Genomic DNA, 71,839 nt, shown 5'->3' with positions numbered 1-71,839 from the left:
TCAACAGAGTATGGGCACAACTGCAGGTGCTTTAATTAGAAAGTAAATAATGAAACAGAATGGACGAGTGAGCCCAGAGCAGGGAAAAAAAAGGTCTGGTGGCCAGACTGAGGGGGGGAAAATGTTTCTTCATCATAGCTTTGTGCCTTGAAGCGTGGTACGTTTTTTAATGAATGATTGAAAACCAATCATAAATGGTGGTACATTAATACTGCAGGATGCCAAATGACCTTTTCCATTGAACTGAGTGAAAAATGACATTCCAGCAGGAAAATTTGATGCCTTTTATTTATTTATTTTTTTACGTGTTTTCCGCTTCTTTACAACCAATCCCTTAAGAGATTTCAATTAAATTGTCCTGCCGAGTTCTTTGCTTACTTTCCTTAATCTACCTCTTGGCTTGTGGCGAAGTGCATTTTTTTTTGTTTGTTTTTCCCCCCCGATGTCATTTCCAATTTAATAGTGCATTTGTGTTCCCCTATGTTATGAATTAAAATTGAGTTCTTTATGGGCGGAGGCGCACGCCGCCACGGTCGAGTGCCCCTTCATTCAAACTCTCCGTACCTTGAAGGTGAATAGTCCAGTGCTTATGTGAAATCCATAAATTGAGTTGTAAGAGTTCTCCTTTTTGGTGTTGTTGAAGGTTTGGCTCCTGCCTTGCCCTTGAGAAGGTGTTTGCTCCAGGTGAATTATAGATGCAGTTGGTCTGGATAAGTCAGTTCGTTCAGAGAGTTATATGTTCTTTGGAGACATTAGCCTCTCTGTGATGACTATTATCTCCATTAGGAGGGACAATGTCATGGCCGTTTATATGATTCATGATACAAAATTAAACCCTGGCAAATTTGATGTAATTGCTCTGGTAATGCTATAAACAAAATAACACAACCCCTCATAGAATCCGTGACTTAAATATGACTCGTGGCAGCTGAAGGATCAGATTTTCGATTTTCTCAGCAAGGCCTTGTAGTTCTGGGTGTCAGATACAGAGATATTAGAGGATCTAATGAGGGACGGCCCAGAGATCTGTGGACCGTGCAACCCATCCTGTCAGTTCTCCACAACATGAAAAGACCAGCAGAGAACCGCCTACAACCCATCCCCAAATAAATGATGAAGCTTTTTTGTGCCAGCAATTCTTTTTTTTCTTTTTTTTTCTTGAATGACCTAACATTCCCTTGGAGACAAGGCAATCCTTCACATCAAAACTAAAAGACGTTTTGTTCTTGCTGCCCCTAAAATTATTCCCAGCTGACACACAGCTTGTTAGACCCCCCACCCCCCCACCCCCCCAGAAGCTGTCCCTGGGACACTTGGCATGAGGAGAGATAGGGACAGTTACGTAAAAGCTAATGAGCGCCTGGCATTGGATTGACGGAGCCCATGGGTGTTCTTGGCCCACTCTTTGTATGCGTAGATGGGCATGTGCATCATTATTGTCCTAAATTGGTGCATGCATCTGTCAGGTCTTCAGGCCTGCGCTGATGCCGCATCATTCATGGTTGGTTAAGCGAGGCTGGTCGGTCAATGTGTGCCTTGTAGTCGCATTCAGCCACATCAGCCTGAAGCTAACAAGTCGCCACCTCCTGCTGTTCATGGGCCATGTTGTCTCACTGACATGACTCATGCCTTCTTGTTATCTTCGAGGCTGACATGCTAATTGATTCTTTGCTGAGCCCTGCCTCCCCTAGTTACTGTTGCTACGCCTGTCAAACTTTCCAATCGAGTGCTGCATGTATGCAGTTTACCTCCTACCACAGGGGCGTCAGCAGCATTTATGTGGGCCGGCCATGTTAAGATGGGGGTTCTGGGGGTCCTCCCCCATAAAATTTGGGAATTAAGTAGATGCAGTCTCCCACATTCTGGTACATTCTAACAAGTTCTTAGAGGATGTCTCTTCCGTATCTATTGTCTCTTGTTCCTAGAAATAAAAATGAGAATTAAATAGGCCTATCATTGTTATACTGACATTTTTTATAATGCCTTTACAATAGTAGATACAACTGACTACAGAATCAAAACAAGCTTTTGCACAGTGTATATCATATAGTGGCATACACTCATGATAGCCTAAATATTAATCTGAGAGAGTGTGTGTGTGTGTGTGTGTGTGTGTGTGTGTGTGTGGGGGGGGGGGAACCAGGAAAACAGGAGTGGATTCCTATTGCTGTGGTTATTCTCTTACCGATAAAGTGGAACGGATTTGTTCTTGAAGCAATGAAAAGAGTGCTGGACAAATTAGACCCGTCATGCACTAATATTTTAATGGTAAATGTGGGGGGGTCCAACAACTTTTTAAAAGGTGGGGGGGTTCCGACCCCCCCTCAGTATATGGTGGTGACGCCCATGTCCTACCACCATTCTTCTCCCACCTTGCCCTCGCTCGGACCACACCCGCCCCGACCTCAAGCCTTCATTTTTTAGCTCAACTCCACACCTGCACTGTTTTGCGACTGCATCTTACGTTGTTGTGACATTATTGCATCGACAAAATCCATGGGTAGATTATAAACACCTGGCAAAGTATTCAAAACAGCCTCTGTGGGATTCTCTGGTTGTCTCCAGCACCACATTTTGCCATGACGACACACACACACACACACACACACACACACACACACATAGTTGCAACGTGGAAACAATACCAGCCAAGCTGTTGCAGCTGGTATCAATGGAGTCTTGATTTTTTTTCAGAAATAGACAAAAGCAGATTTTCTCATTTTTGGGTTTGCCATTGAAAGGCGTAATTACTGCCAGCAAAAGTGATGCTGATTTTATTTTTTAGCTCACTATAATTATGAAAACCTTTATTAATATGTACACAGTGTATACTATTAGCTATATTCATATATACATTAGCTCCTTAACATTAATTATAATTACATTATTAATGTTAGTAGTTATATAGTCGTTTGTCAGTAGTTTTGTGTGTATATACTGTATATAGTTGCAGGCATATAGTGGGAGGGCCAAGTATGCCTGATCGATTTGGTGTTGTCGGCTGCTGACGTCCCATTGCCAAATGGTTTTGAGTTGTTCTTGTGCTTTTGGCTTTGGAGAGGTGATAACAAAGACACCCTCAATTGCTAACCGCTTTAGCATGGGGAGAAATCCAATGCTTGGGCCGGTTGACTTAAAAAAGCCATCAAATCAATCAAATAGGTTATACAAGGAACAGAGCCTTGCAGAATCAGTGAGATTCAAATTGAGCCAATTGCTTTAAGAATGAAGGAGTGAGAATGACTTTGTGTTTTTTCCCCCCTGCAATAATCAGTGAGGGCATTTGAAACGGAAAAACAGACTGAAGTAATAATTCTCCCTCAGTCATTCTGCTGTATAATTGCAGTGAAGCAGTTTAGAGGAAAAAGAGCAGCATTAACATTTTTACTCTTGGAAGGTCTGAAGCGGGCACGTTGGTTGTGGTGAGTTCTATCCTCGTTTGCCAGTGACAGCACCTTTTGTTGGCCAGACCATTTTAAAGAACCACGACGGCTTATTAGGGCCACTGTAGAAAAAAAAAGAGCAGAGAGAGGTGGGGAATATTCAGAGAAAAGAAGTCGCAAATTTGCTACTTTAAAACCAGCATATTTACTACCTTTTTTTCTCTGAATATTGCCCACCTCTCTGCTCCGTTTTTTTTTTCTCCCTTCAGTGGCCCTAATAGGCTGTTGTAGAGAACCCCCCTTTTATGCCAAAAATGTGATGTTTCCAGCTACATTTATTTTGCAAGCATTTCAAGTTATTTTTCTGGCAACACTCGTTGCCGTTTTATCAATTTGTCACGAGAGATATTAGCCTGTCATGACCCAGGTATATATTTTGTGGGGAAGATTAACATTCTCCCCTAAGCTCTGAGTGCGGCTGCCGTCTTCCAAAGTGTGTTAAATGTTCCTTCCTTCTTCCTACCTTTTTGTTTAAAAGTGGAATATTTCTGCCAATATATAAGTTATGTACGGACTCTGTCATTCTCCTATTTCATCTCTTTCTCATCACACTTCTTATATCTTCTATATGTTTTTTTCTCTTCTTTTATTAGTTGAGGTTCGATCCCTGTGGGATGAATTGGAATCTGAACCTGTGGTTTTTGTGGACGAAGCAAAAAGCTTATCCAACTTGGCTGGAATTTTCTTACACGCATGTAACACAGATGGCAAACTCAGTTGATTTTAAATCATGGAGTGAAGAAGTTCATGCATGCAGAAATGAGCATGAAGGAGGACGTGGAGCAAAGGTGGCGCGCTGAAGATCAAGGTGGTGCATTGAAAATGTGGGAGCTTAGTGTAGTCACAGGAGGCCGGTGGTGGAAAACTCGTGTCAGGGAATATCACGCTGTTGTGAATCCCGTCGCCAACTCCCAGGTGAGATTGATGCAGCAACCTTCTGCCACCCAGCCTTTACATGCCCGTCGTTTTTTTTAACCTCCCCACTATGTAGTGTTGGTGCCCAGGTGACTGTGGCGAGTGTGGGATCGCGGGGTCGGGGCTCTGACTGGAAGTGGCAGAAGAGGATTAGCGGTCCAGCGGAGGGAGAGTCAGCCTCCCTGCAGCGGAGAACCAGCTGGTCAGCAGGCCGGCCAGCCCAGCTCCATCTGTCGGTCACCTGCTCCACCCGCTGGGAGCCCTGGTAAATCTCCCCGCCCCCGTCGCTCCCGGGGATTATGTCATGCAGTTCGGTCCTACCGGACTTCCTCTACGACGGGGGTCTCGTGGAAAGTCGAATCTGCAACCTGTGCACGTATTTCATTCTTTATTCTAAGACTAGAAATCATCTTTAAGATGTTTTTCAGTCCTCTTGCATGTGCTTGCGTCTGGGATATGTGTGGGCGTACAAAGGCTTCCTGTCATGTGGAGTGCTGAGAGAGTGGAGGGTAGAAGGTTGAAGTAGAGAATAATCAGCTGTTCTATTTTGGCTTTGTGATTTTTAAAGCACCTGAAAACTTCAAATCTTAGTTTGTAAAGCTAACCAGCAAAATCACTTGGGATGAGCAACTGTTTCCCCCGTTCAACCTTGTCTGACCTTTTTAATGTGCAACCAATGATTTGTCATTATTTGAAAGGGATAGGGCCATAGGCAGATTATGAAATAACCTGGGTACATTATTTACACTGCTCACAAAGTCCTAGACAAACTGAGGGGATAAATGCTCACTTAAATTGTGTCATGATAGTTTCTTTCTTGTGATATATTCAGCATGAAAGATGTTAAAATTAAATTCCGTGTGTGTGTGTATGTGTGTGTGTGTGTCACGCCATTTTAAGCTTTGTAATTTTGTATTAATTAAATCAGGCTTTGTTAAATTATTTCCCACATTGTGTTAAATGTTCAATCAAACTTGTTTCTGGACTCTTTGGGGACTTCCTATGAAATGTTATTTTCCCAAGCCTTCAATCACCCCAGTTCTGTCACAGCTTTTGCTTCGTATCTCATCCACAACCCCAGTCAGGTAACAACCCCCCCCTTCCAATTCTAAACAATGCTGCATTTTGTTTATACTGCTGAATCCATCTGACAGCTGTTGTGGGTTCCTGTCAAAAAATGTGTTGTTTCTTTTTTCTTTTTCCTTTTTCTTCTCTTTTTTTTTCATTTCCCAGTCCCAGTCACACTAACAAGGAGTGAATAAACAGAAGAGAAACCTCTCGAAAGGCTTCAGCACAAGAGAGTCAGCAGAATTCGGGTTAAACTTCATGACATGATCTTTTAAATCGTCACCCCTTCATCGGATATGCATGCCGGAGTGTTGAGGGGGGAAAGAATTATACAGTAGCTGAGAGTTGGAGAGCGATTTTTCCCGATAATGGCTTAGTTTCGCTCGCGTTACCTGCTTTTGTGCTCAACAGTGAAAGCTGCTGTCTCTCCCTAACAATAACAGACGTCAAAATCATGTTCTCCTAAATGTCTAGAACTGCTTTGTGCTTATTGCAGCCATCTTAGTAGAGAGCCAATTGCGTTTGATTGACTTTGACTCTGATTGGCAGGAACTTGGCTCTATTGTTTGGCCACTCATGTTATCGCATTTGAGAAAGCCCGGCTAGCCTGCGGCAGTAAGAAGCAAGAGGGGGATATTGGCTCCTGAGTAGCTGGCGTGGAGCCTCTTTCAGACAGGCAATTCCAGGGGAGCAATTGTCTGGTTTAATTGCTCCAAAAAAGAAAGACGGAGAGGCGGTGAAACTAACAAGCTGTCTACAGAATCAGTAATTTACAGACTCTGTGATAAAAACAGATTTCTATTTTTCTATTTCTCTCTCTCTCTCTCTCTCTCTCTCTCTCTCTCTCTCTCTCTCTCTCTCTCTCTCTCTTGTTGTTCCAGTTATTGTAAAATATTCACAGGGCGGGTTATTGGGCTGGTGTAATTTGCAGTTTTGATTTACACAGTTGGGCAGACACACACACACACACACTGATTTCAATAACTCTGCGAATCAGTCGACGGGCGCGAGCCGTCTACCGCCTCATCACCTGGCCCACTCCTAAACCAGAAAGCACTCAGAAAATGCATACCTCTGTCAGGACTGCACAATCTTTGAACATTTTTATTTCAAGAAACACTTTAATATGTGTCTGCGTCTGCATAAAAAAAAAACACAGGTGCCAGATCTTTTGTTTTTTTTCCCTCAATTTAGTGTAGCAGTTTTGGTCCTTTCTTGTGATGTTAAAAAAAGCATATTTAAACATAATCCAGCCATTTATTCCCTGGATATGTTGTTATTGCACCATATTAAATTAAAATCTGTAAACTTTGTGTTCTCACTTTGTGGCATATAGTCGGGTAAGAGGGTAATCTTAAAACACTAAAAACAAACATTAACATTAAAAACACTAAAAATTAACATTAACATTAAAAACACTAAAAATAAACATTTACATTAAAAACACTTAAAACAAACATTAACATTTAAAACACTAAAAATAAACATTAACATTAAAAACGTTAAAAACAAAAACATTAACATGAAAAACACACAAACGCAAACATTAAAAAACACCAACATTAAAAACACACTAACACTAAAAACACTAAAACCACGCAAACAATAAACATTAAATAAACACAAAAAACAAACATTAAAACCACAAACATTAAAACCACAAACATTAAAACCACAAACATTAAAAACACACAAACCACAAACATTAAAACCACACTTAAAAACAAACATTAAAAACACTAAAACCACAAAAACACACTTAAAATAAACACTAATAACACTAAAACCACAAAAAACAAACATTACACACACAAAAACATCAAAAACACAAACATTAAACACACATTTAAACCACAAAAGGGGTGTGGCCTGACTCAAATGGGCGTGGCTTAACTCCAGGTGCCATCACCTCGGTGTCAGAGACAGCCTTAAAGTCCCAGTTGGCCATATTTTTTGATCATATCCACTGAAGCCGACACTATGCTCTGATAGAACAACATAAATCATCCGGTTTTAGAAAAAAAAGCGCGCCGTTACGTGCACGTAGAGCCTGTTGTTTGTTTTGCAAAAATCGACAGAGCCTGGATCATCCTGTCCAATCGGCACACAGGGCTGTGTTCGTGCACACACAGAGCCCCTCCCCCCTCGGGTCGTTCCACTATCACAGGGGGGAGGCGGAGGGAAGTAGCAACAGGCTTCCAATTCCTCGGTTAAAAACCGAAACGAGGAGTTCCAAAACAACCAAGGAAAAGAAAACACTGGTGGAAAAGAAGGAAAAAAAAGAGCCGCGTTTCAAAGGTGGCGTGATCTAAGGGATTTCAAAGGGCACAGAGTCGAGGGGAAGGAGCTCGGTGGTCGTGGGGGAGGAGCGTGAGAGTTGGAAACATTCCAAATCTGATCTGAGTGCCCTCGATCCGCCGGACTTGCCGACTGGGACTTTAAATAGATTCCTGCAAATGGTAAACCACCCCCCACCCACAGGCCTTAGTGAGCTGTGTGATCTAGGAGAAAAGCTTAAGAACACCAAATCCAGAATCTGAGCGACACTTTGTGTGCAGTGCGTGCGTGGCGTGCACATGCATATTTGCATGCATATGAGCACACAGCCACCCGGTAGCAGCTGCTTCCCACCACCCCTCATTGATAAAGGATGAATGACAGTAATTAGGCAAGCGGAGGTAGCTAATAGCTAGCGTGGGCAGAGAACATACTGTACATGAATTGGAGTCTCCATCCGAAAGTGATTGAAGACATTCGACTTGAAGTGTCAGCTACATAAATACGCTAATTAGATAGTGTCAGCTTTATTTTCTCCTTCACGTTGGTTTGATGGGCTAGGTAGTCATGATACATTCCTGGTCTCAACATAAAAATAGTAAGAAACAACCACATGATAAGACAGTAATTAGGGATGAAGTTAACTTATTTTCTTTTTAAACCATCGATTGGTTTCTCCAATGAATCAATTGACAATAATGTATAAAATGACAAAGACCCATCAAGCCAAAGGTAACGTCTTCAAAATGTTTTTCTAACCAAAAGGCAAAAAAAAACCCTCAAAGATATTACATTTGCAAATATATGACAAAATCACACTTTAGTCTGTATTCATAGATATCTGGGAACTAATTTCAATGACTCACTGTCTGCTTAAAAAGTAATTTATAGTCATTGAGTCATAATTATTAGGAAACTAATCTGCAGTTTGTTTCTCATTTGTTCTCATTTGGCTCTGTCCTTGGTAACCTCTCAGGATACAATGCATGACGAAGCATAAATGTGTTGAAACATTTTAAAAGGTATTTTGGGGGATGGGGCACACACACACACACACACACACACACACACACACACACACACACACACACACACACACACACACACACACACACACACACATAGTGTTGTAATGTCTTCCAAAAATCTTTATGCTTGCTAATATTTAAAATAAAGCTTTAGCAGTGTACCTTTTTTGTAAAATGTTTGTCTTCAATGCTTTTAAAAAAAGATAATTATTAGCAGCACTCGAATAGGCATTAAGATATCAGCTGTTTTTTTTACACTAACTTCTGTGAAGAAGGCTCTGTCCCCACCAGAGCATGAGTCGGCGTTTCTGCTGTCCAGAGCTGGTTGTAGTGGATGTCTGGGCTCCTCGAGCTCAGTAAAGCTCCACGGAGCGGAGTCAAGTGGATGATTAAACCGTCGGGTCTGCTTTAAAACCCTTAAAGAAAGTCAACTGTAAAAAGCTTTGAACGTGAAAACACATTATACACCCCATCAAGTGGTCCACAGGGAGTCCCTGTGTGTCCGCATGTGCTAATTGCCTGCTATACAGCTATGACTCGCATAATTCCCACAACTGTTGAAATCAAACATGAAAGAAGCGTCAACTGGGCATGGAATGAGATGAGACATTCGCACATGTGATGCTATTGGCCCAATCAATGCCAAACCAACTTCAAGCCTGTCTCGGGATCGGCATTCCAAGAGAACAAACCGGGATCGTGACAGGCTTCCTCGCACGCATCGTTGAAAGAAATACAAAAAGTGTTTAAGGGTAACGAGAGACAAGACGGATAATTAGATGGCTGGGAGATGAAATAAATGGAGAAGGAAAGTACGGGCAGAGGGATTTCCACAAACGTGTTTGTGTGTGTGTGACGGATGTGTGCCTGAATAGAGTCGTGTAAGTTGGTGAGAGATCTTGTCATTTCACAGTTTCGCATTCCGCACGTTAATCCGTATAAAGCGTTGTCTGAGCACATCGGGAGGCTAAAGTGTCATTACCGAGCCGAGGGGAAGGGTGTGGTAATCGCTCCAGTGTGGGGGATAAATGTGGCGTTCAAACGCGGTTCACAACAGCAGCAGTGTGAAGAAAAAAACACACACACAGGTTTCTTTGGTTCATTGAGTTTGATTGGGACTATTGTGTCTATATTCAGTAGTATTCCTGGAGTGGCTGGGGCTCAGCGGGTTTGTGGTTCAATCCCACGCTCCTCCGGGCCTCATGACACATGACTCAAAGTCTAAAACTTTCATTACGCACATACAACTTACTGCACGTAAAAGCAATACTCATTATCTCCTTTCGTAGGCACTCACAGTCCTCCACTCCTTATATACTGAAATTCTTACTCCTGGAAAAAAAAAGAGTCGTGGACACTTTATTGATCAGTGATTTCTGTGAGAGAGGAAATGCGGAAGAGGAAATCTAAATCTCCACCGATGATTAATTGGACGTCGCCGTCATGCCTTCCGTGCGTATTTCTATTGAGCTTTTACATCCATTTGAATTTAATTGCGATGCTCACGATTATGAGGCGGAAAATGTCCCCTTATCCTTGTTAAATCACCCCGCGTGTTGTTGCTGAGTCCACAAAGTCGTTCTCACCTGAGAACTCGACTGTGACATCGTGGATCCACAACTTCTTTGTTCCTTCTCATCAGCCTCCCAGTCCTGTTTCGGTGCCATAGATTCATCCTGCCTCCATTTCGCCCCGCCCACACCCTTCCACACCTTAATCCCTCTGTCATTCTTACTCCGGTTCTCCCGCCTCCTTCGACCTCCCCCTGCTGTGCTCGGGCACTTCTTGTTTTGCATCTCCGACAACGTACCCGTTATCACCCCTCCTCTCACACCAACCGGCCTCCTCTTATGACAACCGGCTAATTAGGTGTCACCGCGGAGAACCAAAGGTAAACGGGCGGGAGATACTGTAAAGCTATAAAGCTGTCGACCGTCTCACTTTTGGTGAGAGAGGCGGGAATTGGAAGAAAGGGAGATGCGGTAGATTAAGGGTGGAGGTCAGTGAAAGAGTGAAGAGCAGTGGGAGGACGATGGGCGGATGAAGGGATTGTGGGGGGAATTAGGACGGGGGGGATTGGAAGCCGGATAAGTGCGGGAGAAAACGAGAAGATGGGAGAAGAATAGATATGTGTGAAGAGACGTGGGAGGAGGGAAAGGTGAGAAAGTGATGCGATAGGCAAAGGCCACTGCTGGCTTTCCCTGTGGCCGCTAATCAAACGCTCCCGTCAGACCTCTTGTATGTACACAAATGCATGAGAAAACGCACACAAAGGGCAGTCAGACTTCCTGATCGATTGAGCCGTGCCTTGCTCTGACGTCCCAGCAGGACTCGAGATGAATGAGCTGACCTACGCAGGAAAAGGGGAAGAAGAAGAAGAAGCAGGAGAAAAGAGGACGAAACAAACCTTTTGGCTTTTAAATCCCATAGGTTTGCGTTGGTTGGTTACAGGATCGGAGGGTTGGCCGTGTTTATCATCAGCTTTCTTTCTGTTATTGTGTGTTAGTGTGCGTGGGTACTCTACGTCTGTCTTTGTGAGGACTAATGTGTTTAAGGCGTTCATGGTGAGGACATTTGGGCTTCTTCAAAAGCCTGTTTGAGGTTCCAACATGATTTTGAGGTTAAGATTTAGTGGGTAGATTATGGGAATGTATTGGTCAATGATTGTCCTCACAAATATATACAGAGATGTGTGTGTGTGTCCATTTTTTCTTCTGAATATCTAAAAAATTTGCTGTCATTAGTAGAAATGTCATTTTTTAAATATATATATAACCACAAAATCAATGTGTATGCAGTCCACGTGATTGTGAACCAGGATGTATGAAGGATGAACTCAATGCAGACATGGAGGTGAAAAACCAAAAACACCAGACGTTCACACAGGAGACTGCCGTTTATGTCAACATTGATTTTTTATTTATCCCACACAATTTCTGTTCTTAAGAAGCGCAACTTCCGTAGATAAGTTAGTTATCAAAATTACAATCTTTTCCTTCAAAATAATGTAAGCTGTTGATGGAAGTTGATTTTGGTTGTTAGCATGTAACACATGTAACACATGTAACACATGGTGTTTGTAGGAGAGGACATGAAAAATTAACAAATAAGCTTTGGACAAAAACATTCACCTTTTAGTCAGATGTTTCATATTTTGTCACCCTTTTGCACATTCAATAAATTCATCATTGTACAATTTTTATTATTTTATACATTAAATGTATTCTTCGTCCTTTTTATCATTTTTTCTTTTATCATGTTTAGCTTATTAGTTGACAAGCAAGTTTCTACTATAAACATACATAGTAGGAGATACAATAGAATTTGTAGTGGGTGCTGAGGACTTAATAATCTGTCATTCAATTGTGTTGTTTCTAAGATACACACATGTGTGTGTTTGTACATTGCGTGTTGCTGACAGCGTGCATCTCCATATTTTAAACTGAGCCGTAGCCAGAGACAGATTTGATGTGCTCCTGTTCAACCGAGCGGTTGAGGACCATCCATCACCTCTCGGCTGATGGTCCACCATCGGCCGACCCGTCTACGCCACTCAGGCGAGGCGACGCTCACGCGGCAACCGAGAGAATGACTCTCGTGTGCTGAAAAGGGCACATCGACTGATGATTGGAACCGTGCCCATACTGAGCTCGAAGCTAATTAGCTGGATATCACCATACTAATAGAGGACTTTTTTTTAATTCTACAGCAGGTAGCTGACAACAGACCATTCACATTTCCTTTGGTACAATCATGAAACATTAACATCATATAATCACTCTAACAAATATTCACTGATGATATTAATTCTTCATTAAGGCAATTAGTAACAAGAGCATCCAATCAATCAATCTCATTAGCTTCTTTGTGGAGTAGTCCGTCTCCTGTCCCTGCATGGCATACAGTATTTATTGCCATGATTCTCATTTAGTGCCGGTGCTTATTTAAGTCGTTGCATGGCTTTGAAAATGCCCGCTCACAGATGGCTTCCTATTACATTCACTATAGAACGTATAAATGAGAATATTATTCAGGGAGATGATGACTACACTGTTTCATGAGAATGGCTGTAATGTTCTATGCACAGTAATAATGACAGTACAATTCCTTGTTTAAGAGAACAGCAGGTAGTGTGGCTGACAGTCATTCTGTAGCTGTAACCACATCCATCAATCTAATATACACACACACACACACACACACACAAACGTGCACACAAAGCACCTGTTTGCTGAACCCACAGTCCCCGCCACACAAGCCCTGAAACCATCTTTGAAGCAGGTCTGAGTCGAGAAAATCACTGAGGCTGCCTCTGAAATGAGAGGGGCTCAGAGGGAAGGCTGTGTGGGCAGGGAATGGCAATGAACTAGCACCCTGCACACGACTAACACAAGCTGTATGCTAAATGGAGGATTGGCAGCCGGCGTCAATACAGCAAAACATGATACAAGATTTTTATAATGAATGATATGATTGGTTTTGGGCAGTTACCGTGAAATTATTACATTTCAGCAATAAGTGCAAAGGATTCCAACTTAATTATGCCTTTGTTGTAGATGGGCTGATGGCAGTTATATAGAAATTGTACTTTTGGGAACTATTTTTTTTGTATTAAATGAGCTATACATTGAGGAATCTCCTGGATTTTGTTCAGTTTATGTTGTACCCGTTTGTAAAACTAACCTCCGTCGATGATTTCATGTTTTTATATTATTTATTTATACAATTTATTCCATATTTTCAGTGGTGAAAGGTCATTTCGATGGTCTCCAGTCATACTCTATTACTGTCGGCCCTAGAGCATGTTATACGGGTTATGAATAACACACGCACACACCATCATATTGTCTCATCACATGATCAAATAGAGATTTGACATTGGATAATATCAAGATACATATTGCCCAACAAACAACATTGCATATCTGTATATGTCTACCAATACTAAATACTAATAAAAATACCAAAGAAAATAAGAAATCATTAGGTGAAATTAATCCTTTTTATAACGTTTATTAGAGTCAGATGTTATTCGTAAGAATAATTTTGTTATTGCGCCTGAACGCAGGCGATATTTATGGTCATCTAAATCACCACCACCAAGAGCCCATTCTTCATTCAACACAGTGCCACATCCTGTGTTTCTCTGTTTGCATGCAGCTCATAACTTATCGCCCCACGGTGGAATTAATAAAGTTGTTTTGAATTGAGACTTGTAGCATATGTGAACCCTGCAAGCCTCATTGTTGGGATGGGACTTTTGAGTGTGTGCATCGGACCGGTTGCTATCACTACCACTGAATAAGCAGACTGCATCGTTAAATCCCTTTCAAGGCTGGCTTCATCTAACTGATGACATTTTGTCATTCGGACATACAGCGGAGGGCTATTCATTTGTTTGCAATCTGCAACCTCGCTGCAAGATGCCGTACACACTGCTGCTTTAAAACAGTGGACCCACTGATACGTTTCCACATGAGTTTCATCGTTTCATCTTATTCGATAGTAAATTCTGCTGCCTGATTGAACGCCGAAAATGCATGAAGAGGCTGTCAAATTATTATCGTGAGAAAAGTTTTTTAATTAACCTCTTTTGACCCGGGTCGCATTGCGAGGAGGAGATTGATCTCCTCAACGTTTTAAAGTGACTCTTTCACAGTGTTGCATGAGAGACGATGATTGAGATAGGCTGACCCGATGAGAATGGGTGAAATTCAGGAGAGGGGGGGATGATGACAATGATCCACGAGTATATCCCTCCCAACTCCACCAGTAGCTGCAGTCACGCTTTTTTGCTTTTTAGCTGGATGATGATCAGGGCCCGCGCTCCATGTCAGCGATGGATGGTTGGATTTCCCCGTCGTAAATGATTTAATTCCATAACATCATAGCTAATTTGTCGGTGCGCTATGTAGTTGTTTATCAATTTGTCGGCTCTACTCTCCCTCTAGAAAAAAAAAATGTACAACAGCCATTATTCTTGGCTGCAGTAATAACGGTGCCCATCTGTGGCCAGACGCACGTTTAATCTCTATCTCTGTGCATGTTCTACCTTGTGTTGCTTCATCCTCATTATCCATGTGAATGTTACTAGTGAAATGTAAATGTCTGTCATCCTAAAAGCTCTTGTGACTGTAATTATTCCAACATGACACCAACATGGTGAAATGCCAATGTAACTGGGAATATGTCTGAAAGGGGAACCCTTACATGGGTACTTTGGTTTCCTATATTAGTGTGAGAGGTGCGGGGCTGGTTCATTTAGTATTGAGCTTATTTCAGACGGTTGCTCTGCTTCACCACCTGTAACCTTTAAGTGCAAGTGTGATGAGATGTCATATTGTGTACATCAGACCAGCACATTAGGGCTGTTCGATTTTGCCCAAGAATAAAATCCCGATTTTCTTCTCTCAAAATCCGATTTACGATTACGATTATTTTGTGAAATGACAAAAGGCAAAGAAATTATTTCAAATATGCTGTTTTTTATTGAATATTGAATTGATTAATATAAAGAACAATTAATGATTAATATAAAGAACAATTAATGAACTTTTGCCATCTGGCTTTGCTCCATGTTATCTTCTTGTAGACCTCTTGTAAACATAAAAAAACAATCCCTTTGGGATTAAGAGAAAAACCTCACTTTCACATGTATCTTAAGGTGTGTCCATTAAACAAAAATGAATGAATAAAGTGCATAAAGTACCCCAAAAAAGGGTGATAGATTTTGATAAATTAAAGTTGATTGCCGTCATGCCCCTTCATTCTGAATCAGCTATGCTGCACGACTGTACAGTGGCAGGCTCCCACTCGAGCTGCCCATCAGTAGTAACCATACATCCATGGCAATAACTGTCAGCAGCGTCATTTAGTGATTTACCACACTCTCAGTGAGGATTCACATATCTGATTGTATGGAAGTCGACGAGAAAATGACCCTACTTCTCACTTGATGTATTGCCTCCGTAAACATTGTAAACAGCAGTTTATCGCTACTTTCGAGTCTTCTTCAATACAGCATGATGTCCATTCAGTGAATTATGGCCCTGTTTAGAGTAAAACAGATGATAAAGCAGGGTGTGCTTTAGGGCAGGGCTACCTTGTCCCAACCACAGCGTTGTCCAGTGTGCTCGTCCTCTAACAACTTTAACCCTTTGTGCTTTCGCTTCATTAAAGTTGTCTAAAACAATGTATTCAGCGTTCCACACATTCGTGGGACCTGTGGTTGCAAAAGCCAAGATGGCGACGGCCAAAATGCCAAACTGGATGCTTCAAAACAACACAAAAATGTATCCTTATATACAGTTTAAGGCATCACACTCACAGTTTGAGTTAGAGTAACACTGTTAGCAGAGATGTGCTGAAAAGTTTTACCATAAAGTCATCTCAGGGAGCCTCTATATGAGTCTGAGGGTCCTTAGGATCCTGTAGTACCCCCTTAGAGCCGTGCCTGCTACCATTTTCTTGCTAGCTCAGCAAATAGACTCAAACCACTGAAGAGCAACAGGAGACGATTACCGCGATCTCGCCGTTCTCTCCGTGTACTCCATTAACGGAGCCGGCCACAGCGATGCCTGTTGAGTTGATGTTTTAAGAGCTTTAATGGACTGGCGAACCACAGATGAGAGCGAGGTCTCCGCTGCTCCATTTTGATGATGTACTCATATCCTCTGTGATGTGATGTGGGTCAATTAGATAAATATCTAAAGTGTAGCGGCCCGAAGACACGGAAGTTTTTTGTGTTTGTTTTTCATTTTTAGCCGTGAAAACCAGAAGTGCAGATTCGCTGTCAAAGTACTTGGTCACAGATGTGTAAGGAAGCGGCTCTGCCTCTAGGGACCGCTATGCAGGCTTGAGTGTTGGTTACAGCTGGAGTTGCACGCAAACATCACATTTTATAGTGTTTTAAATGCGCCATTATTATGTTGTCTGAAGCCTGCAATTGCATTATTGCTGGAGAAAGAGACAGTTTTAGTGTGCTTTTACAAGCAATGTTCTAAACGAGGCCCGGCTGGTGATTCGGGCCATCTTTTGTCCATCTCTATTATAGATAATGCTGTGTAGATCTCCCAAGGGCTGCATTAGTAGCTCACATTCCTTTTGTTTGTACCTCCTTTAACTTCCACCTCTTCCGTGAATTTGACTTCTGAAAGCCTAGACTTTCTCTTTTCCCCTTGTGCCTTCACTTCCCTCCTTCTTCCCCCCCGCTCCTCCGGTGCCCCAGCCTCGTGTAGCCGATTCAGTATTGATGAGGCGGATCGATCCGAAGAGCACCACCCTCCCCTTTTCTGTTACTGTAGGTCTTGAAAAATCCATCCCTCATCCGATATTCTGATACACGCAATAAATGGCTGGAGTTAAAGGTTCCTTCCGGACAAAGAATTGTGTCTGTCGAGACTTAATTTAATGCTTGAGCTACTGTTCACCTGCTTCCCGGGACAAGTAGTTGTTGCATTAGATCTTACTCATCACCTCCAAGTAATAGCCACATTTTTTGGGGCAAATTAGTATCGGGATTTATATACCGGTAATCCCACAGAGATTAATATGAATAAAGCAGGTATAGTTAAAGTAGGGTTTCACCTTTTAATTTCTTATACCTCAAGTTCAGAAACTTGCAATACTAAGCAAGATTATATGTGAAGAAATATTCTTGAACTGCAATCAAATGTTAAAAAATAGAATCATTCACCATTTTCCTTTTGTTTTGAGTCCCCTGACACCGTGGTATGTTCTTTTATATCTCGCCTCCACTGACATCGTTTTGTGTCGAGCCTCCACTGTTCTAAATTGGGGTTTAATCTCAACTCTTGGCCTCTGGAGATTTCGCCACACAAGTGATCCTTGACTGTAGCACCTCGAGCTTCAGTCATCCTCGCAGAAGATTATGTGACTGTTGGTCTAATACGCCGCAATATCAATATCGCTGTTTGCACTACATCTGCCTCACATGTAATTTTAGCTGGATACGAAATACTCCGATGATTGCCTTTTTTCCCCCCTCGGAGACTCTAAACCGAGTTATATTTTAATCTTCCGTTGAATCACTAGGATTTACAGTGTCGAAATTAAATTAAGTGGTCTGCTCCCTCAAAATTGACACGGTGAAACAGATCTGGCAGAGGAGTAATTGTGGGAAATTAAACTTGTGCTCTGTGTACTGTGTTGTTCACTGTGTGTAAAAAAATAAAAAAGGAAAAAAAGAAATGTAATTACTCACTGTACCGCACAAACACAGTGGCGTCCGGCCTGCTGCGGCCTGTAAGGCGGCGTTCGTTCGCACAAAAATTCAAATCATGGTTGACAATTACCCACAATTCCACCAAAGCCGCTCCTGAGGCGCTCTGACTGAACTCAACCACAGCAGCATTCCATCACAGACAATTATTAAATTGATTATGCCATAATGGCAGGCTGCTTGTTTGCTCCTACTTGTTCATCTGGCCGCTGACAGTTTGTTTGGGTTCCCTTAATCCTTTGACAACAAGCCGGCGATGATGGTAATCAGCTTTAATTGTGATTTTCAAATTAAGAGCAGGGCTCACAAGAGCCCTCAGCTCTGGCCGTGTGTACGAATAAGTCAGATTGTTATTGATTGGCTTGAGGCGTTGCTTTATTGTGTTGCGCGTTACTGTAACGTGGCGAAACCGATGAGCACACAACCACACCAGAGACGATGTTGTCAAATGAATTCCCTTTCAAGGACTTGGAACGTAAACAGTGTTTATATATGTTCTCATGCACTCCAATCCTTGTTAGCGCTTGTAAATAAGGCAACAAAGGAGATCCGCTGGAATAAAAGCATGCTTTTGGTCCTCTTCACAACTCTCGCTAGTCATGGAGAACATGCAGAGGACAGAGGCAAAAAAAAGACTGCATACTCTTTGCCAAATGCACACACACACAGACACACACACTTGCACATCCACTGCAGGCTGGGTAGAGATCTCAGAAACAGGGGGAGGGTAATGATGGATGTGTAGTATCTACTTCCACCAGACAGCCGCTCTGCAGCGTGGACAGACGGACAGGGAAGGCCATCGGTCAACACACACTTTTGCCCCTATTTTAACTTGTGTGTGTGTGTGTGTGTGTCATTGCACGTCCTGGCTGCTGTCCTGCCATGGTTACTCCCTTCCCATCTGCCCCGGCGCCCGCCTCTTTCCGTCCCTCGGCTTGCCGTACTGACAGGCGGAGCTGCCGTGGTGATCGATGACTGTGCGCTTAGTTTCAGTGTCAGAGTCCTGCACCTCTGCTACCTGCTGTGTGGGTCCCTGTCAAAGACTTCCTGTCAGGTCAGCTATCCTCCCCCCCCCCCCCCCCCCCCCCCCACGACCATCCTTTTTAACCAGCCCTTCATCTTCCACCTCTCTACATCTCTGCTTTATTTAGCTCACTACTGGGACCCATTTCAGAAGTTGGAGCAGTAACTACGGGAAAAAAATCCCTGAAATAGGTTGTCAACCTGCTATCTTTTGAAGAGCCACAGGAACAAAGAGAATGATTGAAGAGACGCGTAAACGCTCGCTCACATCATTCAAAGCGAATCACTTTTCAGTCAGATTGGTCGAGTCTATTAAGAGTTTAGACACAAAGCATGTTAATGAGTGCATTTTCCTTTAATCAGCTGCATGATGTGTCGCTGCTCCCGTTTCTGCCAATAAGTTGAGCATGTTCGTGTGTGTCAGCTTGCCTGCATTTGCCCATGTATGGTCGCACGTTCAATATTCTGCAAGCTTCCTTGAGCGACCCCGGTTTTACGCCACGCATTTTAAATACTGGCCTTTTTTGAAATGAGGTTCATAAGCAAAGCACTCATGAGCTTTGTCTGTGAATGTAATTAGCCAATTAGTCCGTTCTTTATTAGAGACCAGCAGCAGCCATGCGTCTCTGCTACCAGGGACTAGTTAGTGTGTTCTAATGAGCCTTTAGCTTCCAACCAGAAGCCCTGTCGAGCATTATTAATAAGGAGGCTATTTGCGCAGGCCTTCTAGTTTAAACAGTGTTCATACCAGACAGCCGCGCTCATGAAGATGTATCTGCAAGATTCATGAACAAGGTGGCACTCTAAAACCAGATCAAAAGGTGGGGGGGAAAACACTCATTACTATTTTATTATTCAACATTTTTGTGTTTTTTTATTTCCAGCCCAACTCCTTAATATAACGAGCTGTATATGTTTTATTTTTTTCTCCTGCAACCTCTCCTATAAATGTCCTCAGGCTGTTTTTACAATTACTTTCATCCCACAATTTTCTCAAACCTTTGTGTTACACTATTAAACTGTCAGAGAACAAGGAAGAGCATTGACACGTGGAATTACTTTATGTGGGAAAAGAGCAAAAATATATTTAGGATTCAATTTTTCCCCATGCTGGAGTATTGCACTGTAATCACAACAGACTTGATATGCTAATAACAAACGCGATTTTGTGACAGGTTAGTTTTAGAGTAATTGGTGCAGGATTTCTCTGAGCTTTGAGTTGATCAAAGAGACAGTGGATGAATAAAGACATAGAAACTGCTGTCAACACGCTTGAACGGGAGCTTTGAAAATGATTTAAAACGCAAATGCCGAGCACTAGTATTACCACCACTACCACAGACTGCAAATTGCACATTGGATGTTTACATGCTTCAGTATAAGCCAGCTAATATCCCCGTATCTCTGAATATCATATTCATCCTACATGTCAAATACTCGCGAGCTCATCCAAGTGATTATGGGATAAACGCGCTGCTCCGAAGAGAGGATCAGAAGAGAACTCCACATCCCTAATGAAATGACAATAATAATGTTACTTAATAGTAACATCTCTTAATTAATTCATGGATTTTATGTCTTAGGAATAATGCAGGTGGCTCAAATGTGTTGCAGTACATGGAATAGCTTAAGACTAAATTATGAGAGAATTTGTACCGGCTTTAGATATGATGATTTGATTGGCGAAACAAAACCCTTCACATGGATGCGTGCAGTATAACTTCCTGCCACCAGTGGCAGCAGTGAGCACAACACAACAGAGCAGAAGAAGTGTGATGTCTTTTTGCACTGATAAAAAAATAAAGAAATGTTAGTGAGAAATATTAGAGACTTTTTCTACGGCAGTCTGACAAACAGCCACCTCTATTATATATTATATTGCGCCGTTAAATAGATCCATTTTCTACCCACACAGCACCAGGATCCGCTCGGTCATCTTACTGTAACAATAGGCACGGTTACTGCTCAGGATTGGTTGGTGTTTATATATTATTGTATTCATAAATTGCACAAGGATATCATAACATACGTTTTCTGGGTGTGCTGATATAATATTCATCCATCACAGTGTCACAATAGAGAGTCAGTTACATGATTGCACACAGTCCAGTCACAACCTTTTTTTATATACAATGCCATTGAATAATTCAGACGGCGTGAGGCTTTTTATGTAGCAACATTAAAATGCAGTTTATAGCACATTCAACAAATCCCTACATTGAATCTACTTTGGTTCTGTCTTTTTTTTATATATATAGGACCACTACGTGGTATAAAAGTCTTAAATGTTCAAATTCTAGATGATATGATGACAAGCACTTTTTAATACCGTTTATATTGTGGTTGCTACTTTGTCTCTTAAATATGTATGCTCTTGTAAGACCCCTGTGGGCAATGTTGCAAATCAATGAGCAGGAATGCTTTATGGCAATATTGGATTTGTATGAGTTTTGGATCAATGTGATAAAATACCTTGATTTTTTTTCTCTTCTTCATGTATTTAAATTGCTGCATTAGGCCAAATCAGATAAGCCTGCTTATTTTATCCACACTTTCTTAATTGATTTCCCCCAAAATGCACTGTATCGTGACATATACTGATATCATATAATTACATTTACCTCGATGGAGGATTTCAAATCAACCATCCTCCTACCCCTGTAAAAAAAAACATTTTTATTGGCTTTATTGTTCCGTTTTAGAGATCCCAGTGGAAGTGAAGCTGCTGGAGTGAACTGGTTGGATGCTTTCACTGGAGTTGAACCTTGCGCGTCCTATTGGATGTGAGAACCACTCGAGTGGTGCCTGCATCGCTGCGTGAGTCTTCCAACTGTATGGAAATTCTGCATAACAGCAGTCAAGACCCCCAGCTTATCTCAGACTCACAACTGTGTAAACCACCTGGGACTCTTTTACAGTCTGAAATGTGACTGCTGCCTCTCTCCCCTCCCTCCCCGTCCTCCCTGCCCACAGCCTCTCTCCACAACACAGGGATGAGTGATGCCGTCTCTGCCTCGTCTTTTGACTGGCAGAATAAACACCGTTACCACAACAGCAACGCGGGGAGACAAAACTACAAGCGACAACAGAGGTAGACAGACACGCAAACTGTGACAGTACGCGGCGTGCGAGATAAAGCTGTGACGGTGTTAGCAGAGAGAGGTGTTTGTGAGCCCAGTGATGATAACAGAGTTAGGAGGCAGATATGCAGGCAGGATAGTACAAGAGAAGACTACCATGAATATGACAGCACAGGAGGAGCTCCGGGTGGGGAAACTTTGAACGCTGATAGTTGGTGGAGGCAGCCGCCGTGGGACTGAAGGGTTGAGTAGGAATATAATCATAACTAGAGGTTTGTGTTATTTCGAGTGTATGATTTGTCTGGGAAGATGACATAAAACTAGCGTTAAAGAAATCTTTCAAGCCCCATCTTGCTCTGTGCTGTCCGTTATTAACGGAAGAAGCAGAGGTCGAGACTAAAAAGCTAAAGAGGGAAATTGGTAAACCGTGGCATCGTGGGGTAACGGGAGGGGAAAAGATGGAGATGAACAAAGCAAGGCACAAGCAGAGGGGAAATTTGCACAAGAATGGTAAAACATGCCAGAGAACGCAGTACGGATGGAAAGACTAAAAAGAAACAAAGAGAGACGTCGGGATAGAATGGGGAAGCGGTGAGAGGCGGCGCAAACCGAGAGAGATAAAGAAAGATTGACAGGCCAAAAGGGAGACCACAGAAATGTACATACCGCTGATATTGTCATTCTGCACAGCAAAAACCGGCTCCAATGTGCTGATTATGAGAGCATCATTTAAGACTGACAACCTTGTTCTTATAGTACAGCATGCCAAACATATCCCCAGCCCCCATCTTTCTCCCTTCCTTCTCCCCCTGAGCTCGCACAATAGCCGTCTGATGAAGACAGAATGATTGGAGGGGGAACGAAGTGAAACGTGAAAGAATAACAGAAAAACACACACTCGGAGAGGCCGGGGATGGGAAGAGTGGAGGTGTGGGGGGGGGGATAGAGATAGAGAAAGACAGGAGAGGAGGTGTGGAGAACACGGGGCTCAATGCAGCTCCAATTAAGGGAGCGATTTTGTGCCAAGGAATATGCTAATTCCTCCTTTGTGTGAGCAGTTGATTGGCCATTGCACTGCGCATCAGGCGGTGAGGGAAGGGGAATCGGTGGGTTTGGACGCCTCTGCCTGGCACGGCGTCCATCACAGGCCTTATTTAGCTCCGCCATCGCAGTTAGCAGCAACGGGAGGAAGAAAAGAAATATACACACTTGCAGACTGTGCGCCGGCGTGTACAATCCAAGGGATGTAGGGAGAGAGATGCTAGCTCAATTAGCAAGCTCCAGAGACGGAGATGCTCATTAATAGTCACGTATGACCTTTTATATGCGAGTTGAGCTTCAATCCACAGAAGACTGGTTTTAATTTTGGACCTGAGAGATTCTGGGAATATTGGTGTTCAGGTTGCATGAGAGGGAAATGTAGCTACTGTATCATTTCCATGGCAGGTAGTTTTGGGAAAACTAGACCAAGAGATGTATAATTTGTTGGATTTTACAGTCAGAAATTGGGTGTTTTCTTCATATTAAGCACAAATAAAACAGGTATGTCAGGACATTATTGTTGCCTGTTAAAAATCTATATTTTTCTATAAATTCATATAAGCCGTCATATTCCAAATGGCATGTATCACACCAGAGTCGGATCATAAGCCGGGGCCCTGTGCTCCCTGATTCCCGGCCCACAATGTTGCTGAGGCGTGTTGTCGTTCGGCATATTGCAGAATTGGACACTCTTTGGCGATAAGTGGAGGCAAAGCATCACAACGCAGCCTCAGCCTGTCAGCCGAGTGTGGCTGCTGATTAGCTCCCCTTTTGTAATTTGCACACCTGTCCCTATCATATTGCACAGCATGCACTTGAGCAGTGAAATGATGGGGGGAAAGTGAGTTGCTGTTACTAATGCTGAGCAAGCACTCCTGGCTAATGCAGTTCTTTATTCTAGCACAGGCTGTGGCCATGAATCTCCTTAGAATTTTTTTTCCTCATCTCCTGAGCCTGTGACATAATGGCTTTTTTTTTTTTTTCAGGTTTAAATTTTGTAAAAATCGAACGGCTATAATTGCATTTAGAATAAAAAAAGCATCTATTCTAATCTATAATTAATCGCTAATACAGGGAATATAACCAAAAGCCAGCTGTAATCCTGAATGCAAGATAATTGGCTAAAGGTAATGGGATGGATGAGGTCTGACAGAATTATCATATACATTCACATCTACTTCACCTCAGCCTTACCGGACATACGTTTCTTACTGTAATTATTGGTTTGCTTTGTCTAGAAATTTGGTTGAAAGCCTTTCGATGAATTTTTACATTTGCTCAAGTCCACCCCATTTATATCAATGAGGGTAAACAAAAGTAACAGCTCGCAGTTTTACTCGATACAATTCAACAGCACCACAAACCACAACCTCCAAAAAGACCATTATGTGAAATCACCACCTCGTTAAAATACAACAAAAACAAAACATTCTAATCTGCATGAAGGTTGGACTTATTGTCGGGCCATTACATATGCATGAACAAGTACCTCCACATTGTACACCAATATTTATTTGTTATGCAACTACTTCTGCTACAACACTGTAACCTCTTCACGTTCTGTTTTAAAGTCAAGCTGGGACATAAAGTTGGGAGGAACTTGTGAATCGTTGTTAATATTATCTCACAACGTTCTATTTGTGCCAAGTCAACGTTGCACATTGATTGATGGATGTCATGATGTCATTGATTAAAATTGGTTGGCACCAGCGGATGTAAGCATTTTTCATTTCAGAGAAATGTGACCATACCTTGCACATTGCCCCTTAAATACACCCAGGATATTAACCGGATAAATCATATATAATGGTAAAACAATGACGGGGGATTTTTTATTTCTATTTTTTTTTTGCAGAATAAGTACTTTATAAGTCTCTCTCTCTCTCCCTCCCTTTGTCTCGGGTGGCGATGTCAGAAACAGTCGGATGGAGCGACCGGCTCCTTCGCCATCTGGTCCCCAGAAGAGGGATGCACAGTAGTGCTCTCACGATGCACACCCACTCACCAGCCCACAGGACACGCACATTCATTCCAAGGCAAACGCCAAGAACAGTAGCACCTAGGCACACACACACACACACACACACACACACGCACATGCACACACACAGGGACCAATAGGAGTATTCACAATCACACATACAGGGACATGCAGGCTTTGCCACCCACACTTCCTACGATGCAGTCCATCTGCTCACCGTTCCTCTCTCCTTGGGTTTCTGTGGCAGAGTCCAATATGTGGTACGACTTACCAGCTTGCTGTACATTACCGTCCCGCTGTGTACAGATGTCTGAGGTGCATGCCACTGGAGCCTGACCGGTACACTGGCATGGCTAAAATGATTGGCTGATTTTTGTTTCTCTCACTTAATATCTGTAAATAAATCAGCCGATAAATAACAGGAACATTTTTATCACAGAAATCCACTGTGCGATCGACGGGGAACAAACACATTTTTTTATATATTTTAAGTCAGTTTCTAAGCAAAAATTCATTTACATGTTTAATATGTAAATGAATTCCTAAAGAATGTATCCCATGTGGGGATGTAACAATAAGCAATATACCAATCAGCAGGTTGTACAGTCTGTTCTCTGCCCTCAGGCACAGGGAGAGCAGACAGTCCACAGTAGGATGAAGCCCTTCAAAATCCGTCACCCTCCCGCAGGTGTGTGAGGAAATGTGTTTATTTGTGCTTTAGAAAACAACCGCTGAGAAACAATCAGAAAATCCTGTTAATTATTTTGATTCACAGCTTTGTTCTGTTTTTATTGACTCTCGACCACCTATGTGCTTTCTCTCTCCCTCTCCCTCTCTCTCTCTCTCTCTCTCTCTCTCTCTCTCTCTCTCTCTCTCTCTCTCTCTCTCTCTCTCTCTCTCTCTCTCTTTCGCACTTGCTCGCTGAGCCGAGAAGAGGGTTGAAGTTTGAATGCTGTGTTTACAAACAGCAACCAATATTGCGACTACATGTGTGTGAATATCTGAATTTATGTAACAAATATCTTTGTATTTTGGACTAAAAGCAATTTGAGGACATCAGCGTGAGTTTAGTAACTATTTACAGGTTTTGTAGACCAAATGACAGTCAAACGATAATGAAAAAATCATTGTTCTCACCATATTCATGGATTATTCAATGGATTATGGATTATACAGTCCGATAATCTCAAAGTCCTTTTCTTTTTTTTAACAAATACTATTATGAGTATCCATCTCAAATATCTAGCTTCAGCTGGGCTGTTCAAATCACCAGAAACAGACACAAAAACATGAACACCGGAGAACGGCGATATATAGATATTCACCGGCAACAGACAGGCAATGCTTAAGGTCATGAAAATGCCCCGAGGCCAGTTAGAGAACATACAAAGCCCCATGAATAAAATATACTTCTTCCACTCTGAACAGGACCCGAGGCGTAGACAGTAACATTTACAGTACACACGCGTTAACATCACTGACAAGTAATATTAAGGATTGTGGAATGAAGGATCGCAACGTACGCAAACACGGAAAAGGTGTGCGCTTCCAGGCTGCACAAAATCAAATCCCAGTGCAATTTAATTGCAACACTCAGACTAAAATTGACGCTGAATGCCAATCGAGAGCCGACTACAGAGGAGATCAGCCTACAGTACAGAGCTCTGAGCGCTCAGGTTGCTTGCTGCAGCTTAAAACATCACTGATGGCTGTTTCACCCTCTGACTCACTAAATTAACTCCAAATCCATTTACCAGCGTTGCAGCTTAAGCCCTCCAGTTTGGTCTTGGTCTTCAGTGGTTTCTTCTAATTGAGTTTCTAGTAATTACCACAAGGCTAATGCATTGTAAGTGCCTTCTAAATCAGGGGTAAAGATTTTGTTTCAGACTACAAGTGCACACAGTGATCGCATGCAACGGCTCGTGAGAGAAGCTTTGGGATGTTTGCGGGGGAAGAAAGACAACACGGATCCGTCGCAGGACCTTTTTGTGACGAGCCGCGCCGAGTCCCAAAGAGAGGATGATCGTCTGTCACATGGACTTGAACCCTCTTCCCTCACTTTGCCTGTAATCCGTGACTTTGACTCAGAGTGCCAAGCGGAGGTACGGGGCTCTTTGATCTGCGCTGGCAAATTTGACAAACAATGAGTGGGGCTGACGGCGGTTGAATAAGTACACTTGAAGCTGAACAAATTACATCGTCACCTTGTGTTACCTGTTCTCTTGATTGACTTGTGTGTACGGTTCTTCATGCCTTTCATTATCTCGGGACTTAAAAACAAACAAAGTTTTAACTTTGTTGTGTTGGTCAGGAGTGAGGGAGAGCCCGCCAGAGACATGAGTAAACACGCTGCTCCCTTACCCTCGTGAAGTTGCCCGAGACCTTCCCTCTCTCTGAAGACTCCTTTAATTAGGCTTTAATTGCCTTATTAGCTCTGGCTATCGATGGAGGAGGAAAGGCAGAGGGAGGAAAAAGGTCAGGGAAGAGAGCTGTAGAAGTGGAAAGATAACAGGCCAAATAAACAAGGGTGAGTTAAAGGGGGGCAGGCGGAAGGACTGGAGGACACGGAGACGCCCACACGTGCTGACACGCGAACCTGCATGCAGGAAACGCATGCGAGCGCATAAAACGAGGTTGTCGCAGGTGAAAGCGAGGGCTACCGCCTGCGGGAAACAGTTGTCAGGCGATATAAAACAAAAAAATAAGACGAAGCGCAGATACATGACTACTCCTTCAAGAATGGGCTCGGAGGTGCGCCCAGGCAATTGACCCCCTCACCCTGACCTCTGTATGGGAGATGGTGGAGAGAGCTGAGGGGGAGGAGGGGCGGCAAGAGATGATGAATGACAGGGATGTGCAGGTGGAGTCGCAAAAGCAGGACAAAGAAGAAATAGGCCGCAATAAATACCCCCGGAGGACCCTTGGCATACACTCTGGGTCCCTCAAGTATCCGTCAATGCTTCGTCGATATAAAACCAATGTAAAATCAAATGAAATTGGCATTTTTTAGTATTGGGATTGTGTACTCTGCGTCTCACATACATGCAGCTCACACCTGCCTCTTTAAAATTCATAGACTCAACCTGGGTCGCGAGCTAATTTCATTTTTTAATTTGTCTTTTGGTTGACAGTGATCTCGCGGACATCATAGCTGGCGTTTTCTTATTTTCATTAGCCCCGTGGCTAGTCATATCTGTTTCAATTTCCACTTTCCTGTATGTCGGAGAACCTAAAATGAAAAAAAAAAAAAAAAAAAACTTCAAAGATGGAGCCTCAGCCCGGGCACACAACACGGAAATAAAACCAACATCTGTTATACAGGCCACAACAAGAATAACGGCTGACATATTTTATCACTGCTGTAGGCTTTACCAATCCATCTGTTGCTATATCCACCTCTAGTGAAGTGATACTATAAAAGGATGCCGGTGGGAGTGAGGCTTTCGCATAGGAGCATCTGCAGAGGCAATACAGCAGGTTACCTTTCCCACTATTTCCTCTTCATCTGCCACCCACTGCATGCACAGAGGGGCCGACTTTATAGCTGCGACCCCGAGAGCTGCTGTTTTGCGTGCACGCCAATGTGAGTGCTCACCTCTGCACCGCTACTCCGAGTGTGTCTGCTAGCTGCATGCCGTCGGCCTAACGTGAGCGCGTGGGTGATACAATCCATCAGGGAAGCCGAGGAGTGTTTCTTCCTCTCTTGCACGTCGCTCCCCAGCCTCATTAGAACCCATTCAGTCAATCAAGCATGAATCCCTAACACAATAACATGCAAAGTGCTTTGTCTGGGTGTAATTGGCCTTGCCAGAGCTGTTTTTCTCAAACGGTTAGCTTCACTCGCCTCTCTGAGAACGCAGCCAAGAGTCCCCGTCCAAGAAATGCAGCTGGCTATGGGAGGATGGAGGGATGGAATGAGGAAAAAGGAAGGAGGAGAAAAAGATAAGGAAGGAAAGGTTTTAAAAGAGCAAGATGAAGGGGCGTGTATGGATTATTACCTTCCTCTGAGGTTCATCTTTATTAAATCATGAAATATTTTTAAAAATCATTTAAGCCATTTTTCATAAAGTTGTGCTTTACATTTTCCAGCCTCAGTGCTTTCTGTATGCATTAGGCTAATATGTGTGTGTGTGTGAGTGTGTGAGTGTGTGTGTGTGTGTGTGTGTGTGTGTGTGTGTGTGTGTGTGTGTGTGTGTGTGTGTGTGTGTGTGTGCATCCACATGCATCAGTCCTGTGTGCGGTCATCCAGGACTCCTGTCTGTCACAATCACACATGTTCCCCATTACCATGACAAACCAGTTGACATCCCATTTCCCCCACACACAAACACTGCACATGTGCAAGGAGCTACACACACACACACACACACACAGGAAGGCATAATGGGACGTGGATAACACATGGGCACAGAAACGCGGCCCTGTCTGTATCCCCTCAGGAGGGACTGTTTGTTCGCTATGATGGGTGACACGGCTGAATGACACTTTCCCTCCACACCAACCCGACAGCCAATCTTACTGAAATTGTTGTGACATCGTTGATTAAGCAGACGTTTAGTGGACGGCGCGTGCATTGGAACAGTGTCGCGGTTTAACCGGTGCTAGGAAATGAGCATCTTATGAATGTTTGTACTGCATGCGTGTCACATGTGCACTTCAAGGACGTGTGAGTGGAGGAGCTTCATTTGACTGTGAACCAGAGCTTTGCAGGACTGCAGCCAGGCCACATCTCCCCCCTAAACTGCTCAGATAACCATCAGCAGTCGAGCACTGCCATCTAGTGACATTAAAAGGAGCTTCTTCCAACAACACTGCAGCCAAACTGCTTTAAATATTGAGTCACCGATCGTGGCAAAGTGAGTTTAAGCTCTACATTCACCTAAAAGCAGACCTTGCAAGAAATGTGAACTACGGAAAGGGATTTAAATGGACCCAGCAGGACCGCTGTTTGCTTAACAAGAATCAAATTCAGGAATTTGTCATCCTGCCATGCTTCTTGTGTATCTTTTTCTTTCTTCCCTTATTTGGAGGCCTCAGATCAATAGCTTTGTTTGTTCCAACAACACCTCCCCTTGTTTTCACTTGTCCCTCCCCGCCGGATGTGATTTGGACGTACTGTTGTGTTCGGTGTATACGCTGTGAATTAAAAAAAAAAACACACAAATGAAATTGCCTAATTGGTTTCCTTGGGATAGGTAAAACAGATTTAAATCGATTACCAGTAATGGCCTTTTGTGGAGCCACGTTGGCTTCTGCTGTTTGAGGAGGATTTAGCAAAACTAATTAATTTCCCTCACCTCATACAAGCCCTCCTCCGGTTTCCCTTTTGTCTCTGGGAGCTTTTCCATCTTTGCGTTTTCCCACTTTCTAATGCCTCCCTTCGTTCTTCCCCTCGAAAATAAAAAGGATGATGATGATAACGTCACCGGATAACAATTATTCAGCCCTAATTGGCTGAATGCAGTCACATTCTGCTGCTGATAAAATGTTTCACCATTACTGTAACCTGACAAAAGATAATTTAAATGGAATCTTTCAACTACATGTTTGCTCTCTCTCTCTCTCTCTCTCTCTCTCTCTCTCTCTCTCTCTCGCTGCAGCCAAGGGAGGAACAATTAAGATGTCAAGGTCACATTTTGTCACACAAGCTGATTAAATCCCCCAATAAGTTCTCCCCCTCTCTGTCTCTCTACCTCTGTGGTCTTCCCACCTCCCGTCAAATATTACCACAACCAGGCCTAATGTGACATTTACAATGGGGGGGGGGAATACAATCACTTAATGTGATTTAATTAATTACATTGGGCAAACATGATTAAAACAGATGTCATCTAGGTAAAGGCGAACTGTTCTTTTCTCACCACAGTGGCTTTTATGAGCGCAGTCCTTTTTTTTCACTGAGCAAATTATGAAATATTAAAAGCCAGATCAAGAAGTCAGCATCATCTGATACTGTGTTTTAGTTCAAATTGGTGCACTGAACTGTTTTCCGCTTCATTGCGGGCGGTTAAAATTAAATGCAATTAGGCTGAATAGCCCGTGACAAATTGACAAAATAATTTCAAGCATTGTGAATTTATTTATAGCCGACTGTGCGGATTACAGATGAGTGAAGCAACCTTCCACCGCCGAAGGTTCAATAAAGATAGACTGCTGTTTAGTCGGATTACATGTGAACACCCCAGCATTAGAAATGACTGTTGGAAAAAGGGTTTTATTAAACATATACATATACAAAACAATGCTAACCTACATTAAAAGAAAAAGGTCAAATTCAAGTTAACGTGTGAGAGTGAGTGGACCTCATATTACTAGTCTGCTGGTGCGGTCGTGGCTGCAGCCATCACAGCACAGACTGAGGAAATGTGGTCGTTTCCAGTTATCTGACTCATTTTTATAAGGTCATTGCTTCTGACTTATTCTCCTCCAGACTCCCGTGATAAACGGTAAATCTTTCGAGCATTATATCAATGGTTTTGAAAGATGAGGATACAAAAATCACATTTGATATGGAAACCGATTGTCGGTTTTAAGTGTCATGATGGGAGGATATGACAGGAGGAGTTCGAATACATTAAAGGTAATAGAGGCCAAAATGCATCCAGCTGAGAGAATTCTTTCAAATCCATAATGGCTTTTTAAAAAACCGCATCAGACAAGAGCTTCAACCGCTACGGAGTATCATTTCTCACCGTCCTCGGCCCTGACATTGTGTCTCACTATATGTTCACTATATTTACCGTCCAGATCGCCTTTCACTTTTACCTCTTCCTTTCCTGTGGCTGCGTCCCCAAATGCATACACGACGAATGAATCCGAGATAACCTTTTTACAAACCGCAGGATGCTAGGGAAAGCAAAGCTCTATCTGGGAAGATAAAGCAAGGAAATACTATCCAATTGAAAGTGCAAAGATGGCAGGAAAGACCAAAGAGGAGATATCCCTTTACCAAAAATGAATTTTCCACGTCTGAAATCTCCCGCCCACAGCTTTTATCTTTGTCCCGATGTTTGCGAGGCAAAAGCCACGGCAGCAGTCGGCATCAGAGGAAGCATCTAAACATCACTTTTTGAACAATAGACACTGTTGTTTTTTAATGAATAATTGGTATACGCGATGAATAATACAGACTTGCAGCCCCAAGATATGAGGATGCAAATCCGTGTTCAGAAATCTCTTTTCTATAAACGTTCAACTTGTCTGCAAGTTTTCAGCCAACTTGATACACGTCTGAAAAACTATGACTGAACGTTAAAAAAAGCCACGTTTTATGTACTTTTCACACGGTGTAAATGTATTTTTAAACAGCTGAGCCTTGAATGAGGGAAACGGTTTGGAAGACGTACGGTGCAGGTTCATTCTTCATATACACACTAGGAAGCTTGAGGCGATTATAATTCATACATTTAAAGTTGGGTGTGCACATTTTTACTCAGCGTCATTTTTTTAAGGCAAAGGTACAATTCCGAAAGTGATTAAGTCAAGAGGTTCAAATAATTTCCTATAAGAGTCTCTCATAAGTCATTCATTACTAGCATCATGTACAAGACCCATCCTGTGCATGTGCATGCTGCTGTAGCATGAGTTCCTCATACTTGGCATCAGGACCCATTGTAGGTTGCTTGATATAACTGGTATACTCTTTGCTCGATATGTTTTTAGCAAAATGATACTAATTCTAAGCGTATTGAGACGTTATATTGGTCTAAAGCAACAAATACTCATTCATTCATACATCCCTTCAGCCATTGTCTGTAAGTGCTTATCCTATTCAGGGTGGAGCAGATCTCAGCTGACATCGGGTGGAGACGGGGAACACCCTGGACAGGTCATCATAGAGCTGACAAACACTCTTACATTCACTCTTACATAGTGGCAATTTAGTCATCAATGAACCGAACCTGCATGTCTTTGGACTGTGGGAGTAACCTAGAAACACACTCCACACAGACGGGCCGGCTGGCAACTTGCTTGCTGTGCTGGAGGCTGTGAGCGATCCCTACACACCCTTTAAAATACAATAATGTCATATGACAACTTAGCATCTGTAGTTGTTAAAACCTGAGCTCCTTGATTAAAAGATATCTTGCTACAGCGTGACATCATAGCATGAGCTCCTAGCACAAGAGTAAAAGTCAGGGGATCCTTTTATGTCTTTCGGTTTCCTCCTCATAAATGGATGGATGAGTGGATGAACAAAAGTTCAGGGTCAGTTCATTAGATAGTTGCCGACATATTTCTGCCTTCTAATAAAATGGTAGACAATGAAAAGCAACAAAAGCATGTTTACTTGTAAACATAATATTTTTATTTACAATCTTCATAAAAAGTGCATCCTAATAACATCCGTAAAACAACAAGGGGACGTCTTGTTCCAAAACTCAGTTTCTTTATAAAATTAAAGTAAATTATGTGTCACTTTTCTCCTCCTCAGTCCTGGACCTGAAAATCCCCCCAAAAAACATGAAGAACAACCTGTTAATGGACAATAAACTGCACGTTGAACTAGTAATGGTCAGAAGGGAAGGGAAGTTTCACCTTCTCAGACCAGTGGGTAGCTGGATGCCGTAGCAATGCCACACTGGTTGTGCTTGTTTCTGGTCATCATGATGTATCCCTTGTCTCCCCATTCTAGACCCCAGCTGTAGAAACACACACACACACACATTATTCAGCTGCTCTATGGAAAGAACGCATGCTATCGTGGGCATATTAGTAATAACAGGATGTAGAGACATAATTATCTGTATTCAGATCGCGTTGAAATAATGGCAGCCATTCATAGAAATGGTGTAGTTTGAGAGGTCAACATCCTCAGTGAGTTTCACTTATTTCTGTCAGCTATAAATAAGCTATAAATGCTGCTGTCTGTGACCTCAACGATTTTCTGTCTCCGCTGTAATACTCAACACACTCTCTCTCCCCGACTCGTCAGATGCCGATGCTCGGTCAGTGGCCCTAAGCTTCGAACTTTGACCCTCGGCGTAGATGTAGTTTTGGACGTGGACATGCATAGTGTCTTTTCAAAATAAACTTCCATCTTCTAAGTTCGATTAAGGCAACAACACTTTATTGACGAATGACTCACAACTGTAATACTACTGACTGAGCGTTAGCAGGACAGCAGTCCATCATTTGACATATGATTTTGGGGTATTTACCTGTTCTTGACCAGCCAGTAGTCATGTCCGCTGTCAGTGCCGTAACCCACAGCCAGGACGCCGTGGTCCAGGTCTGAGCTGCTGCACTCTGGCTCATCATACACTCCTACACACACAAACACAGACATATGAATAGGTTTTTAAAAAAACAATATTTTATTCTATTTCTTTTTGTGATAAACGTAGTTCAAACTGTTCACCTGATTCGTACAGCTGGAAAGATGAATGACCAGCGTCAATGGCCACGGATATGGGTCCGATGGTGGCCACGGCCTCCTTCAGGGCACCTTCGTCTCCTTGTTTCACGTCAACATAGCCTGTGCATGTGGCACCAATGTTGTCGGGGTTGTAACGGCACTGGCCGTCCTAATTGAGAGAAAACATTTTCACAGTTCAGTTTTTTACCAACAATTTAAATTGCTCATTTTCTTGTTCATACATTTCATTTGGGTTCACGTAAGCACAGTTTTTCATGATACCTCCCCTTTAAAGGTTTTGAGAGTCCAATTCCCCCATAGGTTACATTATGCACCTAGTTTGTGCATCAACCATTTATTTTAATTTGGTTTATTGAGACTTTTTTCCACCCATCGCATCATGTAAAGTGCTGACCCATTCATATTTACACCATTTCAAGCACTTACAGCATCTCACATTCAACCATTTAGCATGTGACATCAGTTAAGTCGCTGAAGGCTCAGGATGAAAGGATTGGGCCATGGATTTGTCAATGAAATGGCATTCCACTATACATTTTGTCCACGAGATGGCAGTATTGTGCATCTCTTAAATAGAGGGCCATCATTCTCAAGACTGCCTGAATGAGTTGATTTGCATCTCTGGCTCTACCTTTTTAGCATGATGATAACGAAACTGGATGTTTTACATTTCAATATGTTTTCCACCTCACTGCTTTCTGTTTACCTCAGCCTCATACGGGTATGAGTCCTCTGTGTCGATCCCTCCGTTGGCTTGGATGTACTTGAAGGCGTCGTCCATCAGGCCTCCCATGCATCCCATGTTGCCGTAGTCGCCGGAGCAGTCGACCAACTGCTGCTCACTCAGAGACACCAGCTTGCCCGTCTTCCTGAAGGTCTGACCCTCCAACGAGCCGGTCTGAAAGAGATACCAGTTGTGTGAAGTTTCCCGCATTATGAAAAAGGAGGATAGCGAGTTATTGTGGTACGTACTGTACTGAAGGCCCAGCAGGAGCCGCACTGCTTCTGATCCTTGATATCAGTGACGTATCCCTTGTCCCTCCAGTCAACGGTGTTGGGCAGATCAGCTCCTTCAGGCAGCCGGAGGAAAGCAGATCCCCGGCGAGGCAGAGAGGCGTTGAAGGAGCGCAGGCATCCCTGGGAAATCAGGCGCCTGTACTCTTCATTTTCCTGGTCGAGGGGGCAAAATTCAGCGTTGTCCAAAATGCCATTCATTACATCCTCACAAACGAACTGTAACCAAATTATACTGGTGACAGTAAGACAGTTTCTCTGTTCCATACCATGTCAGCAAAGTAGGTCATGCCAAGGCGGAAGGACTTGATGCCCTGGTCGGCCATGATGTTGTGCACCAGCACCAGTTTGCGGTTGTTCACCCACATTTCCCTACGGTGAGCCTCCTCCGCCGGGGAGTTATAGGACCTCCCTGCCAATATCATTTGTGATTATTATATGATTCAATTATTTTCCATTTAGGAGATTAGCCTTTTTTTTTTTTTAGCTGGCAAACAAAATGTAAGATGTAAACTTCTAAATCGTCTAAAAAAGATTGTCTCACCAAACTTGAGTTTCCAGGCGTGGAACTCCAGGTCCTCCAGGGAGATGGTGGCACAGCTGGCCACGGCCAGAGCTGCAGCAGCAACCAGCAGCAGCTTCATCCTGAATGACACACGAGCAGACAAAAAGGCAAAGAAGATCCCTTGTGACTTGCAGGAAACCACACGGGTTGAAACTGAACTCTGTCACTTTGCCTCACACACAAAAAAAGGTTGCTCTAACCCACGCATCAGCTCTAATTCACCAGTTTATTTGTGTGTGTTTTACGTCTCCATTTCTTCTTCCTGCAGGACAGGAAGTGTGTGCTTGTCTGTCTGCTGTAGCCGCTTACCTTTTCCTCTATGTCGATGTGGTGAGAAGTTTGAGGTATGTCCACCTGTAGGTGATGCAGGGCTGTGTCAGGCAGACATTCTTATATAGCTGACTGCAGTTATGACTTGCTGTATGTCCAGTCAGGTGGCTGTCAGCTGCTCATAAAGTGTGCAAGAAAGGGAGGAGGGAGTCAATCATTGAAATGGGGAAGGGGTGAGAGATGCATTTTAAGAAGTCTGAATGATGAGTGATTCTTTCGGGAAACTGATATGTGGGTCATGTATTACACAGCATATTCTGTGGAGCCTCTGTGACTCACAAAATTTTTTGTTTTTGTTTTTGTTTTTGTTTCCAGTCACGTAGTTATGGGGAATCTTCTGGAGAAAAAAAAACAAAATAAAATGGACACATAGTGACAATAACATTATGCTTGTGCTGACTTGTGTCATTGCCCACCTGTTTTTCATGAAACCTTCCCGACTGAAATGTGCCACGCTGGAAAGTGTTAGTAGCTGATGGAAGTGTTCTTATTTCTCAGATATGTAGGTGTTACTTCAGCTGACGCCCACTGTTTGTTTGAGCGATTTACACGAAGGATCAGGTTTTATTTGAAACTGCGTCGCCCTATAATGTCCCGTTAAAAAAGAATTACTCTTCCAAATCACTATATTACAGTATCAAGTTGAATGAACCTGGCTGGAATGTACTTTGCTTCAAAAAAATGTTTTCGGATTTGGAAGACTTGTCCTGTCAGACAAATATAAACAAACATTCTAATAAATTAAAGTCTTCTCCTCATTTGTGTTTCCACTGACAGTTCACGATTTCCTTTCTGTTTCCACATCCTGTTTTCAGCTTCAGGTTTGATTTGCTCTGCAAATGCAATGGTTCCGTCACTGACGGGAACACGAGACGTATAATTAAGTAAGCAGAAACCAGAGCTGGGAATTGACGTTATTAATATGTTTCACTTTGCCATCACATGCTGGCAACGGAAGTGTGAAGTCTTGGTCTGAGAAACTTTTTACATATTGTATAATCAATATATTCATATGCATTTTCCCATAGTAGGTTGTTACATTTACTGCTGTCGGACTGTCTCTCTGCCCTCCTTCTTGCCGTTGTGCTTTTCTGCCCGTCTGTCACAAGGCTTTCAGGTCACGACGATACTAAAGGCCATAAAGACACTGTGATGTGAGGAAAAACTCCCAACTAAGCTAAAAGTTAACAGATGTCATTGAACTCTGCAGCTCGTGTCATGTTTCTGTCCGTCAGTGTGTCGTTTCTCAGGTGATGCAGCTGTTAGTGATTGTTCACATATTTAGGTTATTCCCCGACAGTTTACCAGCGAACAACACAATTTTTAATACAGTGCGGTACTTTGGTTATCTGTAATACCGTATAGCTTTCCAAGACGTGCTTAAAGCAAAAGCGGTGAAAGTGTATGAACGCTTGAGCCGTGGTGGAAGAAGTATTTTGCTGCATTCAGTCCTGCATTCAAACTCAATTAGACAAGTAAAAGCACAAAATCAGTTTATTACACTTTATACAACGATTAATGGGAAGAAAAGAACAAACTAATTCTATTTTTTTTCTTTTTTACTTTCCTTTAATATTTGCTTGCTGTTTTGATTACATATTGAATACTTTATATCCAATTTTAGAGTTTAGAGGGTAAATCACTCTTTGGTGGAACTACTAGCAACTCATAGACATCTTAAACAAGCCCCAACTAGACACTGCTTTTTTGAGAAAGTACTTGGAGCTTTTTGCACGCTCAGCAACTTTTTAAGATCGCTGTTTCACAATGAAACAAAGTTATTCTCTATTTTTAAACCATCAGTGTGCAATCTACGTTGCATAATGTAAATGCATTAACTGTTAAGTGACAAGAACGGGCCATGAGTCAGCACAGTATAAATACAATAGGAAAACTTCCAAAGTTCATAGATCAAGGTTTGTGTACTTGTGTACATGGCCATGAGAAAGAGGTTGGAGTAAATCACGTGACAGTGTTTTTATATACTGAGTACATAAGCATTTGTGTGTGTAGGTGCTGATCGATTGTCTGATTTTGCAAAGGCTAAACAGAAACCCAGAGACCGCTCAGACAAGAAAACATTTTCTGTGATTTCCAACATCACTTCCACATTGTGGACCACTTGTTGTGGTTGCATGTTTTTTTTTTTAATGTGTCTCCTTCAGCTTGCACATGACAAGTTATAGCTCTTCAAATGACACATTAACTATATGAAATGTTATGCAACCTTTCTGAAGTTGAGGCGAGTAAATCAAGACTTTCTTGATTGCTTTATAAAGTCAGTAACGGGTTGAGTGTCGGGTTGTAAACAGATTAAATGATTAATGAATGAAGATGGAATATCAGTTTAAAAAGTTCACATTCATTTCAGATACAGTAAATGTAAGAATTGAATATCTCTCAAACTGAATGTGAATCTGCTATTGTATCATGTGACCGCTGAGCCGTCATATGACCCAGTGACTCTGTGGGTTCGTCTCACTGTAAGCCGAGTAAATCAGCTGTCACGAAACGCTGGTCAATGTTGGGAACTGATAACGCTCACTTCCCTTTTATTGAAGTTTAAACATGTGCAGTATGTGCAGGAAATCATAGAGGGTTTTTACAAAACTTTCTTTTTCACTCATGATTGTAATTCTTAAACATACATTTTCCAGATAAAACACACAGTGACTATTTGTTATCAAATTATTATCATCATTATGTTCATTTGATTGCTCTACACAGGCAAAATGCTGTAATACATATTTAATAATGTATCATTGTTTCCCAGAGCATAAGGTGATGTCCAATATGAAAATAATAATAATAATAATAATTATAATAATAATCATCACAATAATAATAATAATTATTATAATAATAATAATAATAATAATAATAATAATAATAATAATAATAATATACCCAACTCAGAATATAACAAGCCTTGTCAGACATTCAGGCACTTTTTTCGGGGGATAAAACAATTAACTCAAAGAGGCATATAATAAAGGCATAACTACCTAACTTCTATCTGTTTTGCACTTTACAACTAGAAAACTTTAAAACCCTTTTATTCAACTTCACTGCTTCTGTAATTCCGCTCCTCAACCTCCGGGGGGCAGTATAACTCATGCAGCTGGCTTTTTGCAGTGTTAGAAACACACCAGGAGAGGGCAGCATTTCCTTGGACTTTTCTTATGGTTCACTGTGTTTCTGTTCAGTAACTAAATACAGCTCCCACACGTTTAATTTTGTATCAACAATAAAATGTATTTTTAAGCCAATCATTTGTCGATTCATATCTACATTTGTGATTTTTCTTTTTAAACTGTTTTGAGAATTATTGTTAACATGATCATTATGAATTCTTTATTATGGACCTCTAAGTGATATAATGTCACAATAGCTGTTGGTGCACGCTCACTATGGAGTAGATCCCGGAGAATCCGGTGTGAAAAAGAAACCCTCAGGCCCAGTGACAATACTAGTGTGAAAAGACGCTTGGCATGGGAAACGGAGTGGGAACGCTATCCCCCGGTGAACTCTTCTAATTTCATTACTCTACATGTATCGTCAGCTTAGAGCCAATCACATAGTTGGCTGCTCTCTGGCGAGGGGGGGGTCACACATAACAGCCGTTAAATTGTGACAGTGGCCCGGGCTGGCATACCTTAGCACATAATCTGATTATTAGATCAATAACACAGCAACATTTGGTGCATCGCTGGGACGGCTGCCTTCCTCTCTGGTTACACATTGCTGGCATTCACCTCTCATTCCCACTTTATAGGTGACAAACTGTGAATGCGAGCAGGAATTCAAATGGAGGGCCTTTCAAATGAGCCGAGCGGCACGGCGCAACCTTGATCACATCTGGCTACGCTACCGTCTCTAGGATTCACACGGCTACTAACATATCAGCCTAGTTTAGATATCAGCGTGTACAATCGTAAAAGAAAGACCGAAGGCCTCCATCAAGCCTTCGTCGTCACTTTGCCATGTGCGGTGAACATTTAGGAGATGTGGCCATTTACCATAAAAATATTTATTCACGTGACAATCTTTTTTTCTCGGACAGCAAGAACAAGCCAGAAATATTTAGAATGACACAGAAGAACTCAAATGGAACACCATCATCAAATTAAAAGAGCACAAGATGTGATTGTTCAGAGCAAAAACAAGTACTTGTTGAACTGAACACGTTCTTTTTTGTATTTTTTTTTGATAAAAATGAACTTTATTTTTCCACAAAAGATTCCTTCATAGATAGACGAGAGAGTCACACACGGTATGGTCATGTCCATGGCCTCTCTCTCTCTCTCTCTCTCTTTTTTATAAAACACAATCACAATCATTTCAGAACACTGGCCTAACCAAACATTTTTAGAAATGCACATAAAACACCAATAAATAGAAACACTTTATTTCAGAGACCCGAAATCATATAACGACAACCGAAAAAAAAAAATAAAAAAAAGGCATCGTGATGACAGTCGCAAAGCGTTTAAACCACCATAATTGCTGCTCCCTGCTTATCACGGCATGTTGCATTTGTCAGATAAGTGGATGATGACAACCACTGTACCAACAAAGAGCATGAGGCCGAGATAACCAGGGACGTTGGAGGGAATCCCTGCTCGCCCGCTTATTCATCCTCCCGTCCCTCCATTCATCCCTCTATCTCTCTGTTCTCTGCAAAAGTCTGTTGTGATCCTGTCTTCCTCAGTCCAAACAGGTCACTGTGGCTCACACCTTGCCAAGGTCTGAGCTGCACCAGCAGCGTCTAGGAGAGAGAGAGAGATGCGAAAGAGAGAGAGAGAGAGCAACAGCACAGATTATAGACAGTGACACGATGTCTCTCTGTCTCTCTCTCTCTCTCTCCCTCTCCCTGCATTATCTCCATGGTGCACACACGTCGACCTGGAGCAAGGCTGTATACTGGCAGGGGAGGCCAGGAGCAGAGAGAAGGGGGTGGATGGAAGGGGATGAAGTGTGTGTCGGGTGGTGGTGGGGGATAAAGGGACACGCTGCTTCAATAGCGGAGCAGGTCCAGGGACTAATTGGATCTGGTAATGGCTGGTCAATGTTGCTGAAGGGCTCGTTAGAACCAGTACAGCTCCTTGCCTTTCTTGTGCTGCTGAAGGCCTGAGGGAAAAAAAAGACAAGGGAACAATGAGGAGGACAACAGCGAACAACGGAACACAGGTTGTCATGGAGCCTACTTTTGCCAAACATCCAGTTTTAGAGGGAGGGGGGGAAGAGAGCTTCTGTGATGATTCTGGTGTGTGTGTGTGTGTGTGTGTGTGTGTCTATGGCACGGCCGAGTGTATTCAACATCACAAACGATGTGCATCTGTGCAGGGTTAATCAAGTTGATGGAGATGTGTTTTGGATTCAGTGAAATCAATGCTCAATAGCTCTGGTAAAATTGTGTTTTTCTTTAGCAATTAATAGCACAAAAAAACAAACAAAATTATTGATACATTGCTCCCATTATGTTCTATTCGATACATAAAAAGATACATTTGTTTCTCATATTTTTGTCGTAAATAATCTGAACTCGCTGTTTCTATTCGTCTGCACCGACGTCTGAGTTTAGCTGTATAAACTGTAAATGAGGGAACACAGTATTTGTGAAAGCCTGACACGGTTGACTGCTTACCTGCATCCATGTTGAGTGCCAGCGTCTGGCTGACATCTCCTGGTGGAAGCAGGCCGGGCCAGGAGGCGGAAGGCTCCAGCTTGCTCACTTCATAGTGGCTTGGCAAGCTGAGGGGATGCGGTGGCCTCACCGTGGGCATGAGCAGGGGCCCGTAGTGGGGCTCCAAACCCGTCGGGGAATACAGTTCGTGGAGAGGCCGCGGGTGGCCGTAGGCCTGGGCCTGGGGATAGCCCCAGCTCTCTGGTGCGTGGGGATGGGAGTGAGGGTGAGCGTGTGGGTGATGGTGGGCGTGCGGATGCGGCAGGCCCGGGTGCAATGCTGATGCGTATGGGTCCATGGAATAGGCGGGGGCGCCCGTCTCACAGTGGGAGCGGCTCTGAGGCGAGGAGTAGTTACTGTCCCAGAAGGATGGGGGGAAGCTTCGTCGACTGCTAGGTGAGGGGGTGTCTAATGGGTGAGAGGGGGGGGGGGGGGAGAAGGATAAACAACATTACATTTAGGCCAAGTCACGAGCCATTGCACAACTGTGTAGTGAATCACTTGATTTATAGAGACAAATGGAAACGGCTGGAGCTGTGCGACGGGGGCAACCCGTGCTAAAACATAGATATCGCTCACATGACCGCTACGCCCTCGGGCCCAGATATCTTCCCCATTGGATCATACTGTGACATAGCCCTAGCCCCAACAAGACACGGAAATAAACACAACACATTCTGGGAGACAGAGGGAGAGCGAGAGGGAGCGAGGAACGGGGGAGAAACGCACAAAGAGAGACATCCCTATATCCTCGAATTCTATATAAGGTAGACACTCCTGACCTGGAGGGAGCCCAGGGCTCACAGTGCCCTTAAATCACTCGCTGTGGTGACATCTCTCACTCGTATGTCAGCCGAGTACTTCTGAGAGGCTCACAACACACACACACACACACACACACACACACACACACACTCAGACACGCAAAACTGGCCCTATACTAGCACCCGCCACCCCTCTCTTCTGTCTCCTGCACCCCCACCTGTTGTTTTCTCTGCTGCCCCCTCTCCTCGCCCTTGAGAGAATGTCAGCGAGCCATTATATGTTTTTAGCAGTATATATATGCGTGTGTGTGTATATATATATAGATATATAGATATAGATATAGATATTCCTCTGAAAAAAGACACCATGCGGCATCCTGAGAGGTAGTGTTTCCCTCTGCCCCTATCACACAGACCGCAGCGTATATAAATCTGACCAGCAGGCAGGCGACTGACTGAGCAGCCATTGTGGGGTAAGAGCTGGAGCGCTAGTCAGAATGGCAGCCGCAGAGACGTTTGAAGGGGATACGCCGGCGAGGCTGTGCGCTTACAGCCATGTATAAACATAGCTTCTGTTGTGAGGCAGGAAGCGTGTGTTGGTGCCGAAATGAAGACGTCCGACTGAACTGGGAAAGAGACTAATAGTGAAGGAGAGGAGAGGATAGGCCCTATTTGGATATTCAGAGGATATATGCAGGCTGCTGGTACAAAGGGACTTAGTGTTTCTAGAAGATTATCTATATGATATTGTTATATATATATATAAATATATAAATCTGATAATGTTACTTGTTTAAAAAAAATATATTAAATGCTTTTCTTTTTTATTTGTCGAAAATGTGAAGGTTTGTTTTTACTTTAACGAAAATGTACAAAAGTTTAATAATAATTATACTTATAATTATTAATTTAACTCACATTAATCCCAGCAGTGTCTACGATGGTAAGGTTGCCAAAGCGCACAACAAAATGTCATGCCTAAACTTGTAGCCTCATCCAAAAACTGCAGATAATATATTTTGGGATTTCTTATTTGCCAAAAACGACAAAAAGCTAAACCCCCATAGCACACATGCTCTCTCTTTCTCTTCTTTAAATCTTTACCCTAACCAGAGCAGAAGTCCTTTGGACCCTCAAGCAGCTCGTGACCTTCGTGACCTCTGAACCCTACTCTCTGACCTCTCCAGGGATAACAGTCACCAACAAGCCGCTTTTCAGTCCCGTCACCTGATCACATCACCTGTTTGATGCGCTGCTGTGCTCTGCAGAACCGTCTCCTCACCCTGTGTGGCCTCAGAGACGAGCGTGAGACACCACTCAGACAACTGTTGCACTGCTGCTCACAGAAATAAGGTGGACTTAGGAAGCCGTGGGGATGTAGCGGAGGGCTAAACCATCCTAAGCTCAGTTTAGTTCGACCTTTTTTTGGGCTGGCGTGAATCTTTATGAAATAAATGTGTTGTAAACATCCAGGTTCCTAATTAAGTTAATGAAAAAATCAACTAGTTTTCTTTATATAGGATTCGCTTGAGTTCCTGCTTGAGTTTTCCGTTTAGAGTAGCCAACTTAACTCTGTTGTTTTGTTGAATCTCTCCATTACAATAAAAGGATTCTGTAATTATGGACATTAAATGCACTTTACATGTCCAATATTGCTGCATGAAGTGTAGTGTATTGAGCCCACTAACTAGTCTTTACAAAGTGGTATACCTGTGCCCTGTTGGTCTGCTGCCCGCCGTTTGCCCTCTCCCTCCATGTAGGTGCTGAGGGCCCTGGAGAAGTGCTCGTCCACCACGCTGCTGATGTCTCCCTGGTAGTAGCTGAAGAGGACGCAGCGAGAAGTCAGGTACTCTGCCTCAGGGGCCTCCTGCTTCTCCTTGGGGCCCTCCTCTGGCCTTAAAGAGGCAGCCGTGTAAGAGGAAGAGCTGGATGAAGATGAGGAGGAAGTGGATCCTCCAGTGCCTGGGCCCCCAGACATCCCCTCGGGACCCCTGGGAGTGTCCATAAAATCCCGGCAGAGAGAAGTGCTGCTCAGACCTGTGGGAGCCTGCCAGGGTGGGGGGGGGGGGGGGGGGGGGGGTCAGGGGGGAGGAGGGGGAGGAGAGGGGTGAGACAGGTGTTGCAAAGGACAGTTCTGGGGCTGTCTATGACACATTTTGACATAATGTTTTTCTTTGTGTGTGGCGGCGCTGGCATGTGTGCCTGTGCGCGCGAGAGAGCGTGCGCGCGCGCGTTAAGACACGAGTTTTGTGGGTGCAGAACAACCAGCGCAGCTAAACTAGATAACGACTAATTAAACCAAAAGAATACTTAAAACGCAAACATATTAACAAAAAAAAAACACTTTAAAACGATTCATCCGGTTACTTTGCTTTTACGCACAAGCTGCATAAATTAGCAGTTGTTCCTCACATCAAATACCCCATCTACTGAAAATAAAATCATGATTTCAAGAAGATTTTTAGATATGTTTACGTTTTCCTACCTGTAAGCTATTGATTAAAGCAGGAACAGTCGTGGCGTACGGTGCGTAATGTCCATAGGCTGGGTACATAACATCCAAACAGCTCATGGTAAACGAGCGGTGTCTTCACTGCTCTGTGGAAACCGACCTTGCTGTGGGGGAGAATGACAACATTCCGGGCTTTCGTGGCGAGGAGAAACGGGCTCGGTGGTCGCTGATCAGTGTGGAAAAAAAGCCTCTGCCCGACTCGACATCGTCCCTCCCGAAGGAGCGCACCTCTCCGCTCACTGTGTGCGCCACGACAGCTGCGGCAGCGAAATGTGGTGGTGAGGTTTATGGAGCACGCGTGAGGGTGCCCTGTCCTGTACATCTCTGTGTCAACCCCTCCCACCTTTACCAGCCCTCCACCCACCAACGCCACCAATACCACACAAGCAGACTACTGCACACGAGGTAAAGTGATTGTTTCCTTTTGATATCAAGAATGAATTGTCTAAAAGCTGTAAATTGAAACCTTTATGATAGGTGTCAAAAGGTGCAAATCATCATAGTCTGGAAAACCTAACATTTCAACATACAGAAGTCTTTTTTTCTTTTATTCTTTAAAGAAAAAGCTGGAAACAGCCTGTTACTAATTATGGCTCCACAACTTCTTAATCCCGTGAAAGAAAAGGTTAAATAGAATGTCATCCAGTTGCACAAATAGAGATGAAGTCATCGAGCTTTATAGCCTGCAGCCACACGACAATGAGCACATGATACATGCGATGGAGTGACGTCTCATCCCTTCCCATGTACTGTGGACACTCAACACTTTGTGCTCAGTCCAAGCCGACAGTGTACACCGCGCTCTTAAAACAGCCGTCGGTTGCCAAGTAAACCTTCGAGTCATCTTAAGTATTTAGTGTGTTCCCAGAATGCCACATAAGTGTTAACTATAGGTTGCATGCACCGGCCATACCGACGCAGAGGAGAAAGGGACTCTGCACAAATCTATGACAAATTATCACCTATCAGCAGTGCAAACAAAAGGATATTTTCACACACACACGCAAACATACCCGATGACAATCACGGCCATGGGCCAATTCATCATGCATCCACGTACCAAATGACTAAAAATACATCTTGGAACCATTAACAACAGGTTGGACACATTCTCCACAAAGTGTTGTCCATTTCTCCTCTTTTAAGCGTTTACAGGTGCCCCAATGTTTGGGCATGCCAGTCTCTTTGACGAGCACTTCAGAATGCCTGGGAGAATAGTGTGGAAAATTTGCAAAATTCCATGGACGAGTGTCAGATGAGGTGGAATGTCTCTGATGTATGCGAGTGGACGAGCTCCTCGGGAAGTTACATCGTCCCTCCGCTGCGTTCCCTGGATGGAGAACATGACCAACATCTCGCTGTGCATACATCACACATAGTATGAATAACTAGCGGCAGGTTATTGGCACGCTAATGAATTGGACATGCTCTTAAATAGCGGACGTGCAACGCCGACGTCCTCACTTTGACCACTTTGTCTTGCGTCGTCGTTTTGAGTAATTGTAGCATAGCGCTGCAACATGACACCAATGGGGCAGCATTGTGGTGCATATCAGTAGAGGACAACAGTCAAGCATTCAAATGAATGAATAGATTGAAATTAGTAATCACACTTCTGTCCCCTTGCATGACACGATGTGCAATATGACCCACTGGATCCATATACATGCGGGGTAATGCAGGACAACATTAGAGTCGGTAGAGAAAGAGAGTGATGCAATGCTAGAAAGCTGGGTGTTGCACCAGCGTGATCAACAGCTGCAGCTGACAGAAGGAAAGGGAGGCCACTATTAGTATTAACAGCCATGACTACATTTCTCTCTGTCTCCGGCTCTCTTTCTGTCCCTGCCTCTCCCTCCTACTCGTCTTCCCTAGTGATACGAGCACCTTTTCTCTATTAATCGCCCTGTGTTTTCCCTGGCCACGGCCACCCCCTACTCTCAATTGAGTGTGTGTGTGTGTATACCATCGATAGTGCGTGTGCACATGCAACAGTTGTCATCGACTGGCCAAACTAGGAAGAGAGCAAAGGGACAGAAACATGGCAGAGATCCCAAAGTCCATAATTAAGTCAGTAGGTATACGTTTGTGTTTGTCAGTGATACTGGACGGTGCACGCTAAAATCTTTGCATGTGAAGAACAGTATGTGCAAGCGTCTACAGTTGCTGTTGTGTGTGTGTGTGTCCGTCAGTGTGCATGGAGGTGTCTGTGTGTCTACATTTACGTGTATACGCTGAAAATAAACACAGGTTACATCACTCCTTGTGACCCTGCAGCACAGCTAGGCTCCGCCTCTCGCAAAAGAGGTCTGGCCAAAAGTCTCCCATTGGCTGAGATGTTGCAGGGCCTGTTGAGGTAGTAATGGCAACCTGGTTTTATTTAGACGACTATTCACATTGCAACACCACCATTAATAGTTTTTACTCCATGCTACAATTACCTTGAGGACATTCAAGAAAAGAGTTTTGTCGACGCTTTGGATTTCGATCGAAGAGAAATTGGAAAAAAAAAAAAAAAATAGCAGAACAATCATGTTTGTAAATGTCATTCAGGACAATGTGATCAGTAAGATAATGGGGGTGGTCTGTAAAAGGGGGTTCGTTGAGAACCTGAAACCACACGGACTACCTCCTGAAACAACAAGTCCTTTATTAAGGTCCCGGTCTGGCTTGGTCCCAAGGGGGGGTCGGACCTCAGGATTCCGCTGTTGTTTTATATGCCTCAATGTGTGTGTGTGTGTGTGTATAGGTCCAAGACAGAGATGTACAGCTGCCCCGTTGTCCAGTTCCACACAAACTCATCTCAGCTGTTCAAAATCATCACTAAGTGTCATCTGAAACACACACACACACACACACACACACACACACACACACACACACACACACACACACACACACACACAAAGGGCCACATATAGACAGGTTTGGCTCATTCATCCTTCTACACAAATGTTGGTGATAAATCTCCTGTGATAGAATGTGCAAGTGTGCAGTTATATTTTCTTCCTAAAACAACTGCCTCATTGTGTTCACACCAACCACCAGGATACCAGAGATTTAAGTCAAAGTCAGTTAAATAGGAATAAAGATGTTTTTTTTAGGATCATATTTGTTTAATCCCAGCATACCTACAGTAGGACATGTTTTTTTTCACACTGATTCATGTATTTTACTTCTTTCTACAGTCATCAATTTTGGTTCAAAATCATGTGAAATCTGATCAGATTCACAGAAAAAAAAACGTGTTGCTTAAATAACTTCTTTAATCTTTATTTTATTGGGAAGAAGATCATCATGGGATTTCAGAAGCTTGGAAAACATCGTGATTGTTTAATCTTTCCTGGTCTTGTGATACATTACAGTTCTGTATATGCAACAATTTTCCTTTCACAATTATTTTTCTTAAAAAGCACATAAATCTTAAATCATAATGTACTGTCTCATCATAATTGTTTTGAGTAATATTATGATCTTTGATTATATCAATATGACATCCCTAATTGATTGTTTTATGATATACATGTTTTGTCTTCTGAGGAAAACCCTTTCCTTTCTCATCTAAAATGCAGTTTGAATAGAGGGTAGTAGTATTTCGTGTGGTTTGTACTGAATTGGCTTAAACATGTGGTTTGGTTCTACTTTTACTATCTTCTCTAGGTTATGATTCATGTGTGGTAGCTTTAGGGGATGCACGTTGTCTGAGAAAAATGTGTCACAAACAGAGCTGCAGCACATGGACATAATCCCCCGATGTAATTAACACAAGGAAGCAGTCTGGACACTTTAATCTGTGTACAAACAGAGCTTGTTCACAGGTAAACACACGGAATGTTGACTGTTTATTAAAGGCTAACCCTCTGAAACGGACAGAATGTGAATTAACAGCATCGTCGGAGAGGCTGACAAGTGCTACATTCCTAACATCTTATTACCAAGAGTACCCAGCTGCCACTGGGTCACTGGAGTTATGCACACACAATCACAAATTCACACACTTGCATACAGACACACACGCACGGATATAAAGCCAAAGGTGCGCATACAGGCGCACGAAAGATGCGCACAGAAACGATAATGGGGGCGTGTGGGATTGTCACCTTCCTGCCTGTCATTCCAGTGTGCCAGAGGGAGGGGGGGCTGGAGTTAGAAGGGCACCATGGGTGGCAGCGGGTGGAGGGAAAGAGATGCGGAGGGTGGACGAGAGGGCAGGATCACAAATTTGGCGTGTCACATGGTCAAACAGAGGAGATTTACGACTGATCGGGTTCCACGTCGGCAGCATGGTGTTGTGGCTTCAGAATGCCAGGTATGGGAGTGAGATCAGACTCCGGCTTTAGACTGGACACCGTTTTCTGGCAACTGCAGCCAGTGGGACTGGCTGAAGACGGCAGTGTTCTTGGGGGTTGGCCGTGGGGAACGTGGTCTCTCTCGTCCACGCTTATACGTCATCCGGGTTGCATAAGTTTAGATGTGGCAAAAAACAAGAGTGAAAGCGAGGCAAAAAACAAACAAACACAGGAATTAGTTTCACCGAAGGAGAAACTTGAAACTGTGAAAAAAAGAAAAGGCCCGTCTTCTCTTTCTCACGTCTTCTTTCTCCCTCTACTGTCAGGAGCTATGATTTACTCACCGGTGACATCATGGAGACCACAGCTATTTTTATTGGCTGGTAAATAGCCAGCTCTCCTCCATGCTATGCCACCTGTCCAATCCGCACCAGTCAACAAGCCTCTGGGAAAAGAAGAAAAAAAAAAGCACCCAAAAGTTGATTGAGAGTTGAAAGGCGGAATATGATACGTGCATGCCATGCTACTGTCCTAGGCATGTTTCACAAGTCAAATGTCTTGTCCCTGCTACTGGTTTGCTGTCCCTATTTGCCCGTGTTATCCATACTGACTTCCCTAATTAATCATACACACAGCTATCCAGTGTATGCCTTTTTTTTCCCTTCTTGTTTCACACATACATTCTTTTGAGTTTTTGCATGTGAATTTAAAATAAAATACCCTTCTGTTTAGGAGATCTTGTGATCTACACCATGTTCGGCCTCTGGTTGTCCCCAGCAGGGTTCTAGACGTGAGCGAGTGTTTGTGTGACTCCAAGGGTGGGGTTATTCCTGGCCCCTTGTGTTGTGTGTTCTGAGGTGCAATTTAGTCACATGCCATCTGACCAACCCTTGGCCCTGAAAAATGATAAGTACACTTGTGGGGGGGTAGGGGTGGGGGGGTCATCCAACTGATCCCCACTGCCCATGTATGATGTCAACTTTTTTTTAGCAAAAGCAGAGTTATACTGATACTGAAGGTAAAGAAAGACTGCATAATACATAAGATAATGGTGTTGTTCATAGAACACATTATGACAATTTCAAGTGTTGAAAAATAAGCTATTAAAAGGCTGTTAAGGAAAGCTGGCATTTCTGTCAGCTTTTGACATTTGTAAGGATATTTCAATGAGCAGGTATGGACTTGATGCACTTATAAATAATGATTCTCAAACTGAGACAATGGATGGACACAAAGAAGAGCACTTCACAAATAAATAAACCAACATGTAGAAGGATACGTATGTGAGTGATGCATTTCGACAAGTCCTAAATGGTGTTGGATTCCCTGCACAGCACACAGAAGACACATCAACACTGTGATTAGGAGTCCACCTAGTGGCAGGTCACGCAATGGCACGTAATGGGTTTTTTTTCGGAGGGCTCCTGAAAAATGAGAACGTTATACTGTGAAACAACACTAGTGGGGGCTAAGTGTTTAAATAGGAAGCAAATGCTAATCAAGCCAAAGCGCTCTATAAAGTCGCTGTTCTTTGTTGAATGGGAAATACCTCTATATTGTTGTAATCAATGTTGTTTCTATATCTTAAGACTTATTAAAAGAAGAACTTTTAACTGTTTCCCCCAAGAGTTTGTTCATTCTGGTGATTTGTGATGCCTCACTGATGCAAAATGTGATTGTGATGGCAGACATTGATCACCTTTTATTGTTAGGAACTGTTAATAGTATTTCCACAACACATGTTTGACATCAGACAATTAATTCAGTGTGTGAAGCTGACTGTCTAGTTTACTGCAATACATGGGAATACTCTAGGAAACCCAATTAAGAAGAAAGTTGTTCAAAATCACAAATATAAATAGCATTTTTTTAAATTAACTTAGAAATCGTTTACAAAAAAGGAATCTGTGATCTGTTAAGTAAGAAGAGGCAGATTCAATTTAAAACTGAGTCAATTTGAGAATTCATTAAAAATAGTCAAATGTTACGCAGAGTTACTGCAGGGAGTCCTGGGAGTTATATAATAAGCAAATATAAATCATCCCATTTGTTAATTGTTGGGTGAGTTGAAATTGTGATGTAGAAATGCCAATATAGAATTAAAATATATGTTCTATAAATATGAATCTGTCAACAATTATTATTTTAATGGCTTAGCATTGCATACATGCATCATTACAAAGTACTTTTATACATGGCACCATAGGCTGCACCATACATGAGTATTGGCCCGGTTTAATAAGCAACATAATTGTATATATACTGTATGTAGAAGGGTTCCCTCCACCGTGTGACTATCAGCCAAGGGGGCCCTTGGTTTGAAAATGGTTGAAAATAGCTTGTGTTAAATGGTGTGTATGGTGATCAACCTGTTTTCTTGTAAAATCAGGATGACTATATTTTGTTTACGTTAAAACTGGAACAACTTGCAAAAATAAAGTAGTTAAATTTGAGGGGGAAAAAAATGTTTTATTACCCCAAATAAATTACCTAGTAATTCCACCAATTTCGTTTTGACCCAACTTCACAAGGTTGGCAACTGCAGGCTTGTTTGAGGACACCAAATTCAACAAAACATAATTCCTTCAGTAAAACTCAATGTGCAATATAACATATAATTTTCAAATTAACGAGTGGAGTTTAAATAACTAATTTAATTAATCTGGGCTGCTGGTTCATTTGCATAATCCACGCTTGCATGTATAATCGATAGTAAATACATTGATGTTCCAGTGTGTCGTATCGGTCTTGGGTTAAGGCCTGGCTCCTCCGCGCCATTGGGGGGCGCGTGTCCGCTGTAAATAAATGCCATCGTGGGTTGACGAGGCCGCCCAGCCATGTTGAGGAGTCTGTCAAGCAAACTGCAGCCCGCCATTGTGTAGAAACCAGGCTCTGTAGCGAGATAGGGGCGCTTGGGTGAAATTCTCCAATAGCTAGACCAATTCAGCACCCTGCCGCTTTTATTTAGGAGTAAATACAGTAACACAGGCTCCGGGGGGGAAAGACATGTCAGCCAGCAGCCTTCTTGAACAGGTAAAGAGAGGTATTTTCTGAACATTTACGAGGGCCAAATTTCTCAGCATCGCGACGGCTAGCGAGGATAGCTTAGCTCCGAGGCAGCGGCTGTGGCTCAGTAGTGCAGTAGGCCTGACCACCTGCTAAAGGAACTGACTGCTGAAAATATATCTCTTCATCTATTTTTCCCCTTCCTCTCTTCTCATAAATCAAACCTTCATGAATCACCTGGACCCAATCCAGAGACCGAAAGGCCAAGCTAATAAAGGTAAGAACAAATATGGTCTCAAAACCCTCCCCGACTCGGCTTGAGTGAATGCGGATCTTTTTACGTGCGGTGTGCTTTGAAAATCTTACGTGCGCGGATGCTACAGCTTGCCTCCTAGCTGCTCGCCCCCATGGGCCTGTCTGTTTTGTAAATTGTACGTATTTGTTTGCGTTTGGTTTGCCACTTCAATGAAACGCCAAATATTGTGTTGCATAAGAGTGTTCCCGGCCTCTTAAGTCACCGCTCGCGAGTTTCCTTGACGTCCCCGAAGTGAAACGGCACTTGCAAGGTTCCCATAGTTAGCATTAGCAATCTATAAGGTTCGCTAACCGTAACGTCAAATGGCAACATGATACACATCAGCATCCCCGTTTTCCTGGTTGCACTTGCAAAGCTTTTTTTTTTTATGTATTTATTGCGCTGGCAAGTGCGAGAATACGCTGTTGTGCTGCCCGGCCTCTCTTTTATATCTGTCAAAACACATTCGCAGCGTTAAGCTACAGGTGCCATCCCATCACGCTGGACGAATCGGCTAATGTTAGCCGAGTCCGTCATGTTGAAAGGACTCTTGGCGCTCGTTAACAAGGAGACGCTGCGCACTCCACGCAGCTAACCACACAGCTAGCGCGCTAACGCTAGCTGGGTTGCTAACTTAACCCAAAATGACACGTCTTCCGACATGCTTTTTCCTGTGTCCAAATGGGCCTTGCGCCTTCCTCCCCCCCCCCCCTGTGCGCTGTTCAGACTATAATGCAAGATAACATTACTAATCTGCTTGTTTATAACTTTAAGGCTCTCCTGATATCAGCTAGAACAGACTCACTTGTGAAAACATGCCACAGAAAGTCCGCTCCACCTGCGTTACATCCGCTGTTGAATTATCACTAATGGCGTAATCTATCCTACATTTTTAAGTTGTCTATTTGGATGATAATCTGAATGTCTCGGCTGCTTTGTAGCCTAATCATTGTAGCCTAATCATCGCCAAGTGCATCCAGTTTTTCTCAGGGGTCGATTCACTTCATATGCAAGATTACACTGTAATCTGAAGCCTATTATTGTACTATGGGATGTCTTGCTCATTTAATAGGCATTTCCTGTGTCACTCATCAATAAGTGTTAGGTGCGGTTTGATTGTGTAAGTGGTGATAATGATTCTGATGTGAATTTACTCCATAAGGCATCCTCTGCAGTCACACAAACCTGTATCCTCTGTTTACATCAGTGTTGTTCTTTTCAGTGCAAAACGGAGCTGTGACCCAAAAGGATACTTTGAATGACGATGAGTTTGAGCCTTACCTGAATACTCAGGCCAGACAGGTAAGCGTTTATTGACCAGTTTTTGCCAACAGGTGCTGCTTTTTCAGTTGAATCCCTTTTTTTTAATCAAAGATTAATGTATCCTCCAGTTAACAAACCACTGAAGTACCTTCAAGCTAGTGCTGTTCCGATTTAATCTTTTATTTCAACCTTTTTTAATTTGTGTCTCATGATTTATTTGGACTTAAGTGAAAAAAACAGGATGTAACTTTAACCTCAGCTTTCATGGATGGCTTATTTTAAGAGTGTGCTGATTTCAAGTGTATCTAAGAAAAGTAATTCCTAAAATAAGTTGCACATATCCGGAGCATAGGATAATGATGGCCTGATGGCCTGGGCCAATTTATAAATACTGTGAATTGTGATACTGACCCTGCAGTTTGGGTCAGCTCAGCTTTAATATTGACATCCTGCTAGTATAGTATATTGTATTTGTGGTTGATTTATTTGAGATGTGGCATTGTCGATGAGAGAATCATTTTTATCTATGTGACAAAAAGTAACTACTTCAACATAATTCTCCAGCAGAAGATTAATAGAACACACTTGTTTCAGGTCCTTGAGCTTTCCTTTTTTTCCATGTGTAAACACTGGAACGCTTTTCAAATTTGGGGAAACTTGAGGATGTATAGCAGGATTAGGCATCTCTGATTATCTTGTTTCAGTGGCTTTGTATTTTATTTCTCTTTGGTAGATCTTGATGAATCCTTGGGTAATAATAATTTAATATATTTGCTCACCTTTTTTTAAATTTTAATCTACAACATCAAGTTATAAACATATCAAACCGAATAACAATTAATATTAAGTTTGAGTATGTAGGTGCAATATTTCCATTTTGTTTTGTTTACCTCCTGTCACTAAAACAAATTATTTTTCTATTCAGAGCAATGCCTATACGGCCATGTCGGACTCGTACATGCCCAGCTACTACAGCCCCTCCATAGGATTTTCCTACTCCTTGAACGAGGCAGCATGGTCCACAGGTGGGGACCCTCCTATGCCTTACCTGGCCTCCTATGGACAGTTGAGCAATGGGGAGCCCCACTACCTCCCGGACGCTATGTTTGGCCAGCCAGGCCCCCTGGGGAGCAACCCATTCCTGGGCCAGCACGGTTTCAACTTCTTCCCCAGTGGCATCGACTTCTCGGCATGGGGCAATAGCAGCTCTCAGGGACAGTCGGGGACACCGCAGAGCTCTGGCTACAGCAGCAGCTATGCCTATGCTCCCAGCTCACTTGGGGGTGCCATGATTGATGGACAGTCCCCATTTGCACCTGCTGCCAACGAGCCCCTGAACAAGGCACCTGGTATGAACAGCCTTGACCAGGGCATGGCGGGGCTTAAGATCGGCGGTGCAGCTCCCGGTGGGAATGGGGACATGGCTCCTAAGGTGGTTGGCTCTGGCTTACCTGGTGGGGGTCCCCTCGGCCCTGTATCATCTGTAGGACCTCCAAGCATGCCTCCTGTCTCAATTGCCCCTGCCAAGCCCGCCTCCTGGGCCGATATTGCCAGCAAGCCAGCCAAGCCTCAACCCAAGCTGAAAACCAAGGGTGGCATGGCCGGGACCAATTTGCCTCCTCCGCCCATTAAACACAACATGGACATCGGCACATGGGACAACAAGGGCACCATGCCTAAAGCTGCCACCCCTCAGCAGGTGCCCTCTATTCCCAGCAATGGGCAGCCGCCCAATCAGGCTTCCCCACAACCCGGAGCTACTGCTGTAGGGAACCCACAAATGCCCCTCAGCAATGGACAGATGGTACCCTCTGTTTCCCAGATGGGACAGCATCAGCTTCCACCCAGTGGGCAACCAGGTATGGCTCAGATGCCCCATCCTCCTCTCTCCCAGGGTCCCCCTCCTCCAAACCAACAACAGCAACCTTCTCAACCTACTCGTTGGGTCCCTCCACGGAACCGGGCCAATGGATTTGGGGACGGCAGTGGGGGTGGTACAGGCCAGTCGCCTCCCACATCATCCGGTGTGGGTATGGTTCCTGGAGTCCCCTCTGAGCCTCACCCAGTCTTGGAGAAGTTGCGCATGGTCAACAATTATAACCCCAAGGACTTTGACTGGAATCCCAAGCAGGGCAGGGTGTTCATCATCAAGAGCTATTCCGAGGATGACATCCACCGCTCCATCAAGTATAACATCTGGTGCAGCACGGAGCATGGAAACAAGAGGCTTGATGCGGCGTACCGTTCATTGGGTGCCAAAGGGCCGCTTTATCTTCTGTTCAGTGTCAATGGGAGTGGTCACTTCTGTGGCGTAGCGGAGATGCGCTCACCCGTGGACTATAACACGTCTGCTGGCGTGTGGTCACAGGACAAGTGGAAGGGTCGTTTTGATGTGCGCTGGATCTTTGTTAAGGACGTTCCCAACAGTCAGCTACGGCACATTCGACTGGAGAACAACGAAAACAAGCCAGTGACCAACTCTCGGGACACACAGGAGGTACCACTGGACAAGGCCAGGCAGGTGCTTAAGATCATCGCTGGATATAAACACACCACGTCCATCTTCGATGACTTTTCTCACTACGAGAAGCGTCAGGAGGAGGAAGAGTGTGTGAAAAAGGTAACGATGTCACTGTTGAATAAAACTGAGGAATGAAACAAAGAGTGATCTGCTTTTAAGTTGCGCTGAAAGGGTGCAGTATATGGTTTGGATGTGCGTGTGCATGTACCACCTTTCCTTTTGCATTACAAAGGAATTAAGGAACATCAAGGATTTACAGCTGGATTGAGATCTGTCAGAATTCAGTGTGATTACACACAGTAGGCTATTTTTGTGATTTTCATTCACTATTTCACTTTGTGTTTTTACTTGCTTTATCACGCAAATATGTTGCTCAGAGTCAGAAAAAAACAATCTGGTGATATTCTCAAAACTCATATAATGAAATGCAAATATTCAGGGGATTACATGAGGACATATCTGAAAGTTGAATTGATTGGTTTGTATTGTAATTTAGTTGTTTACATTTTGGTCTTATTGATAATCTGTTCCTAGCGTCAACACACACTTGGTCAGCCTCCTAAATATATGCAACGTGTTTTTTTTCTTTTTTTTTTTCTCATGTCTGAACTCTGTTTAGCTTATTTTGTGTTGAATTGTCAGCATCTACCATGATTATGAAAAGGAAAGCAAATGTTAATTGCAGCTCATAGAATGTAGTAATACTTGTTTGTGGGTTTTATTGTGCAAAAGATTTCATACTTGAGTCCTGCACAGCTGGATTCTGCATTCTCTACGCTTTTTGCCTGACAGAGGGACAAATGTAAGGGAAAAAGTATGCCAAGACAATAGAACATTGGCTTAGTTTGTTTAACCCAATGGCTTGTTAACCTTAGTTGCTGTTACTTGCTATTGATGTGGAAAGGCTAGTTTCTTTCCCTCTTGAGATATATAACTATTCATCTTTCAGGGGGTGTTTTAGGCTGCCGATGACTGTTTAACTTGGATATTTATAGTTACTCTAGTGTATCTTTGATGCATACTTTAAAAGCATAGTGTAGCCTGTTAAGGCCACAAAAATGTGTTGCCTTAAGGTTAGTGTTTGGTGCTTAAAAAGCCAGCACACAGAACATTTCAACAACAGTTTTTACAAAATATATCTGGTTCCCATTACAGATTTTGCAAGGAACACTGCTTGCTTTCTCACGCTTCACGGCAAAAAAATAATGGCAACTGTACATAAATGGAATGAAGCAGCTAATTAAATAGCCATTATTCAGTAGCTAAGTATTTTCATTTTTTTTAATTGTACAGCTCTCGGTTCTTTTCAGGTGTTCATTTAAGAAATGTGAAAAATGGATTTGCAGCAGAGTTTACATGTGATTTGTATGTATGCAAAAAATCTTAATAAGCCTGACCAGCAATTTACAAAACTAGTGATCTATGAAGCTTAATAGCTTTTCTGTTATTGACACCCAGACGTGAGTTTGAGACCATGCAATTGACAGTATAGTGACGGATACATGATCTCTGTCAATATATGAAACTTCAAGTTACTCTTTATCTAGAGATTAATTCACGTCATACTTGGTTGTTTTAGATCAATAAGTGTTTAATGTAAAAAGTTAGGTTATGCATTTTAGACATTTGTGCCTAAATCTAATTTCTGTTATGCACAGTTGTAATCTTTATTTTAGCCGTTTTATCCTGAAGCAGTGTGGTGAATGCGAATTTGGGACAAAGAGCTAATTGAAGTAAAGGGACTTGTCTGTTTCAATTGTGCTCAGTTTTCACTCCTCTGTGTGGCAGGTGGAGGTCCAAGGCAGTGAGCCATATCCCAGCAACCCAAGCAACAGGAGTCATTACAGGCTTCAGGTAACTGGCTTCATCCGTCACTAAATGCCAAAGCGGTGTACATGTTCTCTTGATACTTGATGGAAGCTGCTTGAAATCTTCATGGGTTCATATTAAGTTGTTGGGAGTTCATGAAATCTAGCGTCTGCAACCTTCATCTGTTGCTATATCTGAGCTGTCCTTGATAGCTGTTGCCCTTCTCATGATGCACATGCATAAATAAAATAGAAGTTGGCAGAGACGTGCACTTTTGGCTTCTTCTATGGATCTGGGTCAATTTCAGTTTAAAGATAAAAATACTTTTTATGTTGTGTGTAACTTGTCTTTTTTTTTGTGTTCTAGGAGCGCCAAGGACGAGTCAAGTAACAGTTGGAGCTTTGGTCAAAAGACTGCAATGGCCCCCCTAAAGCCCTGCCCACCCCATTACGTCATTACATCCAGATCTCTCTAAGAAATTCTAATAGGGGTGATGAATTAACCAAGGACAAAAAAACTAAATGAAGACTTTCTTGATTTCTTTTGACTTTAAAGACTTACTTCGAACTTGTAGTAAAAAGAAAAGGAAACGATTATTCATAGGACTACAACTAAATGCATAGCATCCTTAGGTGAAATCTTTTTTGCCCCACCCCATTCCACTACATATGCTTTTCCCTTGTATGCTGCTTTTTTCCTTTTTTTTTTTTTTTAAATGAAAGGATCATCTCCTGTTTTTATGGTCCAAGAGCAAGTCTGTAATTCTCAAACACACAAATCCAATAGAAATTTGTAATGTTGGCTTATAATAGTGTCCCAAAGTCAAGAATGGGCAGTTTGTCTCATTTTCTTTGTAAAAACCCCCCCATCCTCCCCCCTCCCTCACACGCCTGTCTTCTGAGGATGCTCACATCTTCAAACAGGAGCCAGCGGAGTTTCCTCCACAGCGGATTTTCATCGTAGACGGGTGTCGACTTCGCTCACTCCAGAATCTGTTTCGTACATGCTTGCCATGTTTTGTTTGAGAGGACTGCAGATGTTCACGATAGCCCTCAGTTTTGTTTTCGAGTGTGTTGGACGGAGTGCGTGTGTGGGGGGGCGGGGGGAAGGTAGGGTATGGAGGATCAGCAGAGGAAGCGTAGGGAGGGCAGTCGAGTGGAAGAAGAAGAAATGTTAAGTTGATGAGCCTCGCTCAGTGTATAATTTTATGGTCTAAAAATATTGGGGCCCTCTGTTAACAGTCTTCATTGGACTTTGTTTACCCTCTTTTTCTTTCTCAGACAAGTTAATTCATCGTTGCTATGAGCTGCTTTCTTTTTTTTGTTTTTTTTCTCCTTCCTCCGTTTTCTAAAGACAGTGATGCGAGTGGCTTTGCCCCCACTCTTTCTATTAATCAGTTCAAAAGTAATAAATGTGGTATATTCAGCAGAACTGGTGTGCATTCCCCTTGTTTGACTGTAAAGCAATTTTGTCATGCGGCGCGTCACTTCATCTGTTTTTCTTTTCCCAGCTGATTATATGAATGAATATTTTTTTTTTTTCATCTCTCTCTGCTAACCCTCATGCTCTACTCCTCCACTCCCCATCCTGACTTCAGTTCTCACTTGCATTTCTTACCTCTTATTTTCCCAACATGCCTCGTCCTCCACACCCGTTTCTGACTGCTCAGCCAACCATACATACTATTATATCACAATCGGCTTCCACCATTTTCAGAATGTCATTGTTGGTGAGTTTAAAAAAAAAAAAGAGAAAAAAAACAACGCAAGGTCCTCTTTCAGAACTACTGGCTTTTATTTGTGGCATAATAAAGATGCTCCACGAAGTGGTGTGTGGGTTTTTCCTCCTCGTTAGCTCTTTTTGTTGTAATTTGAAGTCACATGGGTGGGCTGTTATACCTCTCTGCTTGTAATGTATCCTTTTCCTTAAAGCAGAGTCCTGTTTGAATGTCCTGAATGAGTAAAATCTGATTTCACCATGCTGTATTTAATTGGTTTTGTGGCAGTACACCTCTGAAATATGTATTTTTTGCATAAGGGTCTGTATTTTATAGTAATAACGAGGCTTAAGAAATTTTTTAATATATATTTTATAATTCTCTATAGAAAGCTGTTAAAATGTGATGTCCTGGTAATATGTGCATATCCTATCTTGTATATAGGCCTGCTAATAATTTCGAGAAATTGTCTGCAATCCGCCATTTTCTCCCCTTGTTAGTGCGCTACGTTGTACTGAACGAAGTGGCCACGAGAGGGAGACACAGCACCGTTTACCGCTGCTGGGTTTCTATCCTGCGGAGACGACAGGCTCTTCAGCCGCGGTTTCCTCAACGACTCCCACAACGAAGGCCTTCTGTACGCCCGGCAAGTAATGTGCTAATCGTTTTTGTCTTGTTTTTGTGTTTAATTTAGTGTCCTAAACACTAACTTTTATCAAACAAATAGTTAGTATAAAACTTTGAATTGTGGTTTTAAATTCTTGAGATTTGGCGTTTAAAACACATGGATATTTACAAAATGTCGGGTTTACCGGAGCCATATATATCATAAACCGTGTAAACTGGTAAAAGGCCGGACTTAACATCCTCCTACCCATATGCAGCCGATTTTATTTGTCGTTTATTTTGCAGGAACTGACACACTAGCGTTTATCCTGTTTGCAAACATAACATAATATAAAGCTACACTAGGCTGTAGATCTCTCAATAAAAATCAAATCCATGCTTTTAATCTACATGTTTGGCGATATAGCATCTGGGAAATTATTATCAAAATAATGACTTTTATTCATCCGAAATGATGCGTAGGCTGCACTGATGACGCACTCCGAAAAGCGTGGTTTCATTCGTAAATAAACATGACTTTAATATAATAATAATAATGTGGCAGAATGTGAGAAATAATGGGCTATTTTTAAAAAGTAAGCTGCACAACTTTGGTTGGTTGGGGGGGGGGGGGTCACTGGCTCTTTGCGGGCAGGAGAAGGGGGTCGACGGCACGTGTCGTGTGTGCGCGCGGAGGGTGCGTGGCGAACGCGCCGCCTCGAGGGGATCTCCCGTGACCCTTATCCGCGCGTCTCTGGGGACGCCTCTTAGCCCCTCCTGGGATGCAAATGAACGGCCATAAAAGAGGCAGATTCAGCCGCCGAGACGACGGAGAAGAAAGGGGGAATGGGACCAGGGGGAGTTAGTGGGGGAGGAGGGGGGAGGAGGTCAGCACTCACATCTCAGAGTGCACATCAAGCTAAAGAGGAGATGGAGAAACTAAATAAGTTGCCCTGCAGTGGTGAGAGGAGAAATCCCTCCCTGTTAGGATGACTAGTGTCTTCTTCATCACGTGCACTCAGCAGGCTGTAATTCAGACTTCATCAGAAAGAAGACTTTAAAACAATATGGAATCTGGCCTGTCACTATTTTTGCATAGCTAATTAAAGGCACATATGACTTGTTTTAATGATCACTCTTGCGTTTCTGCATAAGGGAACACGTTTAAATTGTTATATTGCCTGTTGTATGTTTTGTCCCGTATTGTTCAGTCCCAGAGCTGCGTTTTGTCTGTGGGCTCCTATCGCACTGCAAGGTCATGCTTCTGCTTTATTTCCCCCTCATTATCATAAGGCATCCATCTCTTTCTTCCATTAGTGACGCTTCACCATGTCGCCAACCCGACCTCTATTTACATGACTAAATTAGATTTCTTCTCTGTCTTCAGTGTGCCTGTAACATTAATAACAATAATAATAATAATAAAATGGTATAGAAGGAAAAAACGCACCAGTATTTGACAATAGCTTTTGACGGCTTTATTTTTAATAGAGAAAAAAAAACATAAATGCCGCTGATCTTATTTTACTTGATCTTTACAAATACTACAAACAGATGTAAGTTCTCTATATATGTCAGTAATTTTTTTTTTTAATTAAAAATGTTCCCTCCTTAGACTTGAGGCATATCATTTTACACCAATTTATAAGCATTATTTTTGCATCATAACTAAAAGTAGTAGAGAAAAAAACAAGCTAGAGGCTATTTAGGAATAGGAACATGTCATGACGATGAGTGTTTTGGCACGGGGGGGGGGTCACCTGCTCAGCCATCGCCAGGGGTCCCGCACTGTTGACGTATTGAGTATTGCCCCCTCATTTCTCCTAGTGTCCCAATTCTATTGAGGGGTTTTGAAAATGCATAATGTGTAGACGGGCGAAGGGGCCTGCAAACAGTTGATGACCCCTAGTCTCAACACATGTGGCACAATTGCCCTCTGCGTGCTCTCATTGTGTGAGATGACAGGCAATAATGAAATGTCATCTGCTGGTATATCAGAGCAGAAAGAAGCATGCAGGCTTAATATGGACGCAGCTGGATGCGTTTTGCATTTCTCTGAAAACCTCTCTTACCTAAATGTTGTGCTTACTGTGATGTTATGATTGTTTTTTTTGCATGATGAATTTATCAATTCTTCCTGGACTTTAACCTTAAATACAATTTAAGAATTAAGTTAAGCATTAAGTAAAATATTTCAGAAAGAATCTTGACTGAAAATCGCAATTTCTTTTTCCTTTTTTTATTTATTTATTTTTGCATATTCCGCCTCCATCATCTGGGATGTAGGTCAACTCACATCTCTATCGCCTACAGCGATTTACAGCTTGAAGCATTCGATGCAGCTCTGTGATTATGGGAGTAGAAATAAAGCTCATTATTTAAATCACATGATGCGCTTTGGGCCTTTTTTTTTTTTTTTTTTTTTACTTTGAAAAGAAACACTAGATAGCACAAACAGAAATGTAGTCCGTGAAATGAGATCTTTATTGAGACTTTTTTTGCAGAACAAAAAAACAAACAGCAACATATTGAACCCCACCAAAGTCAACTCTTTAATTCAATGTACAATTCAAAATAAAGTGCAATGGCGTATTTTCAGACTACGGATGGTCATGGAAATGTACTGAAATAAATCGGCATGCATGAAAGCCCCTCGTGTTCTTGAAGCGTTCTCAGCCTGTTTTTTCCATCCTCCCTTTAAACGGGGCAAGTGTACTCTCATGCGTAAACACGGAGACCTTTGAAGTGGCCCTCTGTCACCACATGGCAAATCCTCCTGGTGTGATCCCTCTGTCCATTTGGCCACAGGACCCACACTGTACGGCTGCCTACGGCTCTTGTCTGTTCTGACATTATGGAAACCGGCTGCCCAGTGACTCTGCCCGTGTTTTTTTCCCCCCCCCTGCATGCCTCTCCTACGTTTCTCCCCTTTGCATCGACTGATCTGTGCACGTGAAGCCTCAGGTCACGGCTCTGTAACCTCTCGGCTTCCTCCCCTCCTTTCCTCCTGTGACTATTCATGTCGCCGCTTGTTAATCTCACAGGATTGGTGGCGAACATCCATTCCTGGAGTCGGCGGCGCCACTCCGCTTGTCCTGCGGCGGCCGCGTGCCTCTCAGGTGAGCGAAGACTGTGGCTTCTCTCTTGGCATTCACCGCGTGCCTTAATTGTATTGAAATTAAATCAAGGTCCACTGTGAACACAAAGAGCTCAAACCCAAACTTCCTGAGATCTTCTCAGTTCCTCCTTGTCACTTGCCCCCCAGATTTTAGCTGCACTTCTCCCCCCCCTCCCCCTCTTTTTTTTTTTTTGCATTCACGTTCGACAGCGATTTTTAACGTGAACACCGTGTGCTAGAAGCTTTCTCCATCCTAGAAGTACACATTTTGGCAGGCCGTCCCTGTTTGTCATTCCTCTCTCCTCACCTGTGATCTCCTCCCTGTGGGCTCAGAGGCGGCTATGCGGTCCTTTCACACGTCAAAGTGCATCGCATGCTAATCCCACGCCAGCATGCTTTCCTTTCCCTTTGCAATGAAAAACAGGTTTTCTATACAGACAATACATGGAGGGGGGGCAGAAAAACATACATGATACAAGCCAATGACATTGTGAATCCTCTGACCGAACAAGCCCCGGAGTGTGTAAAAGCACGCATGCGTCCGTGGGTGTGCAAAGATAAAAGGCTTTTCCAGCAAACAAAATGTGAATTAAAAATAGCTGTATACACATACCATCATTTAGGAAGCGACCACAGAGAGTTGGGGAGGGGGAGGGGGGGGGAGCAGAGAGGAGATGGAGCGAGCGTGCAGAGCTACCTTTGTTGCACCATAAAGAGAGCAGCAGCCCCGGCTACCTGATTGCTACCATTCCTGCAGACCATCTTCCCCTCAGAGCAAAACAAAAGGATGACGACTAGATTTTTCTTTTTTTTTTATGAGTGCACACTGCGATGCACCCCGCTTACGCTTTATCCTCGCCACGCCACTGTCTCCGCCGTTCCCCGTTAAGAGCTTGGTACGGTTTAATCAGACCAAGCAGTTCTTCATTACAGTTGGTAAAGCTGTGTCGTTATCTCCTCTCTCTCTCCCTCCCTCCCTCCCTCCTACTCTCCATCTCTTCTCTACTGTTCGCTCTCTCTCTCTCTCTCTCTCTCTCTCTCTCTCTCTGTGTACACTCTGCGCATGTAACCATAGCCATGCACAGACTGGAAAACAGGATCTAAATAACAACAATCTCCGTCCTCTAATTAATAACTACATACACACAAATAATCAGTAATAATAAAGAGTAAATACAAAAAGAGCAGTTTCACATCCTTGCCATTACGGAAGACTCACACATCAAGAATAAACATGCAGCTATTATATTTAAAATCCCTTCTTTTTCTTTTACCTGCACTCAATTCTAATTCTTTTTCTTTAGAATTAAGACTACTATAGCTCAAGCAGAATAGGGTTCTGCTCGGATCAAATACATCCTTCCTCTCTAAAGATGAGGCGAAAACAGCAGAGGAGCCGCAGAGTAGTTCCTCCTTCGGGGTCCTCGGTCCTGGTTTTTGTTATTGTTGCTGCAGTTGTAGCTGTGACTGCGCAGCTCCATCCCGTGAAGGTCCTGGCGGGTTGGGAAGAGCAGGGGAGGCAGGCACGCGGGGGGGAGGGTTGGTGGGATGGCGGACAAGGGGGCTGAAGGGTTCGGGAGGCAGGCAGGTGTCAACGCATGCAGTCATGGGAAAGAGGAGAGAGGGTAGCAGGAGTAAAAAAAAAAAAAATTTAAAAAACAGCTAAATTCTACCCAGTCACCTCCATCAGAAAAAAAATCCATTTGGATCTGCTCAAGACAAAACCAAAAAGGAAGTTTAGGAGAAAAAAAGCCCAAGATGTAAAATATACATATATAAGCCAGGTAGGTATATATGTATGAGGATCCAAGGGAGAAGGAGAAGGACAGAGATAAGGGATGGACGGACGAGGAGGAACAGGCAACTGGCTCACACACAGACACACTGCGCTGAGGCGAAGGCACGGGCTTCAATTTATGCTTTCTGGTCGACACCACCCCCCACATCACCCACACACACACACACAGAGAGAGAGAGCGTCCCGCCCCTATCTGCCCCTGTCCCTGTCCTGTCCCGTACTGATGCGTGGCCCAGCTGATCAGTGCAGAGGGATTAGCCAACGGGGCCAGCTGGCAGGGATTACACAGGCAAAGTGGGGGAGGTGAGTGTGGGGGGAGGGTGGTGGGAATGGGAGGGGGGATGAGGGGTGAGGAGGGTAGGCCTAATAACGGGGTGGGGGGTGGGGGGGTCTTGTGCTGTCTTGTCCAGCACACACACACACACACACACACGGAGAGATGTGCAAATAGACACACACATTTGTTCACATGTACACATTTCACGCAGATGCACACACGTGTCACGCAACAACGCCACAATATAAAAATGCTTCCAAATATGACTCTGCGTTGAATGCTGAAGCTGCAGCGGCGCCGACTGCAGAGGTAGACGGGCAGTAATGCATGCGGCGCATCCTCTCGCCCGGCGAGCCGCGGCGATGCACGGTGTTGATGAATGTATGTAAATGTGGAAGAGGCAGCGGGGGTGGATGGATGGGTGGATGGATGGATGGATGGATGGATGGGTGGATGGGTGGATGGATGGAGGAGGGAGCCCCACGGGAGAGCGAGGCCAGGCTGACAATGCAAGGCTTTGACCCCTGACCCCTCTCTGCTCCATCATCCGCGGCCATCAGCTGATCCCGGGAAATGGACAGCCCCAGTAACAGCCCCCCCCCCCCCCCCCTCCTCTTTCCCTCCCATACACACACATGCACACACACACACACATGCACACACACACACACACACACACACCACTGATTCTACCAGGGCCCAACTCATCTTTTTTTCTTTTTTCTTCCTCCTCTGCCTCCTAGCTCATCCCTAAATCCCCGCTCCTAACCTTTTCTATTTTTTGTATTTTTTAAATGTGTCGACACCGGCAACTGTCAAATCTACGCAGGAAGAGATCTATTCTGTATGAGTGTATTTTTTTATTTTCTATGTCTTAGTGTTTCGACCGATGTCACCGTATTTAAGTTTTTTCATTTTTTTGCCTATTTCTGGCTGTCGATCTCAGTTTTATCGTCGTTTCTAGAACCGTGTCGACCTAGGCAGCGGTGTTTTACAGATGAAAATGTAACAAATGAAACACTGACTTCATCAATATTTCAAATACATTTATGTCCTTGAAAATAAGTGCAGTAAGTGCTTCATGAACACGAACGCTCGACGCATATTTTTAAGTTACCAGCTGTTTTTTTAGGAACGACAAATTGATCAATATCTCCGTCTCTTGTGTTCCGTACACACCGATTGGGATTTTTCACAATTTTTCTCACGTTCAGTTAATCTGTAATAGCGCGGCAAAGTCGGAAGTTCGAGTCCCGCAGTTCAGACACTACGGGTTATATGATATTTGTCAGGCATTACCAAAACCACGCCGGCTTAACATCTGCACGTCTGCCCGGCAGCAATTTGACACACATTTTACTTCACACCCCTTTGATCTCCATTTGAGTTAAAAGCGTCCAAAAAAAAATGTCTATTTCAATATTATGCGGAATTACATACCTTGATGGGATAAAACGTCCTCGAAATTTGATGTATTATTTTCCCGCGGAATGTACAATCTGTCTCTCGACTGTCACCGAATCTGCTGAAAGTGCCAGGTACGGCAGGATAATTCAGAGATGCGTTCACTTAGTATTAGCTGCGTCAAGTGTTATTTTGTGAAAAGCTAAATGTCAAAAGTTTTTCGCCGACTGTCAACAGCGGTTTGAGCTACAGTATATGAGACAGAGGCACTGTGCAAACACACGCAAACACAAAAGCACACACACACACACAGAGGCAGACAGAGTGATTTCTGTAAAATCAAGGAGACATTTTGCAGGGCCTCGCAGGCAGAAAACAGCGGCAGGGTTTTATAGTAAATATATAGAATCAGACATGCTTGGTGTGTGACAAATAGGACATTAGTTTAGATCTGTTTACATGAAATGCACAATAACGTGGCAGCGGAGCTCTGGGGGTGAGACAATGCAGACAGCGTGGCCTTCCGTTTCTGAGGGACGGAGAGACGGGTTTTTAGCGAGAACGTGAAGTGAAGGCGGTCTTAATGGAGAGATGGTTAATTCCTCTTTTCTTTCTTTTCTTTTTTTTATGAATACACTTGTGCACTCTTTTCAAATCTGTGTGCTATTTTCTTTTTTTTTTTTACTATTTCTCTGAGATGGCTGGAACCCTTATTATTTATGGGCATAAATTACATGCCCTAAATTTCACGCATTTTGTCCTGTATATATTTCTACGTTTAGGTGAGGTAAAGTTTACCGCTGCACATGTTTGCATGAAGAGAGGAAGGAGGTTTGTGAGTGCGTTTTGATGTCCTGCTAGCCCTGTCCTCTATTTTAAAAGCGTGTGAGGATAAGAGCGGGGCGAGCGGGCATGCAACCTCGCTAGCAGACGGCCAGGAAGATCACAGAGAGGCGAGAGGGATTTTTTTTTTTTTTTTTATCATACAGAGAAATAAAAGGGAAAAGACGCGAGCAGTGATACAAAGAGACAAGCCGGGAGAGACAGACGGGCAGAGAGACAGGTCGAAACAAATAGACAGTGCTCGTCCCTAGTTGGGTAATCTGATGGAGAGATTACCAAACAGGCAGCATTTGGGTCGGATTATCGAGTCATTAGAAAAGACTGGTGCTCCAGAGTCTCTCTCATGTGTTAATGTGGCTTTACAGATCCTTAGTGCAGTCTGCGCAGCTTGTCTCGATTGTGCTGAGGGTATACACAGTATAGTTGTCAGTATGTAGGCCACATTAACCCAGTGCTCCCGCCGATTGATTTGTTTGCCATAATACTTAGGTGCCATATGAAATACACCGATCTGTACGACTGACGTTATATTTTAAAAATTTGTATTATTATAAATATGTTTAGAAAGAGGAGAGTAATTGTATAATTATTTTTTATTTATTTATTTTTTTACCCTGAGGAACTTCCACATCGCAATGCTGCAGATGTGTTTATAGCAGAATTCAAAGTATTCAAAGAAATGTCAGTGAAACTAAGCAGTGTAAATCCTTTTTAGATTTTTTACCAGTTTGAATCTCCACTTCCTGTGTTTTTATTTGTATTTTTTAGATTTTTGATTCTTAGAATTCATCAGATAATTTTCTATGTAAAATTCAACTGAGCATTTTTATTGAATTCTTTTTTTTTTGTTTTGTTTTCTTACCTAAAATAACATGACCCTGAGTTCCCAGCAATGACACACATATTCTGGCCCAGTGGGTCGTCTACCTAGCCTCTGCATCGGCACTGTGGCGAACTGTTACAGCTTGATAAACTGTAGCGTTTGGCACTGCAGGTCAGCCGAGAATAGAGAGATGCGTGGCCTTCGTTCGCTTGCGAATCATCGAGCTTGTGATGTTCAGTGATGACGGGGTTTAAACAGGATCAGGAGGAAGCCGGGGAGCTTACGAGTGTGTGGATGCCTGTGCGGGGGAATACGTGTATTTACAGAAGGTTATGTGGTTTTTTATGTATTTACTCGATACACACGGTTCAGTCGTGTGTGTGTGCGTGTGTGTGTTGTATAAGGGGTTGGGGGTTAGCTCGGCTGTTCATTGACAACTGATCAATGCTGCTCACACTCTGTGTCAGATGTGCTGTTATCATCCAGTGACCGCCATGTCAGTTTTAATTTTCACCCGAGTGGGCAAAGGAGCCCCTGACGTCCATGTGTGTCATATTTATTGAATACCAAAAAAAAAATGTAGGTGTAGCTGATGTGATAATGTATAAAGAGGACATTTCTTTTTTTCTTTTTTTTCCAAATCCTCACTGACCAAGCAGTTTTTGAATGAGCTCGTAACTTTACTTCCAGGTCGAACTTGAACACTCTTTCTCCCACACACACACACGCAAACATGCAATATCTGATCTGCGTTCCCCCCCAAAAAAACCCTTCCCTTTGCTGCTGCTTGCCTCTGCATACACCATGCCCCAGTTCCCCACCCCCATCCCTTTTTGTCAAATAAATTGCTATGTGACCTACTTCCCATTTTGCACCATTTCTGTCATGTTCAGATATTATTGTTTGAACATGAGTGATTTGCTTTGGGGCATACAGTATCAAAGAAAACACGGTGTATATAATATGGGGCATATTGTACTGTAAAGTGTAATGCATAAAATGTTTTTTTTCTTTAAATATTGGAGCGTTAACATCAGCATTGACTGTTTTTTTTCTTCTTCCCCCCTCCCGAATTAGGATTTGTTGTTGCAGCGTCGCGGCTTCTTTTAATGTGTGGGCAACTCATATTTTTTTTTAAAGGCTTTTGTTTTTAAAAAAAATGCCCTTGTATGATTAGTAATTAAAATACATGGTTCACGTATTTCCTGATTAACACATACAATAATACACCACGGCCTTCATAATAACAGGATGCCTTTGTGATGGTCACAGAATGGGGAAATAAGGTAAATCAATTTTGCAGCCTAGTTAAGCAGAAAGCGCAGTGGTAATTTTCAGTAATAAGCATGGCTAATTCATTGAACCACGTTGCATTTATAACCGAGTTAGGTCTGCACTAGTTGGCATCCGCTATTCTGTTTGGACTTGAGTTGCATTTTTAAAAAGCTCCTCATGATGAAGGGGGGGGGATCTCGTGGCGCGGCGCGCTGCATCCAAATCATCACATGTGGGCAGATTTTGGGAGTTATTTTATACGTATTGTATATCCGTATTCCTTTCATGTTTTATCCAACTTTTTCGGGCGTAGGTTCAACAGATTTGATTTTTCAGAATCTAGTAGATCTGATCCATCGGATCAAAAATTGCACGAGAACGATCTAATTTCTCCTAAAGCTTTTTGGTGGGTTTGCGCCTCCATAAACAGGCTTGAGGCTCCTTCCTGCCTTTTTTTCCCAACCGTGCAGCGGTGGCACCGGAGACCACACTGACCCTGATTTATTGGGATCAGAATCCACATGACAGCAATTAATTTACATCCATTAACTACATCGCTCGTCCTCTGTTTTCGGGGCTCTCGGTGGACATTTTGCTCCCTCGCACAATCACTTTGAACATTCTTCGTTTCGCCCCTCTCTCCGACTTTTTCCCCTCTCAGCATGTTCTGTCGCTCTCTCGCCTTTAATCAGTCAGCCGCTCTACCAGTCACCCCTGCATCTCGCTGCTCTTTTCGCTACTGGGATTTCCGTACTCCTAATCCATTTAGGAGATCTTGAGCACGCCATCCTACCTCTGTGCATCAAGGCCCGCTGCATATAAACGATAATGTCATCAAGTTCATCATTTGTGTGTGTGTGTGTGTGTGTGTGTGTGTGTTTACTGTGTGTGTGAAGGCATGAGGAACCTCCGGCTGCCTCAAAATCAATCGAGTGAACCCAATAAATAATCATTGTGATACAGACTTTTCAATAAGCGAACACACTATCTAGTTAATCGTAGCAAATTAAACTCAACAAATTAGCCGACTATGATTGCGCAAGGAATTTTGACATTAACGTTACGAGCTCAGCGTCTCGCGATCATTCCGACGGATCCTCCGTGCTGTTCTTCTCATTTAAGTGCCCCGACTCATGCAGGTTCCTGCGCTCAAGGGTCTTTCTCTCTGCCCCCTTACGATAAGACACTTTATTGCCGGCCTACATCCCCTTCGCCGCGTCTCCACCTCTCGCTCTCCATTCTACCAGTTTCTGTCTGCCAAGTGCTTTCTGCTGGCTTTTCAACTCAAGAAAAGAGACTTTGCTTGAGGGAGATTTTGCCATTTATTTCCTGAGACAAAAAAAAATGAAAAGGGGGCTTCAGCACTTTGTATCTTTTCCTCTTCTTTTTTTTTGTCTTCGTTCTCTACACGTCTCTGCACCATTGTGGAGTCCGACTCGGGCCTC

General features: G+C 43.1%; 3 protein-coding genes across 5 annotated transcripts; 1 reads left to right on the top strand and 2 right to left on the bottom strand.

Moving 5' to 3' along the window:
• Nucleotides 1–33,391: 33,391 nt before the first annotated feature.
• ctsl.1 (cathepsin L.1) lies at nucleotides 33,392–36,494 on the bottom strand. 2 transcript variants are annotated; one of them, XM_084013238.1, is made up of 9 exons: nucleotides 36,368–36,494; nucleotides 36,038–36,138; nucleotides 35,763–35,905; nucleotides 35,452–35,649; nucleotides 35,186–35,377; nucleotides 34,462–34,627; nucleotides 34,262–34,367; nucleotides 33,639–33,742; nucleotides 33,392–33,542 (listed from the first exon to the last, which is right to left on the bottom strand). In XM_084013238.1, exons 2-8 carry the CDS (start codon nucleotides 36,135–36,137, stop codon nucleotides 33,643–33,645), a joined length of 1,005 nt encoding a protein of 334 aa, XP_083869364.1. In that variant the 5' UTR covers nucleotide 36,138; nucleotides 36,368–36,494; the 3' UTR covers nucleotides 33,392–33,542; nucleotides 33,639–33,642. The 2 variants fall into 2 exon arrangements, with proteins under 2 accessions (XP_083869364.1, XP_083869365.1); XM_084013239.1 differs by having other exon boundaries at nucleotides 36,038–36,140; nucleotides 36,371–36,494.
• A 3,991-nt stretch (nucleotides 36,495–40,485) lies between these two features.
• On the bottom strand, nucleotides 40,486–45,677 carry vgll2b (vestigial-like family member 2b). Of its 2 annotated transcripts, none has more exons than XM_084013569.1 (4): nucleotides 45,451–45,677; nucleotides 44,549–44,885; nucleotides 42,036–42,482; nucleotides 40,486–41,518 (listed from the first exon to the last, which is right to left on the bottom strand). In XM_084013569.1, exons 1-4 carry the CDS (start codon nucleotides 45,670–45,672, stop codon nucleotides 41,475–41,477), a joined length of 1,050 nt encoding a protein of 349 aa, XP_083869695.1. In that variant the 5' UTR covers nucleotides 45,673–45,677; the 3' UTR covers nucleotides 40,486–41,474. The 2 variants fall into 2 exon arrangements, with proteins under 2 accessions (XP_083869695.1, XP_083869696.1); XM_084013570.1 differs by having other exon boundaries at nucleotides 45,324–45,594.
• A 6,796-nt stretch (nucleotides 45,678–52,473) lies between these two features.
• ythdf2 (YTH N6-methyladenosine RNA binding protein F2) lies at nucleotides 52,474–59,964 on the top strand. Its single transcript, XM_084012717.1, has 6 exons — nucleotides 52,474–52,672; nucleotides 52,898–52,922; nucleotides 54,163–54,242; nucleotides 55,129–56,823; nucleotides 58,513–58,578; nucleotides 58,900–59,964. Exons 1-6 carry the CDS (start codon nucleotides 52,646–52,648, stop codon nucleotides 58,921–58,923), a joined length of 1,917 nt encoding a protein of 638 aa, XP_083868843.1. The 5' UTR covers nucleotides 52,474–52,645; the 3' UTR covers nucleotides 58,924–59,964.
• Nucleotides 59,965–71,839: the final 11,875 nt, after the last annotated feature.

This window comes from Eutrigla gurnardus (genome assembly GCF_963514095.1).
Source record: "Eutrigla gurnardus genome assembly, chromosome: 7".
NCBI classification, from domain to species: domain Eukaryota; kingdom Metazoa; phylum Chordata; class Actinopteri; order Perciformes; family Triglidae; genus Eutrigla; species Eutrigla gurnardus.
This window is presented reverse-complemented; position numbering and strand designations above follow the sequence as displayed.

Bases quoted from the DNA above. Each gene is read 5' to 3' on its own strand.
- vgll2b (XM_084013569.1), bottom strand. From the start codon at position 45,672: ATGTACAGGACAGGGCACCCTCACGCGTGCTCCATAAACCTCACCACC. The intron at 42,483-44,548 runs GTATACCACTTT...CTCACCCATTAG, and splicing joins AGCAGACCAACAGGGCACAG to ACACCCCCTCACCTAGCAGT. The intron at 41,519-42,035 runs GTAAGCAGTCAA...TTTTTCCCTCAG, and splicing joins GGCACTCAACATGGATGCAG to GCCTTCAGCAGCACAAGAAA.
- ctsl.1 (XM_084013238.1), bottom strand. From the start codon at position 36,137: ATGAAGCTGCTGCTGGTTGCTGCTGCAGCTCTGGCCGTGGCCAGCTGT. The intron at 34,368-34,461 runs GTGAACAGTTTG...TTGTGTGTGTAG, and splicing joins TTTCCAGCTGTACGAATCAG to GAGTGTATGATGAGCCAGAG. The intron at 33,743-34,261 runs GTAAATACCCCA...GTGTTTCTACAG, and splicing joins TACTGGCTGGTCAAGAACAG to CTGGGGTCTAGAATGGGGAG.
- ythdf2 (XM_084012717.1), top strand. From the start codon at position 52,646: ATGTCAGCCAGCAGCCTTCTTGAACAG. The intron at 52,673-52,897 runs GTAAAGAGAGGT...GACCCAATCCAG, and splicing joins CCAGCAGCCTTCTTGAACAG to AGACCGAAAGGCCAAGCTAA. The intron at 54,243-55,128 runs GTAAGCGTTTAT...TTTTCTATTCAG, and splicing joins TGAATACTCAGGCCAGACAG to AGCAATGCCTATACGGCCAT.